The sequence below is a fragment of the Phyllobates terribilis genome, unplaced genomic scaffold, assembly GCF_046119375.1.
Source record: "Phyllobates terribilis strain yellow unplaced genomic scaffold, ASM4611937v1 Scaffold_7__3_contigs__length_470593459, whole genome shotgun sequence".
NCBI classification, from domain to species: Eukaryota; Metazoa; Chordata; class Amphibia; order Anura; family Dendrobatidae; genus Phyllobates; species Phyllobates terribilis.
In genome coordinates, this window is record NW_027362767.1 from 173,751,121 (window position 1) to 173,823,209 (window position 72,089).

At 44.5% G+C, this 72,089-nt stretch overlaps 1 protein-coding gene across 2 annotated transcripts; it reads left to right on the forward strand.

Moving 5' to 3' along the window:
• The first annotated feature begins 17,359 nt into the window (after window positions 1–17,359).
• LOC141153036 (SH2 domain-containing adapter protein D-like) lies at window positions 17,360–58,234 on the forward strand. Of its 2 annotated transcripts, XM_073637712.1 has the most exons (8): window positions 17,360–17,491; window positions 17,880–17,978; window positions 23,608–23,902; window positions 25,257–25,374; window positions 53,583–53,765; window positions 54,835–55,039; window positions 55,124–55,237; window positions 56,528–58,234. In XM_073637712.1, the coding sequence occupies exons 3-8, from the start codon at window positions 23,615–23,617 to the stop codon at window positions 56,712–56,714; spliced, it is 1,095 nt and encodes a 364-aa protein (XP_073493813.1). In that variant the 5' UTR covers window positions 17,360–17,491; window positions 17,880–17,978; window positions 23,608–23,614; the 3' UTR covers window positions 56,715–58,234. The 2 variants fall into 2 exon arrangements, with proteins under 2 accessions (XP_073493813.1, XP_073493812.1); XM_073637711.1 differs by lacking the exon at window positions 17,880–17,978 and having other exon boundaries at window positions 17,380–17,491.
• The last annotated feature ends 13,855 nt before the right edge of the window (window positions 58,235–72,089 follow it).

The following is a 72,089-nucleotide window of genomic DNA, read 5'->3' on the forward strand; positions in this document are numbered from 1 at the left end:
GAGAGCATGTCTAATGTTGTGGGACACATGCTTGCGTAATGCAGGGACGGCACACTGGGAGAAATAGTGGCGGATGGGGACCGAGTACCGAGGGACGGCCGCTGCCATCAGGTTGTGCAAAGCTTCCATCTCTATGAGCCTAAAAGGCAACATTTCAAGTGCAAGCATTTGCGAAATGTGTGAATTTAGTAGTGTGGCCTGTGGGGCGTTGGCTGCGTATTTGTGCTTGCATTCCAAGGACTGGGGTAGGGACAAGGACGTGGATGTGCTTGCTGATGGTGCTAGGTGAGAGTGTTCAACGACAGGTGCAGGGTGGGAGGCATTTTGGCATGCGCCATGGACAGGGGATTGGCGTGCACGCACAACAGCCGAACAAGCAGTGGTGTCACCCGAAGACACTGTTGCTGGACCCTGAAGTTCAGCCCACTTAGTCGGATGCTTTGCTGCCATATGCCTGATCATGCTGGTGGTGGTCAGGCTGCTAGTTTTTCTACCCCTGCTGATGCTGGCCTGGCAGGTGGTGCAAATGGCCTTTTTGGGGTTATCTGCAGAGTCTTTAAAGAATAACCAGACTCGGGAAGACCTAACAGTTGTACTGGCAACTTCCGTTGTGTTGGCGTTACGAGGAACGCTTTCCAGCCTTTTGTCTGTGGCCACACCACTGCTTCTTCCTGCATGTTATGGTGCTACTCCTCCCTCCCCCTGTGTGCTGCTGTCCTCGCTCTGTATGTCCCCCTGCCAGGTTGGGTCAGTTACTATATCATCCACCACCTTGTCCTCCACTTCCGCACCCTGGTCCTCTTCCTGACTTTCTGGCAATTGTGTCTCATCATCATCATCATCCACCTCTAGCGACAGTAATTGCACTTTCCCACTGTCACCTTCATGTGACTGTGGCTGCTCCAATATTTGGGCATTGCTACACGCGTTCTCCTCTTGACTCTCTTGAAGCTGGCCAGACGAGTGGCCCGAATCTACAAATGGAAAAGTGAATAGCTCTTCTGAGTGTCCAAGTGTGTGATGATTTGTCTCCGGGTACTCGGCATGGTGGGAGGAAGGAGGATCAGGGTGAGGAATATGCGGTCCAGACTCACGGCTACTGAGACTTGACCGTGTGGAAGACAGGGTGGTGGTGGCATATTGACTGGAAGCATTATCTGCTATCCAACCAGCAACCTTTTGACACTGCTCTGGGTTCAATAGTGGTGTACTGCGGCCCCCTAGTAATTGGGACAGGAAGGTCGAGCGACAAGATTTGTGTTTGTTGTGGCACAATTTCAGCTTGCCCATGGCCACGTCCTCATCCTCGGCCTCTGCATGCACCATCACCATCACGTCCACTTCTCTGTCCCTTGCCACGCACCTTGCCCATTTTTAATGGAGGACAATATTTTCCACTGTAAGGCAGCGCTTGTCATTATCCTGGGGGATACTCGCTTCGCTGCATCAATTTAAAACACACCAGCCATATTTTCCGGTACTTCTCAAGTCAGCAGTTTATTAACTCCATAAACTGCTGATTTCCGGGTCCAACTCATATAAAGTCCACGAGCCCAAGTGGCAGACCGGCCCACTTGGCTCTAGTTACAGCCTCCCGCAAGGTAATAATAAAACAGTGTCCATGAAAATGTCCATAACACAAATAGTATTACCTATGTCGGGCTTTAGCTGCTTTGGTCCATTTGTTTCCCAGATGGGGTCTCTAGCCTCTGGCCCTCCAAGGCTTACTGACATCCACACAGGATCCAGGCTTCACCCGGTCTCACTAGGCTTCAGACAAACAGTGTCCCACCCACCCGGGGAACAGGTCTCATGCCTCTCTCACAGGAACACTGCACACCTGCACCCCTGCACTGCACAAATCACCAGGGTTTTATATCCTGTAGAAACAGCCACAGGACCTGTGCTTATCTCACAGTCACGTGTCCATACCTTCTGTGAGCAAAAGGACCTGTGTGATGTCACAGTCATGTGACCAGTCAGCTGAGGGGGGAGGAAATAGCATAAACAGACATACTAGATCATTATAGCAATGCCGCTGCACCACACCACATTCACGAGAAATGGCTGATTTTGGAACACTCTTATAGGTGATATGTCTGATAGAGAACCATGGTTTTAAATAGCAGGCCTGTAGTTTACTAATACTATTCTTCACAGACACCTAGTGTGAATAGCTTCAACGACACACTGCAACAAAATGGAAGTCAGAAATGGCTAATTTTGGAACGCTGTTATATGTGATATGTCTGACAGAGAAACATAGTTTTAAATAGCAGGCCTGTAATTTACTAATACTATTCTTCACAGACAACTAGTGTGAATAGCTTGACCGACACACTGCAACGGAATGAAAATGGAAGAAATGTCTGATTTTGTAACAGTCTTATAGGTGATATGTCTGATAGAGAACCATGGTTTTAAATAGCAGGCCTGTAGTTTACTAATACTATTCTTCACAGACACCTAGTGTGAATAACTTCACCAACACATTGCAACAAAATGGAAGTCAGAAATGGCTAATTTTGGAACGCTGTTATATGTGATATGTCTGACAGAGAAACATAGTTTTAAATAGCAGGCCTGTAATTTACTAATACTATTCTTCACAGACAACTAGTGTGAATAGCTTGACCGACACACTGCAACGGAATGAAAATGGAAGAAATGTCTGATTTTGTAACAGTCTTATAGGTGATATGTCTGACAGAGAACCATGGTTTTAAATAGCAGGCCTGTAATTTACTAATACTATTCTTCACAGATACCTAGTGTGAATAGCTTGACCGACACACTGCAACAGAATGGAAAAAGAGGCCAATGTTTTTCACGTTCAGAGTGTTAGTATTGGAGGCGCTATTTGGCTACTTACTATCAAAGGCAGCGAATTTTTAGGACAGGAACCACTAAGTGTCCATAGTAGATGTACTCAATAAAATAACCTATGGTTTAAAATTCGCGCTAATGGTAGTAAAAGAAGGATTCGGGAGAAGGAATGACTAAAAAGTATTTTTATTGATACAGGTATTTAAAAACAAAAAAGGGGCTAAAATAGACGATATAAGAGATTGATAAAAATTAATAAATAAATAAATATGGTTCTGAGTTAAAGGATAAAACGGCTTTCCATGGAGTCTTGAGGTAGTCGATGCTTGAGTAGCAAAAAGGGTGGACCTGGTAAAAGAGAAACCGTGTTACGGTATGGTAATATGGTGTGGTATCGCTGTACTTAAAGTATCGGTTCTTGATGGGTTTGGTATTTGTGTGGGTTACCTGTTATGATTAGTCTGTGTATCCTTGTGGTAACCCTGAGGCTCTTTAGACGGTGGACTCTAGTGTCAGTGGGAGGCTTCACATATTCTAGATACCTGGGGTGCAAGAGAAGTACATTAGAACTTGAGAGTAAATGGCTAGACGTTATTAGTGGAAGTTGTATTTTACCTGCTGTTATTGTGACGATCGGTGGGCAACAAGGACAGAGGCGTGCGGTATTTGTATTTCTTGGACCGTGATCCGCAGGGAGCCACCTATAGTGGTGGACTAGTCTGGGATGGATATGGTCCTAGGATCGTAGTAGATGTTGGTTTGGTATTGTAGGCACTTGGTTCTCAGGAGGTACGACAAAATTAGGACTTACCCTAAGGTAGATGAGTTCTATTTGAAGTTTAATAGTCGTTGTTGTCCTTATAAGGGATGCAACAGGTGGGTCTGGTTTGTCCCTGTCCTTGTGAGAAAGGTGCAGCAAGGTGCTTCTGGTGGTACTGACGATGTGGCGTCTATGTTGTACCCCTTATCCTGTTTGGGAAATTAATGGAGGGTTAGTGTTGAAGGTATAGTGGGATTGGTCTGCAATTATTATGTTATATACCTTATTACATGTATTGCAGACATAGGAGGACAGGTGCGTCGAGTATTCCGGTGGTACGGAGGGTGCAGCAGGAGGCTCTGGATGAATTATGCAGCAATGGTTCTATGGTAGGAGGCTCTGATCCTGGATACCAATTGGGTGCAGTAGGAGGTTCTGACTGGGGGATCAGACGGTCATGCAGTAGTCAGAAAGATTTTCCAACGCGTTTCGACAGCTGCGGCTGTCTTCATCAGGGATCCCTGATGAAGACAGCCGCAGCTGTCGAAACGCGTTGGAAAATCTTTGACCCAGCTGAGCAGGCCCCCTCAGGCCTCCGTACTGAGTGCACGCTGCTTACCACGTGACAGCGCGTCACTCTGCCCCTCTCGCGCACTTTCAACGAAAGCGCGCCTCCTCCCTCTCTCCCACCTCTCTCTCTCTCCCGCTCTGCCTACCCGGAAGCAAGCGAGCTGCGGCGGTCACCGGCCGGGACTCCGCTCTCGCCCCGGGCTCTATCACTTGCTGACAATCGCGGGACTGCAGACTGTAAGTAACCTCGGGCCTCGGCCCCCACCGCCTGCTATCACACATAACTGACAGGAGCAGATACCCTAACTTTCAGTATTGTATCCTAGGCAGACCCACAGACCACACGGTCTGCCCTGTATTTATCCTGCTACCACAGCCTTCTGCTACATCGTGACAGCACCTTCTGACTACTGCATGACCGTCTGATCCCCCAGTCAGAACCTCCTACTGCACCCAATTGGTATCCAGGATCAGAGCCTCCTACCATAGAACCATTGCTGCATAATTCATCCAGAGCCTCCTGCTGCACCCTCCGTACCACCGGAATACTCGACGCACCTGTCCTCCTATGTCTGCAATACATGTAATAAGGTATATAACATAATAATTGCAGACCAATCCCACTATACCTTCAACACTAACCCTCCATTAATTTCCCAAACAGGATAAGGGGTACAACATAGACGCCACATCGTCAGTACCACCAGAAGCACCTTGCTGCACCTTTCTCACAAGGACAGGGACAAACCAGACCCACCTGTTGCATCCCTTATAAGGACAACAACGACTATTAAACTTCAAATAGAACTCATCTACCTTAGGGTAAGTCCTAATTTTGTCGTACCTCCTGAGAACCAAGTGCCTACAATACCAAACCAACATCTACTACGATCCTAGGACCATATCCATCCCGGACTAGTCCACCACTATAGGTGGCTCCCTGCGGATCACGGTCCAAGAAATACAAATACCGCACGCCTCTGTCCTTGTTACCCACCGATCGTCACAATAACAGCAGGTAAAATACAACTTCCACTAATAACGTCTAGCCATTTACTCTCAAGTTCTAATGTACTTCTCTTGCACCCCAGGTATCTAGAATATGTGAAGCCTCCCACTGACACTAGAGTCCACCGTCTAAAGAGCCTCAGGGTTACCACAAGGATACACAGACTAATCATAACAGGTAACCCACACAAATACCAAACCCATCAAGAACCGATACTTTAAGTACAGCGATACCACACCATATTACCATACCGTAACACGGTTTCTCTTTTACCAGGTCCACCCTTTTTGCTACTCAAGCATCGACTACCTCAAGACTCCATGGAAAGCCGTTTTATCCTTTAACTCAGAACCATATTTATTTATTTATTAATTTTTATCAATCTCTTATATCGTCTATTTTAGCCCCTTTTTTGTTTTTAAATACCTGTATCAATAAAAATACTTTTTAGTCATTCCTTCTCCCGAATCCTTCTTTTACTACCATTAGCGCGAATTTTAAACCATAGGTTTTTCACGTTCAGTTCCATATTTCAGCGATAAAAATCCAGAAATTTGAACAGATCTGGCTTTATTCTGCAGTGAGAACAAGCAAATGGAGCAGAAAATTGTATACTCTGGATTGCTTTTAAAGCAAATAACCAGGATTAAGATAAAAAAAAAAATTTGCCCTGGCCCCTGACATCTGGGGCTATGTCTAGAAATATCTGTAATTATTATAGCAGTAGCAGACAGGACGATCAATGGACCCTCTTGTGCTGTATCATACTCTGCAGTCTGCCACATATACTGCCTGCCTGCCTTGCACTGATTATATGCAGCTGGATTAGTCCTCAGAAGGACTGTTAGTTCAGATGGATATATATATATATATATATATATATATATATATGTTGTGGAATACCTATACTAACAGGATGTTCCATGGACATGGATCCTCTTGTGCTGTATCATGCATTGCAGTTTGCCACATACCCTGCCTGCCGAACTCCTGCTATCTCCACTGAATATATGCAGCTGGATTAGTCCTCAGAAGAACTGTTAGTTCAGTTGGATATATATATGTTGTGGAATACCTATATTAACTATAAACAAGCAATTATCTCCCTGATGCAGCAGCACCTCTCCCTACTCTGCCTGATTCCGGGCTAGACTGTGACGAGCATAGCGGCGCCAGGTCTTATGTAGACCTGATGATGCTGTGCGGCCAGCCAATCACGGTAATGCCCACAACCAACATGGATACGGCATTACGGTGCATGGCAGGCAATTCCTGCATGTTCATTGGCTCTCTAAAAAGCGCTAAACATGCAGGGAGGGGACCCAAGGTCTCACCCGAGCAAGCCGGAAATACTTGCCGAGCACTGATTTTTTTTGAGCACAGTGATGCTCGGGCGAATACTGAGCAGTGGCGAGCAAGTTCGCTCATCACTATTCATATCATTTATAATTAGGTACGGCTATGTTACGGCTCCGGATGTTGGAACCACTGTGCCGTGGTACAAGGAGGGACCAGAGGGACATAACTAAGTGCCAACCCAGACTGACCCATGCTACACGGTGGCTTAGTCGACTCCGTGAACCACGGAGGGACCGGGAAGGTGGATCAGGTGCCACTCTGAGACCGACTTCGTGCGAGAGCAGGCGACTCCCACGGAACTGACAGCTGAAGCTGACAGGCATGTCGCATGGACTGGCAGGCAGGCAGGCACGGCTGGTAGTCAGGCAGGCGGGCACGGCTGGCAGTCAGGCAGGCGGGCATGGCTGGTTGTCAGGCAGGCGGGCTCGGCTGATAGACAGGCTGGCGGGCAGCACTGCGACCTGAGGACTGGAGAGGCAGTTTAATACAAACAAACCGCAACATTGCACAGGCACCTCCATTTTGGAGGAGGTGCCTTAACTAACAGATGTCCACCGACCATTGGCCAGGGACATTTTAGGATGGCGCGCGAGGCCTCTTTAAGAAGCAGGGAGCACACGTGCGCTCTAAGCACAGTGCCCGGGGATCTGCTCATGGCGCGCACACCCTGGGCAAGCAGGGAAGGAGAGCCAGGAGGAGAAGGGGAGGACAGCAGGCCGGGGCCGCGATGGTAAGGGGGTCGGCGTCTCTGCCGGGCTGGAGGCAGAGACGCCGGCACATCAGTACCCCCTCCTTTACGTCCCCTCTTCTTCAAGCCCGCAAGAAATTTTTCCAGAAGAAGAGGAGCATTAATATTCTCCCTGGGCTCCTATGACCTCTCCTCAGACCCTTTCCAATCCACAAGAAAAAAAGTTTTTCTTCTTACCCTCTTGGTAGCCAAAATGTTCTCAACCTCAAAAACATCCTCAGCGCTGACTGGAGCTGGAGAGGTACCTGGATCGTCAGAGAAAGGATTGAGGACAACAGGCTTGAGGAGAGACACATGGAAGAAATTGGGGATCCATAACGAGGCAGGGAGTTTCAACTTGTACGCCACTGGATTAATTTGGCTCAGAATCTCGAATGGACCGATGAACCACGGACCCAACTTGTAAGAAGGTATGTTGAGACGGACATACTTGGAGGAAAGCCATACCTTGTCCCCCGGGTATCCAGACGTCTCTTATCAGCATGTTTCTTCATCCACTCAGAGGATTTAAGCAGTGGCGTTTTCGTGTCCTCCCAAATCACCGAATAGTCTCTGACGAGAGACTCCACAGCAGGATTGTCAACCAAAGTAGAAACAGGAAGCGGAATATTGGGATGCTGACCGTACACCACAAAGAATGGAGATTTGGCTGAGGATTCACTAACATGATTATGGTAGAAAAATTCGGCCCAAGGTAGGAGCTCCACCCAGTCGCTATGGTGAGTGTTGACAAAATGCCTAAGGAAACTAGTGAGGATCTGATTGATATGCTCAACCTGACCATTGGACTGAGGGTGATAGGCTGAAGAGAAGTCCAAAGCGACATTCAGCAACTTACATCTGGCTCTCCAGAGGCGTGAAGTAAACTGAACTCCTCTATCCGAGATAATATGGAGAGGTAAGCCATGGAGAAGGAAGATGTGAAGGATGAAGTCTTGGCTAGCATTGGCACAGAAGGAAGACTTGGCAAGGGAATGAAGTGAGCCATCTTGGAGAAGCGGTCAACGACCACCCAAATGACAGTACAACCAGCCAATACAGGAAGTTCCATGATGAAATCCATTGCAATATGTTGCCATGGAGCATAAGACATGGGAAGAGGAAGAAGTCGACCAGTCGGAAGTTGCCTAGGCGTCTTGTTACGGCACAGGAAGAGCAAGCAGAGACAAAATCCACAACGTCCTTGCGCAGAGTCGGCCACCAATAATGTCGGGAAATTAGCAGAAGCGTCTTCCTCTGACCGGCATGTCCAGCTAGTTTGAACAAATGACCCCTCCTCCTATCTGGAGCTGCCACAAAGGTCTCACCAGGGCAAAGATGAGACAGGTCAAACAGGGTGACAGTCATTATTCTGGAGGGATCAATAATATGCAGAGGCTCCTCCTCTTGATCGGTAGACAGAAATGAGCAGGAGAGTGCATCTGCATTAATATTCTTGTCTGCTGAACGGAAATAAAGAGTGAAGATGAAGCGAGCAAGGAAGAGGCTTCAACCTCCAGGAAGAACTGCTTGTTACAGTTAGGATGATGAAGCACCAAGGCAGAGGAGAAGGTTTGTTTCAAGTATACAAAGGCATTTTCCGCCTCGGGAGTCCATTCCTTGGGGTTAACCCTGTTGCAGGTCAGAGCAGAGATGGGAGCTGTCCGGGAGGAAAAATGAGGAATCAACAGGTAGTAATAATTAGCGAACCCCAGAAACCGCTGACTAGCCTTCAACCCCTCAGGTTGGGGCCGCTTTAGAACGGCAGACACCTTTTCGGGATCCATCTTAAGCCCGGTCTCTGAGATTATGTATCCCAGGAAGAGAAGTCTGTTCAAACACGCATTTCTCGAATTTGGCATAGACGATTCTTCCTGAGCATCTGCAATACCTGTCGAACGTCTCTTCCATGTGAGGGCAGATCAGAAGAGAACACCAGGATGTTGTCCAGATACACTACCACGCACGAGTACCGAAGATCTCAGAAGATATCATTCACCAGTTCTTGGAAGACTGCTGGTGCATTGCAGAGTCCGAAGGGCATCACGCAGTACTTGTAGTAGCCATCCCGGGTGTTGAATGCCGTCTTACATACGTCACACTGGAGAATCTGGATCAGATTGTGTGTGCCACGGAGATCGAGCTTAGTGAAGACCTTTTTTCTCAGCGCCTCCTGGCGAGACTTGCCCTACTTAACCTGGTCTACCTCCATAGCTTCAGGGGTGGAAGTCGAGGTAGAGGCCTGTAGAGAGACTGGCCTTTGGAAGGTTGGTGTAAGGCGCAGAGATGTTCTCTCACGGATCACCTCCTTCGAATGCTCCTGGAACCGGAGGTCGAGTAGAGTGGCAAAAGACACCAGGTCGCCCAGAGAGGAGGGTATGTCACGACCAGCTAGTTCATCCTTGTCCGCCCAGAAAGGCCCTCCCAAAAGGTAGATACCAGGGCCTTGTTGTTCCAGGCCAGTTCAGATGTGAGGGCACGGAAACGCACAGTGTACTGGCCTACTGTGTGGCTCCCCTGGAGTAGACGAAGAAGAGAGGGGAAAGTCGAGGATGTGCAGCCGGGTTCATTGAAAACCCTCGAAAAGGCCGTGAGAAAAGCCTGGAGATTAGACACTAGAGGATCCCCTCTCTCCCAGAGGGGGTTGAACCATGCCAATGCCTCTCTGGTGAGATATAAAAGAAAGATGAAAGGTGTTGGCAGTTCCGCACTCCTCCCCTAAAACAGATGATACAGAATACAGTACTTGTGTTGTAGATTTATTCCTTTTTTGATAAGCTAAAAACAGACACGTTTTGTGGACGCCCCATCCACTTCATCAAGTGCATAGCTTAAGAGATGTTAGCAACAGAGAAGGTATATACCATGAAAAGTGAAAAAAACTGGCGCCAAAGTACCAGCAACCGTTTTTGTTTAAAACTCAAACCTTCATATATTCCTTAAAACAGTGTGGAATAGATCAGCCCATGTCAGTTTATTTTTTCACTTGCTTGGTCATCACCCCCTGATTGATTAAAACTAACTAAGATTGTATTATAACGCACGTTGTACAGGAGGCTATCCTTTCTTGTATCCAATTTACTCACATGATTTTTTGAGGATCCACTACCTGGGATAATAAGCCATGTAAAATCAGGTCTTAGGAGTGGCACAAAATACTATCATGCTCTATCTCCATGATACGTGAACCATGGTACAACCAAAATCATTGGTACACCGCATAGGCTTTATTAGTGACATGAAGCATATTTATATTCCATCTCAGCAATAGTGATATGGGCAATGTTGGATGCATATGCATACACTTGTCAGTGTTTCACTACGAGCATACATTTTTTATAATCATGTTTTTCTTGTTAGTGCTTCCATATAACTATATCCCTCTTAAAAGGCAGCTAAGCAATGTCACCTAACTATCAGATACTTCCACGGTTTAGAGGCACTGACAATTGATGCTGTCCTAATATGGTACCAAGAGACAATGGGTTCGAATCACCTCACATATACAAAAAATTCTTTTATTTTTATAAAATGGAACTTATATAGAAGACGTTTCAATTTTATTTAGATTTTACACAATTCTCATTACTGTTTTATAAATGTTTTTTTAACAACGCTAAATAGACATACTGTTTTAAGGAATATGTAAAGGTTTGAGTTTTAAACAAAAACGGTTGCTGGTACTTTGGCGCCAGTTTTTTTCACTTTTCATGGTATATACTTTCTCTGCTGCTAACATCTCTTAAGCTATGCACATGATGAAGTGGACGGGACGTCCACGAAATGCGTCTGTTTTTAGCTTATCAAAAAAGGAATAAATCTACAACACAAGTATTGTATTCTGTATCATCTGTTTTAGTGGAGGAGCGTGGAACTACCGACACCTTTCATCTTTCTTTTATATTGCTAACCACCAAGGTTTGGTGTCTCCAGCAGCCCTCTCTCACGCTCAATATATGAGTTGTACATGACACAACCCCGCAAAGTAAGCATATTTCACTTATTTAATTTTGTTTGCCTGGGTAACAGCACTATTGCGCCCCCATTCTCATCTTTTTGTAGAATCTCTGGTGAGGTGCAACATGATAAACGCCACTTTAGCCCGGTCTGAAGCGAACCGATGAGCCAGGAGCTCAAAGTGCAACATGCACTGCTTGATGAAGCCCCGACATAAAGCTGGTTCACTGCCAAAGGGTGGTGGAGCAGATAGTCGGGGCCCACTGAAGCGGATGCTGCTTGGTTAGAGACGGGCACAGCCAGGGTGGACAGCGCGTCCAAGCGGGAGTTAACAGTCAGCCGATAGGATAGGATCATATCCTGTTGAGATCTCTGGCGGGAGACCTCTTGGTACAGGTCAGAGAGCCAGGGAGCCTGAGAGCCACCAGATTCCATGGCCTGTGCAAACTGTTACGGGTCCGGATGGTGGAACCACTGTGCCGTGGTACAACGAGGAACCAGAGGGGTGTAACTAAGTGCAAACTCAGACCGACCCAGGCTACACGGTGGTTTAGTCGACTCTGTGAACCAAGGAGGGACTGGGAAGGTGGACTAGGTGCCACTCTGGGACCGACCTCGTGCGAGAGCAGGCGACTCCCACGGAACTGACAGCCGAAGCTGACAGGCATGGTGGGTGGACTGGCAGCGCTGGAAGACAGGCAAGCGGTAACGGCTGGTAGTCAGGCAGACGGGCACGACTGGTAGTCAGGCAGGCGGGCATGGCTGATAGACAGACTGGAGGGCACGGCTGATAGACTGGCTGGTGGGCAGCACGGGGATCTCAGGACTGGAGAGGCAATATAATGCAAACAAACTGCAACATTGCACAGGCACCTCCATTTTGGAGGAGGTGCCTTAAATAGCAGATGTCCTCCGGCCATTGGCCAGGAACATTTTAGGACGGCGGGCGCGGCCACTTTAAGAAGCAGGGAGTGTGCGCTCTCTAAGTACAGTGCCCATGGATCTGCACGCAGTGCACACATGCCGGGCCAGCAGGGAAGGAGAGCCAGGAGGAGGAGCGGAGGACGGCGGGTCGGGGCCGCGAGGGTAAGGGGGTCGGCATCTGTCAGGCAGGAGGCAGAGATACCAGCACTACAGGCTACTTAATGAGTCATTAAAAGGGCTATTGGGAGGAGAGTAGACAGAGGGGTATACAGTACAGACCAAAAGTTTGGACACACCATCTCATTTAAAGATTTTTCTGTATTTTCATGACTATGAAAATTGTACATTCACACTGAAGGCATCAAAAAAAAAAAAAAATGAATTAACACATGTGGAATTATATACTTAACAAAAAAATGTGAAACAACTGAAAATATGTCTTATATTCTAGGTTCTTCAAAGTAGCCACCTTTTGCTTTGATGACTGCTTTGCACACTCTTGGCATTCTCTTGATGAGCTTCAAGAGGTAGTCACTGGAAATGGTTTTCACTTCACAGGTGTGCCCTGTCAGGTTTAATAAGTGGGATTTCTTGCCTTATAAATGGGGTTGGGACCATCAGTTGTGTTGTACAGAAGTCTGGTGGATACACAGATGGTAGTCCTACTGAATAGACTGTTAGAATTTGTATTATGGCAAGAAAAAAGCAGCTAAGTAAAGAAAAACGAGTGGCCATCATTACTTTAAGAAATGAAGGACAGTCAATGCGTCCAAATTTGAGATCTTTGGTTCCAACCACCGTGTCTTTGTGCGACGCAGAAAAGGTGAACGGATGGACTCTACATGCCTGGTTCCCACCGTGAAGCATGGAGGAGGAGGTGTGATGGTGTGGGGGTGCTTTGCTGGTGACAGTGTTGGGGATATATTCAAAATTGAAGGCATTCTGAACCAGCATGGCTACCACAGCGTCTTGCAGCGGCATGCTATTCCATCTGGTTTACGTTTAGTTGGACCATCATTTATTTTTCAACAGGACAATGACCACAAACACACCTCCAGGCTGTGTAAGGGCTATTTGACCAACAAGGAGAGTGATGGGGTGCTACGCCAGATGACCTGGACTCCACAGTCATCAGACCTGCACCCAATCGAGATGGTTTGTGATGAGAAGGACCGCAGAGTGAAGGCAAAAGGGCCAACAAGTGCTAAGCATCTCTGGGAACTCTTTCATGATTGTTGGAAGACCATTTCCGGTGACTACCTCTTGAAGCTCATCAAGAGAATGCCAAGAGTGTGCAAAGCAGTCATCAAAGCAAAAGGTGGCTACTTTGAAGAACCTAGAATATAAGACATATTTTCAGTTGTTTCACACTTTTTTGTTAAGTATCTAATTCCACATGTGTTAATTCATAGTTTTGATGCCTTCAGTGTGAATGTACAATTTTTATAGCCATGAAAATACAGAAAAATCTTTAAATGAGAAAGTGTGTCCAAACTTTTGGTCTGTACTGTATGTCTTCATAAAGAGCCAACTGGAGCTGTGGTTGTCCAGTGAATTGGTTAGTCCTGGCTTGAACATGAGGAGCGATAATGTAGGCCATGATGTGGGGCTTAAGCCAGTCTAAGTAGAGATTCATCCAGCATACCTGGAGGAGTCATGGGTAGTGGCTAGAGGAACAGAACCCTAAAGAGTGGGGCTTAAGCCTGGAGAAAAGGGCACAGTTGATCAGTACTTTATCGCTTTGGCTCATACTACAACTTCATGAGAACAATGGGGATAGGGGAAAATATATGTATGTGGGTTAAGAATTGGCTTAGTGATAGGAAACAAAGAGTGGTTATTAATGGAAAACACTCAGACTGGCTCTCAGATAACAGTGGGGTACCACAGGGGTCAGTATTGGGCCCCCTTTTTTTAACATATTTATTAATGACCTTGTAGGGGGCATACAGAGTAATATTTCAATATTTGCAGATGACACTAAACTCTGCAGGGTAATCAATACAGAGGAGGACAATTTTATATTGCAGGAGGATCTATGTAAACTAGAAGCTTGGGCTGATAAATGGCAAATGAGCTTTAATGGGGATAAATGTAAGGTAATGCACTTGGGCAGAGGAAATACAATGTATAATTATATGCTTAATTGTAAAACACTGGGCAAAACTGTCACTGAAAAAGACCTGGGTGTATTGGTGGACGACAAGCTCACGCTTAGTGGCCAGTGTCAGGCAGCTGCTGCAAAGGCAAATAAAATAATGGGATGCATTAAAAGAGGCATAGATGCTCATGAGGAGAACATAATTTTACCTCTATACAAGTCACTAGTGCGACCACACTTAGAATACTGTGTACAGTTCTGGTCTCCGGTGTATAAGAAAGACATAGCTGAACTAGAGCGGGTGCAGAGAAGAGCGACCAAGGTTATTAGAGGACTGGGGGGTCTGCAATACCAAGACAGGTTATAAGAGGACTGGGGGGTCAGCAATACCAAGACAGGTTAGTACACTTGGGGTTATTTACTGTGGATAAAAGAAGGCTTAGGGGTGATCTTATTACTATGTACAAGTATATGAGGAGACAGGACAAAGACCTTTCTACTGATCTTTTTACTCTGAGGCCAGACACGGGGACAAGAGGGCATCTTCTACGTCTGGAGGAAAGAAGGTTTAATCATAATCACAGACGGGGATTCTTTACTGTAAGAGCAGTGAGACTATGGAGCTCTCTGCCGCATGATGTTGTAATGAGGGATTCACTACTAAAATTTAAGAAGGGCCTGGATGCCTTTCTTGTAAAGTATAATATTACAGGTTATAAATACTAGATTTCCTGATAGGGCGTTGATCCAGGGAACTAGTCTGATTGTCGTATGGAGTTGGGAAGGAATTTTTTTCCCCAATGTGGAGCTTAGTGTTTGCCACATGGTTTTTTTTTGCCTTCTTCTGGATCAACAAGTTAGTCTATGGGTTGAACTAGATGGACTTAGTCTTCATTCAACCTTAAAAACTATGTTACTATGTTCAGTAACATCTCTATCTCATGTGTACTGAAACCACCAAGATTCTGTACCTCCTATGAGTGTTAAAACCATAAGCAGACTGTGCCTATTAAAGTTACAGTAACCAAAATGATACTTGTGTCACTGATTTACCCAGAAGGGAAGCTATAGCCACTCCTAAAGATGGGAAATATGTGATGCTCTGCAGCTTCCTCGTATTACAAGAGCTAATCTTTGGGGTTTTCTGAAGCATAACATTGGATGGCCAGCAGATTGCTCTACTATTATCTCCCTATTTTCCATTATTCACTTAGACGGATCTGTGTCTCCAGTGGTACTCACAATCTAATCTTCCCCTCTCAAGCAGTCATAGAGATGTTAGCAAAATTAATTGGAACCTTGTATCATAACTGCTCTTGTGTAATGGTGACATGTAATTAGATGAATCATAAATGATAAATGACTGTAACCAGCTGGAACGTACCAGATGTAGATGAACAAGCCAAGACAAAAAGGACACTATTAGGGAAGCAGCGGTGGTGTACTGCTACACGACTACCATGTGACCTGTAATGGCCTGGTGCCAACCAGCTCAGTCCTCTGCCTGCTGTCCGCCTACTTCTCCTGACATCTGCGGTATACCTATGGCAGAAGTTGGGAAGATTTGAATGGAGCTTGCTCCATAACCAGTGGCTGCTCACCGGTAGCCATCTCAACTGTTTAACCCCGTCAATGTTGTGTTGAAGAACTACTATAGTATCTAAATGGTTAGACACTTTGTTACCCCCAATTGGGCCCCCAAGACAAGTGGGAACCCAATGAGCTATTTAATGGCTGCAAGGGTCCATTGCTATGGGGCCCTAGATTTTTATGTACTGTAAGTTACTAAGGAGCAGAATGAAAAAGTCCAGTCTGACAAATGCATTTAGCATCGGAAGAGTTCATTTATTGGGAACTGTGCGTGCCCACTCTGTAATCCTGTATGGCATCATATACATGCCTACTAGAGATGATCTAATTGATTCTCACATCAGTAATCCGTGGTCCCTACCTGCCAGGATCCCCAGCGCTTCTTCTGATTTGTAGGCCTGGTGCATCATCATCATTACGGCGCAATGCACACATGATGCTGCAATGGACCAGATCATTAAAAAAGAGCCTGGCAGATAGGAGGCGGTTTGCAAATCTCCCATTTGGGGTCCACAGACAACTGACCTGACCACTGGAACAGGGTCTTGTAAGTCAATTCGCTCATCTATCCTTCCATCTATCCTCCCATCTATCCTTCCATCTACCTTTCCATCTATCCACGCATCTACCTTTCCATCTATCCTCCCATCTATCCTCCCATTGATCCTCCCATCTACCTTTCCATCTGTCCCTCCATCTATCCTTCCATCTACCTTTCCATCTATCGTCCCATCTATCCTCCCATCTATCCTTTCATCTATCCTCCCATCTACCTGTCCATCTGTCCTTCCATCTATCTTTCTATCTATCCTCCCATCTATACTTCCATCTATCCTCCCATCTAACCTCCCATCTATCCTTCCATCTATCCTTCCATCTAGCTTTCCATCTACCTTTCCATCTATCCTCCCATCTACCCTCCCATCTACCCTTCCATCTACCTTTCCATTTATCCTCCCATCTATCCTCCCATCTACCCTCCCATCTACCCTTCCATCTACCTTTCCATTTATCCTCCCATCTATCCTCCCATCTACCCTCCCATCTACCTTTCCTTCTACCTTTCCATTTATCCTCCCATCTATCCTTCCATCTATCCTCCCATCAATCATCCCATTTATCCTCCCATCTACCCTCCCATCTATCCTCCCATCTCTATCTATCCATATTTTTTTTTCAGATTTCCATTTCAACATGTCTTATATTTTAACACCCACATAGCATTTTTGTGCTTGTCTCATGCAGATTAATTATTTCTAAACGTTGTTATTATCAGCCAAATCCGGAGTAAATTTCTACATTTACGTTGAGTTCCATCGATAATAAAGAGATCTTTAATTAAAGGGCTACGCTGCGTTATATAATAATTACTTTTCTATGGAATCACCAGGAGTTTGAGTCTTGTCTGGACACAATGGAGGGCTGTATGGCTTCCCCCCATCTCTCACCTCCCTCCACTCTCCTTCTCCCCCACCTCATATACCTCCCACCCTTGTGCAGGGCTTTGTATTCCTGCAATCAGATCCAGACTTTCTTGTCTCCCCCTGGAGTAGTTTCACAAGGAGCCAGGACGGACCCTCCTCCCCTCCTCATCTGCCACCTCCTCCATCCTCCAGCAACCACAGCAAGAAGCGACTTTATGTGGGCAGAGGGACCAGTCATTGCCAGGTGAAGTTGTGTTGGGTTATTGGGTTGGCACATGGCTGCGGGCTGCACTCTCCTCCAACTTAGGAGAGTTGCAATAAATCTATTTGCATTTCCCTCACTCCCAGTCTCTCCCACTCCCTGTATCCTTTGTGTGATGTGGACAATACTGGTCTACTCCCAGCAATATGATACTGGATGGAGCAGAGCTGGCCAACCTGTGACTATGGCTCGTCTGTGTCCAGCTGGATCGGCTCTGTCATGCTGTGACTTATAGTCCGACAACTTTTCAGCCCATTTCTAAAACTTACCCAAAAAGGGATTGTGTATGTCTCATCTTCTACTTTTTATTTTACCTGTTTAATATTACATGATGGCATGATTAAATTGATAAAAATATTAAATATTTCAGCCACTTACACAGACAAGAGTATGCCGGTGGTCCTCTACTAGCATAATAGTGGTCCGCGAAGCAGAAACAACAAAAGTTTCCGTTGTCTAAAGTGGCAGGGTAAGGCTAGGTTTTCATTAATATCCATTTTACTAACTTCTGCTGTACTTAATAATTTATTTTCTTGCTGATTAGTATACACTTGGAATGTTTTTTTTAACATTTTATGTACGTTTTATATTTACCAATTGTCTTTATTTTGTATTTATTTTTATTTTAAAATTGTTTATTTTCTTTTTATTATATAATTTTTATTTTACATTTTATTTGATCCTTAATATTTTTTCAATTTTGTATTATTTAATCTTTTTTATATTTAATATTTGTAATTGTTTTTCTTTTTTTTATTTATTTTTTAATCATGTTTAATAGTTTTTAGCTTTTTTTGTTATAGATTTTTCATTTTAAGCTATATTATATTCTTAATATTTTTACGTTTTACGTGTCTTTTTTCATATCTAATGTTTGTCATAAATTCTTTGATTTTATGTTTCATTTTTTTAATTTTTCACTTTTACTGTCTATTTTACAGTATTAAATAATATTTCTTTTACAAGTTGCATGTCTTTTTTATTAGTTAACATTTGTAATTATTTTTAAATTAAGAAAATATATATTTTTTAATTAAAATATATTTAGTTTTTTTACACATTATATATTTTACATTTTACTTGATACTTAATATTTTACATTTTCTGTCATTTTATATATTAACATTTGTAATTATTTTTCATTTTAGATTTCATATTTTTAAAACTATTTTACATTTACTGTATATTTTATAATATTTTATATCCGACATTGTTACATTTTGGATGACATTTTTCATACTTAATTGGAATGTTTTTTCCTTTTTATTCATATTTTTTTCACATTTACTGTCCAATCTATAGATGTATTTTATGTATAATTTTCTTTAATATTTGTACTTATTTTTATATCTTACATGTAATTATTTTATTTCATTTGACCTATACTATTTTATAATATCTTATATTTAATATTTTTAATAATGCCAATTTTATGTAGCGTTTGTGTTTTGTAATTTAATGGCTTTTTTACTTTTAGTTTTTGCTTTTGCTTTATGTACCGTGTTATTTTATATGTAGCATTTGTTTTTTCATTTTTAAGTCTACGTTTTTCAATTGTCTTTAAAGTTTTCTGGAGTGAATAAACGTTATTGAATTTAGGGGAGCACATGTGTTAGGCATCATAGTTGAGACAAGATCTCGGCAGCTTCTTCCGCATGACCCTACAGTTTTGTTACGTGGAGGGTTAAACATAGGCTTTGCATTGCTCTCCTGTACATCTGCTCCATCCATGTATAGTTATTAGAATAGCAAAATGAGCAGAGGATGTGGCTGCTCTTCATCGGGTAGAATAATTCTGAGATTCCTTTTTCCCTGAACTCAGTAAAATCTGTAAAGTACAGGGGCTGTATAATACCTCCACATCATGACCACACATTAACTCCACCAGTGACCTAAAGGGTCTTCTAGTCTACCAGTTGGATAAATGGGGATCTCACTGATTGCCTAAATAAGGGATTTATGGCCATGGCCAAAAGTAGTTGCATCTTGCAGGTAACAATTTTTTCTTTTACTAGAGGTATTTCACTCTCGTTTCTCCTTTATCTGACCAAGACCATGGCTGCAGAGTCTACTCTCCAGAAATGTTTGAACCCTCACTTTTCGAAGATCTTTCCCCCCAATTCCTCTCCATACAAATTTCTCTTTCTATCACCTGTTTAACAGCAGCATCCTGCTTTCTCCCTCATTTGTGTGCCGGCTGCTCTGAATCAAATCCCCTTGTAAAGTCCATAAAAATTTGCACTACATTAAAAGGCCCATCCCTTAGGAACTGTACGGGGGATTTTAAAAAAAACACCAAAAACTAAAATACTCAGAGGGGCGGCGGGAAGAAAATAACAGCAAAAACTGGCCACTTTTGACCTGGCGGCAGGTTCACTGTACCAGTGGAAAGTGAGACGTATGCAGACGTGGTAGATGTGTGGGAAGGCGGTGTGGATGACATAGATGATAATCACGTCACTTTTGACAGTAATCTGTGCAGTTGTGGGGCCGACGTCCTCTGACGGTAAAGCATTCATTATGGGTGATCAGTCTACCAGGCGCATTTGTGATGGATGGAAGCAGCCTTGGTTTAGTGGTGGGTCATTACGGGGTCACAGTCATCATGGCTTGAGATAATGACATTTTTTGCATCTGAATCAGTTGCCTTAAAAAAAATGCATTAGTAATGGTCACAATGGTAATGACGGCGCAAGCTGCTCCCTCCGGTACGGTGCACTGGTCCCTTGGCTATTGTGGTTTGGTTTATTCTGCTACATGTAGACATTAAATAGTTATTGTTATAAATGGGAATTATTGATTCTTCTAATCAATGGCCGAACAAAAGGAAACATGACATAGATAGTTGAGTAAAGCAAACGTGACGCTGAGCAGCTTATGTCCTTATTATATATCGGCTACCTACCAGGTAGAGTGGGATGAATTCATTCAGTCACCAGTTTTGTATGCAGATCATAATGGGGTCCAAATAACCCTCTAGTCGGTTGTGACAGTGGCATTAAAGAGGTGGTGTCTCTTCCTCATGGGTACTTGCATAACATAATTGAAAAGTGCAGGGGTTATCAAATATCATTGATAGTGTAGCTTATAGATAGAGCCCCCCGTGTCTGCCATATTTGTACACCTATGAAGCCCAGCTTCTGGCTGAGCTTCATAGGAGATTGGAAATTTTGCAATACACTGGGATATTACAGTATTGCACAATTGATCTTAGGTTGAAGTCCTCTAGGAGGGCGAATCCAAAATGTAGAATATCAATATATATAAATGAAAAAATATATAGAGTATATATAAAATGTTAATCTCTCCTCTAATTTAGTGGCGATACCAAAACGAACATGGGTAACCATGTGAACAAATAAAATATTATAATTCTTATCCCACGCCAAACTGGGGAAAACACTAGGAAAATACAACCCCTGGCAAAAATTATGGAAGCACCGGGCTCGGAGGATGTTCATTCAGTTGTTTAATGTTGAAAAAAAACAGATCACAGACATGGCACAAAACTAAAGTCATTTTAAATGGCAACTTTATGGCTTTAAGAAACACTAAAAGAAATCAAGATTAAAAATGTGGTACTCAGTAAGGCTATGTGCCCACGATGCAGAAATGCTCCGGATTTTTCCTGAGCGTTTCTGCTTCTCCCAGGCAGAAAAAACGCATGCGGATTGTACATGCAGATTGTACATGCGGATTGTACATGCGGATTGTACATGCAGATTGTACATGCGGATTGTACATGCGGATTGTACATGCGTTTTTCCTGCCATGGACAAGCGGATGTGAAGCGTTCTTCACATGCATTTCCGCATGCGGGTTAACAAGCGCTTTCCAAGCGATTTTAGCATCACTTGGAAAGTGCTTAACAACTTGACGGTAAAAGAATGGTAAAAAATAAAAAATATACATTATACTTACCTTCTGATGGCCCCCGGTGTCCTTAGCGATGCGTCTTGGCTTGCCGGCAGCTCGCGATGGACTAAAAGAACCTGCCATGACGTCATTTAGTCATGTGACGGGTCACGCAACTGCCGACGTCACATGACTAAATGACGTTGTGGCAGGTCCTTTTCAGACCATTGCGAGCTGTCGGCAAGCCAGGGAGCATCACTAAGGACACCGGGGGCCATCAGAATGTAAGTATAATGTATATTTTTTATTTTATTCTTTTTTTTACAGGTACTATGGTACCCGGGTCCGGAGGAGAGTCTCCTGTCCTCCACACCCGGGTACCATCCGCACATCGAATCGCATGAAATCCACATCTTCAGATGTAGTGATGCAGATATCATGCGGTCCAATGCAAGTCAATGGGGGTGAAAATGCCGCGATTCCGCAAAATAATTGGTAGTGCTGCAGATTTTTCCGCAATGATAATCCGCAGCGGAAATTTCCACAGGATGTGCACAGCAGATGTGGATTATCATTGGGGAACATGGCAGACCTTCTACCAAGTGTTTAAGCGTTTCTGTAGTGGAATTGCTGAAAGGATGTTTCGGGATGATGACATCATTTTTCAAGATGATAATGCATCCTGCCATAGAACAAAAACTGTGAAAACATTCATTGAAAGAAGACACATAAGGTCAATGTCATGGCCTGCAAATAGTCCGGATCTCAATCCAATTGAAAATCTTCGGTGGAAGTTCAAGAAAATAGTCCATGACAAGGCTCCAACCTTCCAAGCTTATCTGGCAACAGCAATAAGAGAAAGTTGGAGCCAGATTGATGAAGAGTACTGTTTGTCACTTATTAAGTTCATGCCTCAGAGACTGCAAGCTGTTATTAAAGCCAGAGGTGGTGCAACAAAATACTAGTGATGTATTGGAGTGTTCTTTTGTGTGTTTTTTTTTTTCATGATTCCATATTTTTTTCCTCAGAATTGAGTGATTCCATCATTTTTTCCCTCTGCTTGGTCTGAAAAAAATTACCCTTACTGAGTACCACATTTTTTATCTTGATTTCTTTTAGTGTTTCTTAAAGCCCTAAAGTTGCCATTTGAAATGACTTTAGTTTTGTGCCATGTCTGTGATCTGCTTTTTTTCATCATTAAACAACTGAATGAACATCCTCCGAGCCCGGTGATTCCATAATTTTTTGAAAAATGGAAAAAAAAATTGAAATTGCAGAATCTGTATTTTTTATGTGACTTCACCTCCCCAAAATAATGGAATCAAAAGGTATCAGAATGTCGTATTGACCTCAAAATGATACCAATATAAATCATCACAACTCCAAAAAATAACAGAAGAGGAGGCTTACTGGGACTAATATGTCCTACTCATCCCCTTAAAAGTGGTCTGTCTCTGACTCTGCACAAAGAAGGCAGTGATGTTTTTTTTAAACATTCCTGCCTTCCTGTTCACTATCTATTCTTCGCTTGATGAGCATTGTGTATACAAGTCAAGAAGCCGTAGTGCCGCTGATTAAATCAATGTGCTTGATTTCTATAGAGGCTGCTGGGTCTTAGCAGACCTTATCACTTCTTCAGTAATAATGGTAAAACAGCAATAAGAAAATAATTTCACATTAAAATGTACCCCAAAGATATGTACACTAATAATATTAATAATAATGAACTGCAAAAAACATAAATGATAATTAAAAAAAAGTGACCACCACCAGCATACCTACAGCTATATCCCCATGCCTGATAACTAACCACTACCATTTTGTGGAAAGGGATTATACATCTTAAAAAATTTCAAAACCCAAATTTTCCCTACAAAGAAAACTACTACTATAACACTGGAAAAAATAAAGCCGATGAGAAATCTTGTTTTGAACCATCATGTAGCAGAACAATGCCGGATCAATAACAGGAACATAGCCTAGCCATAATCTAATTAATTGAACAGGGGATGGGGCCCTGAGTGGCAAGGTTTACGGTTGATTTCCGTGTATTTCTAAATTTTAATCAGTAGTTGCCAAAAGATGTGTAGTTGTTAAGGGCTCCAGAATGAAGAGAACATGCTTGACCAGAAAACCCAAGATTCCCCTGGAGAAGTCGTTTGATGGACTGGCGTTGTTCAGCAGTCTGACCAGAATACCGCTTAATGTCAGTCCTAACTTTAATTCTTTCCTTTTACACCCAGGGCTCTAATGGCAAGGTGGTTGAAAGATTACCTACATTTTGGGAGTAAGAGGTCTCCACCACAACCTCCCAAGCCAGACTATACAGAAAGTGAAATCCTCCGTGCTTACAGAGCTCAAAAGAACTTAGATTTTGAGGACCCCTATGAAGACAAAGGCAATGACAAAGGATCCCAAGCCAGGCTGGAGGAGATGCAGCTTACCATAGTATCTCCTAGACATCGTCTTATCAAGGTGGAACCGTCAGAATGTATAAGGAAACTACGCGTCGGGTCGGAAGAGAATGTGGGAGCAAAGGTCAGTGTGCAGATGATTATCATTACATCTAAGGTGTCAAAATGATCGGTTCTGCTAAATGGAGACTTGTTTCTTTGACTTTCACAGCAGACGAGAGCTTTCTTTGGTAGTTACACCATCTTTTGTAGTAGAAGCAATCTCCTCTACTCCCCCAAACATTTCCAAAGTACTCAAAGCAACCCACACTAGTCACTGCAGTTCCGCTCAGATATAGCAGCACAATTACTAATCAAAAAGTTTCACCACCACTCCTACTAGTCAATAAGACACAGCAGCATTTCTACTAACCAAAAATCCATAGCAGCGCTTTTACTAACCAAAAAGTCACAACAGTGCTCCTAACTAAAAAGTCACAGCAGCACTCCTACCAATCAAAAAGTCACAGCAGCACTGCTACTAACCAAAATGTCACACCAGCACTTCTACTAACCAAACAGTCACAGCAGCACTTCTACTAACCAAACAGTCACAGCAGCACTTCTACTAACCAAAAAGTCACAGCAGCATTTTTTACTAACCAAAAAGTCACAGCTGCACTCCTATCAATCAAAAAGTTATGGCAGCACTTCTACCTAAAAAGTCACCGCAGGACTTCTGCTAACCAAAAAGTCACAGCAGCACTTCTACTACCCAAAAAGTCACCACAGAGCTCCTACTAACCAAAAAGTCACACCAGCACTCTTACTAGCCAAAAAGTCACAGCAGTCCTCCTACTAACCAGAAAGTCGCAGCAGCGTTCCTACTAATAAAAAGTCAGAGCAATGCTCCTACTAATAAAAAAGTCACTGCAGCTCACCTAACCAAAAAGTCTTCAAAAGCAACCTGAAAACTCATGTGGACAAGAGAAAGGCTGAAAAAGCCAGAAGAAGCATGTTTCATAAGAAAAAGCTGTGGCTCCTTTATGCTTTCTCATGTACACATGGGGTGCATGTTCCTTCAATAAGGATGCTGTTTTAAGTTACCAGTGGTGAGTGCTGCTATGTTTTCAGCCTCTCTCTTGTCCACATATGCAAACCATTGTAACTGAGTACCATGTTAACTGTTTTTTTTCTGGTCATTGTACAAATTCTGGTTTATTTTCTCATTTAAAGTGATACTTCCCAATTGTAAGTGATATGGATATGTGAGCTGTTCCAGCGTTTTATTCTCATATTCATTAACCGGAAAACACATCTCTTGAGAAAAGCCTACACCAATCTGCCATATTAGTGGCTTCTACTCTCTCCTACTGTTTCCTTTCCTCCTTGCAGGTAGACTCTTCTCTGCATTTTACCAGTTTATCACTAACTTAGTTTAAGTATATTGTACAAGTTACTACATTTTTTATTGTATTGCTATGATGTTGTTATTACAGGTCCCCGGAGTAACGGATTATTCAAATCCATTCGATATGAAAAACAATCATCTTGACCATGAAGACATAGAAGACACCGGTTATATGGAACCGTATGAGAGTCAAAAGCCAATAGAAGGTAAATTCATACCATATGGATGGGATCTGCCATAATGTTTGATAGGTGGGAGTACTGTATGACTAATGGTCTGTACATGATACCAAGAGCTGGGATTCTGTGTTCCCCATTTGCAGCAGAGAAGTACTTGGGGGCCAAGAGATCTATGTCAATAGTTGAGCATGCTGTAGACCATTAGTCCGTATACTTTGACTTTCCACTTATTAAAAAAACAATTCCAGCATCAGGAACGGACAGGGGCTCCTGTGCAAGCAATGTGTCCGGGCCCCCCTTCCTCCATACACAATGTTATCTAAACATATTTTGCATGTTATTGCTAGTTGAAAACACAAGTAACCTAAACAATGAACTTCCATATTTACCAACTTTTTACTACATCGTGGAACCCGCTTCTAATAGGCGTTTCGACTATGGCCTTCGTTAGGGGATGCCAGGTGCTGCACCCCCACCAATCAGACATTGGCTTATTCTAAGGATATGCCAACAATGTTAAGGTCCTGGACAACCCCAGAGACATGATTAATGGTGAACATTCAGGCATTATGTGCTGTACATTAGTGGACACCCTGCGATGATAAAATTAGATATAGCAGCAGTCTGAAAAACCACAGGATAGCCACACCTTACTCCAGCAGCGATGCCTAGGGCCTACGGCACGCATGCTCAAGGGCTCCTAAACTGCTGATTTGGCACACAATGTCCTACATACATGTTACATCATGCCAGATGTAAGAAAAGCAATATTTCACAGGTTAGCCCTGCTCACAACGGGAGTGGCCTACTAGGAATCTGCCAGGTCTGACCATATGGACACAGGCATCTTAGATTCCCAGTGGGTCCCTCTTGTAGTGAGCCAGACTTCCCTGTGAAATAATGCTATGTATACTGTGGTATTGCGACAAGCTCGGCTGTATATAAAGGTAAAACACAGGATACTATCTCTTTAAATTTTCGGGTTAGTTTATTTAGCAGTCAGAAACCACCCTGGAGTCCATAAAGAAAACACAGCCCATTCGGCTAAAGAGACAAAGCAAAATACAAAACTTGCAGCACAGTCCGTATCTCGGCCAAGGTCTGGCCACTCACAATTAGCCACACACAGGTTCAGCACACCCCGTGCTAGCTCCTTCCTGGAGCAAAAGTTCCCCAGGTACTGAACACACCTGAGTGTCAGGGCTGGCTATTTAAAGCCCAGACACTCACCTGACTGGAAGGATGGTGGATAACGTCCCTCCCGCACTTCGTTATCCACTGAAAACATTCCCTTGTATATGTGGTTCTATTAACTCTCTCTGCACCTACTTGTGCAGGAGAACTTGCATGTTTTCACACACCTGTTTAGGGCGACCTATCACGTTCCCAAATCAAAGTGCTTTATATTATTACAGCCCATTCATTATTTCTTCAAACATAAGGCTATGTGCCCACGTAGCGTTTTTGTAGCGTTTTTACGGCCGCGAAAACGCTTGTAAATCAGTCTGACATGCAAAGCAATGTGAATTCGGATGTGCTGTGCACATGATGCGCTAATTTGCGCGCCGAATTCGCATTGCTTTGCAAAACGCAGCATGACCATTTCTACCACGATTACGCTGCAGCGTAATCGCGGTGCGTGTGGTACCTGGGATGAAGACGAGACTACAATTCCTCTTCATCCCGGCTACCACGCGGTGAAAAAAAAGAAATAAAAAAGTTAAAAATAAACAAAACCTGTATATTCACCTCTCCGGCGGCCCCCGGTCTGCTCTCCGGTCTCCTCTTCTCTGCTCCCGGCCGCGTCTTCTCTCTTCAGCGTCCCGCAGTGTACTTTCAGGACCTGTGGTGACGTCATTTAGTCAGCTGATGGTCACACGACCGCTGACGTCAGCGGTCAGGTGATGGTCGCGTGACCATCAGCTGACTAAATTATGTCACCGCAAGTCCTGACAGTACACTGCGGGACGCTGAAGAGAGAAGACGTGGCCGGGAGCAGACCGGAGGAGACCGGAGAGCAGACTGGGGGCCGCCAGAGAGGTGAATATACAGTTTTTTTTTTATTTTTAACGTTTTAATTCTTTTTTTTTTACTATAGATGCTGCATTTAAAGCATCTAAGTTGTTCACACATTATAAATCCTTGCCAGTTGCATGGATTTATATTGTGTGATCAACTTGTCAAGCACTTTTCCAAGTGATGCTCAAAATCGCTTGGAAAAGTGCTTGAAAAAACGCATGTGAAAACGCTGAAAAAACGCTTCTCTCTGGCAGAAAAAACGCATGTAAATCTGCATGCGTTTTTTTCTGCCAGAGAGAGGCAAAAACGCTCTGCATCAAATCTGCTACGTGGGCACATAGCCTAAGTCTCCACCAAACTCCACCGCATCCAAAAGCACTACAGATACTGGCTGGTGATGAGCTCATACAGCCCTTATCTATCCCTCATTCCCTCAAGATGGCTGGACCATCCTTGTAAATAAGCCCCTGTACTTTGTGTCACCCCCAACACATTGTAGATTGTAAGCTCTTACGAGCAGGGTCGTCATTATTTTTGCTTTAATTATTGTATTATCTTTAGCTATGTTACTTATGACTGTTGTATATGAACCTCTGAATTGTAAAGCGCTGCGGAATATGTTGGTGCTATTTAAATAAAGATTATTATTATTATATCACTGAGGCTAAGAGTCTCAGTGACACATACCTCCCTTCTGACATAATACCAGTGACTTTGTCACATATCACCCCCCCCCCTGCCCAAACCGGGGGTATTGGCACCTTCACTCACTAGACAGGGAAGTCTGGGCAGGGTATCGGCATTAGCATTCAGTTTCCCGGGCCTGTGCTCTACCAAAAAACTAAAGTCCTGGAGGACCAGGAACCACCTGGTCACCTGGGCATTTTTTTCCCCATCCGTTAACTAGTTCATCTCAGGGAGCATGGTCTGAGACCAGTCTGAATTTGTGGCCTAATATTTAGTACATAAGGGTATCAACCACCCACTTGATGGCCAGGCACTCCTTTTCCACGACTGCATAATTATTTTCGCAGGCTGAGAGTCTTCTGCTCAAGTACAGAATGGGGTGTTCTTCCCCAATTACCTCCTGCGATAAGACTTCTCCTATGCCGACGTCTGAGGCGTCCGTCGGAAGCACAAATTCTTTCTGAAAGTCAGGTGCTATCAAGACATGCTGTTACAAAGGGCACGTTTCAGCTCCTGGAACGCTATCTCTGCCTCAAAAGACCAATTAGCCATCACCGTCTTCGTAGGTCTAAATAAGTCGGTTAGGGGTGCCACTATTGTGGCGAAATTCGGGATAAACAGCCAATAATACCCCATGATACCCAGAAAGGCCTGTACCTGTTTCTTGGAGGCTGGTTGTGGGCAATTCTGGATTGCCTCCACCTTGTTCATTTGCGGTTTTATTTTGCCCCTTCCAACCACGTAGCGCAAGTATTTTGGCTCTTCCTTTCCTATGGCGCATTTTCTTGGGTTGATGGTAAACCCGGCGTTTCTCAATGCCTCCAATACTGCCTGGACCCTCTGCAGGTGGGTTCCCCAATCTGGGCTGAAAATCACGATGTCGTCCAAGTAAGCGGCAGCGTATTTTTAATGTGAGCCCAGAATCCGGTCCATGGCCCCTCTGGAAGGTAGCTGGGGCTTCCTGTAGCCCGAATGGCATCCTAGTGTATTGAAAACACCCGTAGGGTGTAGAGAAGGCCGTGTTCTCCTTGGCCCCTGGGGCCAGGCGAATCTGGCAGTACCCTTTTGTTAGGTCCAGGGTAGTGATGTACCTGGCAGGCCCCAGCCTCTCAATAAGCTCATCGACCTGGGGCATCGGGTAGGCGTCAAACTTGGACACGTCGTTTAGCTTCCGGTAATCGTTGCCGAACCGCCATTCTCCGTCCGTCTTAGGCACAAGAACAATCGGGCTGGACCAGCCGCTCTTAGGCTATATGCACACAAAGCGATTTTAATGCGTTTTTGCGGCGTATTTTCGCGGCGAAAACGCATTAAAGTCGCTTGTAATAGGTCTGCAAATCTGCATGTGCTGTGCGCATCGTGCGGAAATTTCCGTGTCGAATTCGCATTGCGGTAAAAACTGCAGCAAGACCAATTCTAGTGCAATTTCGCTGAGAAATTGCCGCCATTGACTGCATTGGATCGCATATGATCCGCATCACATGTAGTAATGCGGATCTTATGCGATTAATGCGCGGATGGTACCTGGGTCTGGAGAAGAGGAGACTGTCCTCCAGACCCGGGTACCATAGTACCTGTAAGTAAAAAAATAATTTAAATAAAAAATAACCATATACTCACCTTCCGATGGCCCCCGCTCTGCTCCTGGCATCGCTGCTGGCTCCGTGGCGGATACCGGTAATGTAAAAGGACCTTCCATGACGTCAGCGGTCATGTGACAGGTCACGCGACCGCCAACGGTCGCGTGACCTATCACATGACCGCTAACGTCATGGAAGGTCCTTTTACATTACTGGTACCCGCCATGGAGCCAGCAGCGACGCCGGGAGCAGACCGAGGCCGCCGGAAAGGTGAGTATAAAGTTATTTTTTACGTTCTAATTCTTTTTTTAACATTATGTTGGTCACACAATATAAATCCATGCCGGGTGCATGGATTTATATTGTGTGACCAACTTTCAAGCACTTTTCCAAGTGATGCTAAAATCGCTTGGAAAAGCGTTTGACAAAAGCATGCGAAATCGCATGCTAAAAACGCTTGATAAACGCTTATTCGTGGCAGAAAAAACGCATGTAAAATCAGCATGTGTTTTTTCTGCCAGGGAGATGCAGAAACGCTCAGGAAAAATCTGGAGCATTTCTGCATCGTGGGCACATAGCCTTAGATTCCTTGATAGCGCCCAGGCTCATCATTCTCCTCACCTCCTTGTAGATCACCTCAAGGCGGGCTTCGGGAATTCGATACGGCCTTTGGTTCACCCATACGTGCGGTTCCGTCAGGATATCATGCTCCACAACTTGCGTACATCCGGGCAATTCTGAGAACAGGTCTCGGTTTCTCTGCAAGAGTTCTCGGTACTGTTGTTTCTGGGCCGGTGACAGTGTCTCTGCCACTGTAATGTCCTCTACCCTGGCTTCAGGATTTGCCCCTAGGGATGGAGCTTCCACTGGCTCCCTGTCTCGCCACTGCTTCAGTAAGTTGATGTGGTAGATCTGGTACGGCTTCCTTCTACCCGCCTGGTGGACCTTGTAGTTGACTTCACACAGCTTCTCAACTACTTCGTATGGTCCTTGCCACTTAGCCAGAAACTTACTCTCGACTGTGGGTATCAACACCAACACCAGATCTCCAGGGCTGAATTGTCACAGCCTTGCGGCCCGATTGTAGACCCTTGCCTGGCTTCTTGTGCCTGTAGAAAGCTCTCCTTCATGATTGGCATTACCCTTTGAAACTGGTCCTGCATTTGGGCCACATGCTTGATGACACTCCGGTGGGGTGTAACCTCTGCTTCCCAGGTTTCCTTTGCCATGTCCAGAGGTCCCCGTGTCGTTCGTATAGCAGTTCAAGCGGCGAGAACCCTGTAGAGCTCTGGGGAACTTCCCTAATGGAGAACAGCAGGTACGGCAGCAGGCAATCCCAGTCTCGCCCATCCTTCTCCACAACTTTCCTTAACATCGACTTTAAGGTCTTGTTGAATCGTTCTATCAGTCGGGTGGTATACAGACGTTCGGAGTTTTGTAATTTGGAGGGCCTTACACAATTCTCTCATCACCTTCGACATAAATGGAGTTCCCTGGTCTGTCAGGATCTCCTTTGGCAGACCGGAGAAAATGTGTACCAGCTCTCTGGTGATACTTCTACAGTTATGGCCAAAAGTATTGAGAATGAGACAAATAGTAATTTTTCCAAAGTTTACTGCTTCATTTTTTGTAATGGCAATTTGCATATACTCCTGAATGTCAAAGAGTGATCAGCTTAACAGCAATTACTGTACTTGCAAAGTCAATATTTGCCCAGAAAATGAACTTTAACCCCCAAAACACATTTCAACATCATTGCAGTCCTGCCTTAAAAGGAGCAGCTAACATCGTTTTAGTGATTGATCCATTAACACAGGTGTGGGTGTTGATGAGGACAGGGCTGGCGATCAATCAGTCATGATTAAGTAAGAATGACATCACTGGACACTTTAAAAGGAGGCTGGTTCTTGGTATCATTGTTTCTCTTCAGTTAACCATGGTTATCTCTAAAGAAACATGTGCAGCCATCATTGCACTGCACAAAAATGGCCTAACAGGGAAGAGTATCGCAGCTACAAAGATTGCACCTCAGTCAACAATCTATCGCATCATCAAGAACTTCAAGGAGAGAGCTTCCATTGTTGTCAAAAAGGCTCCAGGGCGCCCAAGAAAGACCAGCAAGCGCCAGGACCGTATCTTAAAACTGTTTCAGCTGCGGGATCGGACTACCAGCAGTGCCGAGCTTGCTCAGGAATGGCAGCAGGCTGGTGTGAGTGCTTCTGCACGCACTGTGAGGCGGAGACTCTTTGAGCAAGGGCTGGTTTCAAGGAGGGCAGCAAAGAAGCCACTTCTCTCCAGAAAAAACATCAGGGACCGACTGATATTCTGCAAAAGGTACAGGGAGTGGACTGCTGAGGACTGGGGCAAAGTCATTTTCTCTGATGAATCCCCTTTTCGATTGTTTGGGACATCTGGAAAACAGCTTATTCGGAGAAGAAGAGGTGAGCGCTACCACCAGTCTTGTCTCATGCCAACTGTAAAGCATCCTGAAACCATTCATGTGTGGGGTTGCTTCTCAGCCAAGGGAATCGGCTCACTCACAGTCTTGCCTAAAAACACAGCCATGAATAAAGAATGGAACCAGAATGTCCTCCAAGAGCAACTTCTCCCAACTGTCCAAGAGCAGTTTGGCCCCCAACAATGCCTTTTCCAGCATGATGGAGCACCTTGCCATAAAGCAAAGGTGATAACTAAATGGCTTATGGAACAAAACATAGAGATTTTGGGTCCATGGCCTGGAAACTCCCCAGATCTTAATCCCATTGAGAACTTGTAGTCAATCATCAAGAGACGGGTGGACAAACAAAAACCAACAAATTAAGGCAAAATACAAGCATTGATTATGCAAGAATGGACTGCTATCAGTCAGAATTTGGTCCAAAAGTTGATTGAGAGCATGCCAGGGAGAATTACAGAGGTCTTGAAGAAGAAGGGGCAACACTGCAAATATTGACTTGCTGCATTAACTCATTCTAACTGTCAATATAACCTATTGGTACTCATAATATGATTGCAATTATATTTCTGTATGTGATATAAACATCAGACAAACACTAATAAAAGCCAGAGGCCAGCAGATCATGTGAAAATATAATTTTGGTGTCATTCTCAAAACTTTTGGCCATGACTGTAGAGGAGGAATTTCTTAACGGTACCACTTCCGGATATCGCGTAGCATAGTCCAATATAACCAGAATGTAATGGTGGCCCCTGGCGGACTTCACGAGGGGCCCTACAAGGTGATCCGGTCAAATGGGACCTCTATGAGAGGTAATGACACTAGGGGGCTCCGGAAATGGGACATAGGAGCCGTTAGCCAACAGGTGGGACATGACCGGCAGTAGTTCACAATCTCCCGGTGACATCCAGGCCAGTAGAACCTTTGTAAGACCCGCTCCCGAGTCTTATCTACCCCTAGATGCCCACCCAAGATGTGAGAATGGGCCAGGCCTAGCAATCTACGCCCATAGGGTCCTGACACTACCAATTGCTTTATTACCTTCCCTTTTGGGTTGGTGACCCTATAAAGAAGTTCCCCATTAAGTGCAAAATATGGGAACCTGGTGTGAGCTCCCGGCTCCTGAGCAACCCTATTGATCACAGACACATTGTCAAATGCAAATTTCAAGATGAGATCCCATCTCTGCGCAGTCCCAAAGTTCCCCCCAGAACCCCCAAGTTTGGGACCTCGTCTTCCAGGCTCACCACCTCATCTTCATCTCCCGCAAGGACACACAGGGGGAAGTTATCGGCCTCTGACTGCGACAGTGATGCATCTTGGGGTGATCGGTTCCCAGTTAAGACAATTGGCACCCGCGCTTTCCGCCACAAGTCCCAGAACAGACTGAAGTCCCACCCTATTTTCACCAGGTGGAGCAAATCCCCAACCACATCCACCTCATGGGACTCCGCTCCACAGTCAGTGTGTATTGTCACTCTGATAATAGGGTAATCTTTTGCATCCCTATGTATGCACCGCACACCCACGTTTTTCTGGGGGATCAACAGGTGTGGGAGCGTGGCTCTTATGAGAGTCGCCAAGCTCCCTGAGTCCAGGAGTCCTGCCACCAGTACCCCATTAACAGTCACCGAATATGACTGTGACCCCTCACCAGGCTGATAGTCCACACTGCAGGTGGGGTAAGCATAGTAGGAACAGCGACATCCCAGGCTACAGTCCATCTGTTCAGAGGTCAGAGGGCAGCTACATGGCCTGAGCCTTGGCACCACCAACAAATAATCTCTCCCGAGCGGACCTTGGGCACCACCTCCCCCGTCCCATTGGACCTTGGACGCGCCACCCCCTTTTGGATCCCCAGTATGGAGTGGGCTCTTTTCCCACGGAACTTTCGACCCCCTGGTACCTCTCAACCAGTCTGACCAGTTCATCCGCGTTTCGGGGATTGCCCTGGGCAACCCAAGTCTGTACTGGCCTCGGCAGGGAATGCACAAAACGATCCATCACTACTCGCTCTATGATCTGCGCCAGGGTAGAAGATTCTGGTTGCAGCCATTTTTGCACCAACATTTGGGAGCGCGGTGGTTTCTTGCAGTGATACGCCCAGCGGTGGACGCGCTGTGCCCTGGCAGTCATTGTTACCCCCAAGCGTGCCAAAATTTAAATTTTTAATTTTGCATGTTCTCTGGCGTCCTGCAAGGCTAAGCTTTCTGGGGTTCCCCCGTCAGGTATGGCGCCAACACCTCTGCCGATTGCTCTGGAGGCAGCCTCTCCCTCTTGGCGACCCTCTCGAATACCGTCAGAAAAGCTTCTACGTTATCACCCACAGTCATTTTCTGCAGCGCTCCCCTTACTGCCTTTCGAACAGAAAAGTCATCCACTGACCTTATTGTTGCAGCTGTTGCCGAGCCACGCATCGCCTCTGTGGGCAAATCGATCTGCTGCTGCTGTTGTCGGCACTGGTCCTGGGAGGCCTGCTGCTGGAGCAGGTGCATAAACAGTTTGGTGGTCTCCTGTTGCTGTAGCATCTGCTGGTGCTGCGTTTGTTGCTGTTGGTGCTGCGCTTGCTGTGCCTGCTGCGCCTGCAACAAATGCTTAAAGAGGTCCTCCATCTTGTCCGGCTTCACCTGCTGGCTCACAGACAACTTCACCCAGGACATGCAGGTCTCCCTGTGACAGTCACACGTGTTTGCTGGGAGTGTTGCCGCAATTCTAACACCACTTGTGGTATTGCGACAAGCTCGACTGTATGCGGAGGTAAAACACGGGATACTGTCTCTTTAAATTTTAGATTTAGTTTATTTAGAAGTCATAAACCACCCTGGAGTCCATAAAGAAAACACAGCCCATTCGGCTAAAGAGACAAAGCAAAATACAAAACTAGCAGCACAATCCGTATCTAGGCCAAGGTCTGGCCACTCACAATTAGCCACACACAGGTTCAGCACACCCCGTGCTAGCTCCTTCCTGGAGCAAAATTTCCCCAGGTACTGAACACACCTGAGTGTCAGGGCTGGCTATTTAAAGCCCAGACACTCACCTGACCGGAAGGATGGTGGATAACGTCCCTCCCGCACTTCATTATCCACTGAAAACATTCCCTTGTAAATGTGGTTCTATTAACTCTCTCTGCACCTACTTGTGCAGGAGAACTTGCATGATTTCACATCACTGAGGCCAGGGGCGTACATAGAAATCATGGGGCCACATAGCAGAAGCTCTAATTGGGCCCCCCTCCCCCCAACAAAAAATAAATAAATATTTGTCTGTGTCACAGAAGAGCAGATCTCACAATTTTCCAGCCTTTACATAGTAATTTTCCTCCTGCTGAAGTCCTAGATTCCTCTTTTATTGCCCTCATAAAGTATGATGCCAATAAAAGTGCCCCCCCAAACACAGTATGATACCCCATGGTGCATTCCTCCACATTAGCCTTCACATGCACAGTATAATGACCCTACTGTGCCCCATCTGAACAAAGTATGATGACCCCAACACAGTATAATCTCCCAACTGTGACTCCCACACAGCCCTCCATACAGTATAATGGGCCTACATACAGTATAATGGCCCGCACTAGCCCTCCAAACAGTATAATGGCCCCACACAGTCCTCCAAACAGTATGATGGACCCACACAAACCTTGACACCATATAATTGCTTTTATACAGTATAATGGCCCCCCACAAAGCCCTCAAAATATTATAATGGCCCCACGTAGCCTTCCATATAGTATAATACGCCACCCATAATCCTCCATATAGTATAATGCGCCCCCCATAATCCTTCATATAGTATAATGAACTTCCCATGGTCCTCCATAGAATATAATGCACTCCCCATAGTCCTCCATACAGTATATTACACACCCCATAGGGTAAAATGCAGCCCCCATATAGTATAATGCACGCCACAGTCCTGCAGTATTATGAGCACCACGTACTCACTGATTTTAAAATATCGTATATTTTATATAAGCCGACTCGAGTATAAGCCGAGGCCCCTAATTTTACCACAAAAAACTGGGTAAACGTATTGACTCGAGTATAAGCCTAGGGTGGGAAATGCAGCAGCTACTGGTAAATTTCCCCATCCTGGTACGCATGGCTCCCTCATCACCAATCCTGGTATGTATGACACCCCTCCTCACCCAATCCTGGTACGTATGGCCCCCTCATCCCCCAATCTTGTTATGCTTGGCCTCCTCATCTTCCAATCTTGGTATGCATGGCACCCCTCATACCCCAATCCTGGTATGTATGGGACCCCTCATCCCCAATCTTGGTATGCATGGTACCCCTCATCCCCCAATCCAGGTATGCTTGGCCTCCTCATCCCCCAATCCTGGTATGTATGGCACTCCTCATCCCCCAATCCTGGTATGCATGGCACCCCTCATCCCCCAATCCTGGTATGTATGGTCCCCTCATCACCCTATCCTGGTATGTATGGCCCCATCATCCCCCAATCCTGGTATGTGTGGCCTCCTCATCCCCAAATCCAATCCTGGTATGTGTGGCCCCCTCATTCCCCAATCCTGGTATGTGTGGCAGCCTCATCCCCCAAACCTGGTATGCATGGCCTCCTCATCCCCCAAATCCTGGTATGTATGGAACCCCTCATCCCCCAATCCTGGTATGCATGGCACCCCTCATCCCCCAATCCTGGTATGTATGGCTCCCTCATCCCCCATTCCTGGTATGTATGGCTCCCTCATCCCCCAATCCTGGTATGTGTGGCCTCCTCATCGCCCAATCCTGGTATGCGTGGCCCCCTCATCCCCCAATCCTGGTATGCGTGGCCTCCTCATCCCCCAATCCTGGTATACATGGCCTCCTCATCCCCCAATCCTGGTATGCGTGGCACCCCTCATCCCCTAATCCTGGTATGCATGGCCTCCTCATCCCCCAACCCTGGTATGCATGGCCTCCTCATTCCCCAATCCTGGTATGTATGGCCCCCTCATCCCCCAATCCTGGTATGTTTGGCCTCCTCATCCCCCAATCCTGGTATGCGTGGCACCCCTCATCCCCCAATCCTGGTAGACATGTCCCAATCACTGCACACATAAATTAAGTAGTGGTCCAAATTAATACAACAATAAAACCATTGTTTTTCAATTTCCATGTTGCAATTTCAAAGAAGAAACAGAATAAACAGCATATGCAGCAATAAAGGCCCCCCTAATTAATACTTGGTTGCACACCCTTTGGCATTGCTGACAGCCTCCAAACATTTCTTGTAGCCATCTATATGCTTCTTACACTTCTCAGCTGGAATTTTCTCCCATTCTTCCTTTGCAGTTTGTTCAAGCTCTTGAATGTTTGCAGGGTTCTTTTTCCAAATGGCAGATTTCAGCTTACCCCAAAGATTTTCAATGGGATTGAGGTCAGAACTCATTGCTGACCATTTTAAAACAGTCAATTTTTTATTTTTCAACCATTCCTGTGTACTTTCGGATACGTGCTTTGGGTCATTGTCTTGCTGGAGGACCCATGATCTTCGACTCAAACCAAGTTTTCTTACACTGGCTTCACTCTAAAATCTTTTGATAATTCTCTGATTTCATGATTCCTGTGATACGGTCAAGGCCTCCAGTACCGGATGCAGCAAAGAAACCCCTAAGCATTTTGGATCCTCCACCATGCTTAACTGTTGGTAAGGTGTTCTTTTCTTTATAAGCTTCATTGCGCCGTCTGTAAACAACTATTGCTTTGCATTGCCAAAAAGCTCTATTTTTTGTTTTATCTGTCCAGAGAACATTTTCCCAGGAGGATTGTGGTTTGTCAAGGTATTCCTTGGCAAAGATCAGCAGTTCCTTTTTATGTCTTTTCTTCAGGAATGGTTTCTTCTTTGGCCTTCACTCATAAAGCTCTACTTGGTTTAGTGTGCGGCATATGGTATTTGTTGAAACCATCACCCCAGACTGTTCCAGGTTGGCCTTCGGGTCTTTGGACGTTTGACATAGTGTTTTTTCCACCATTCGCATCAACCTTCGAAGACATCTCTTGTCAATTTTCCTCTTTCCCCCATGTCCAGGGAGGTTCTTGACTATTCCATGCTAGGCAAACTTCTTAATAACATTGTGCAGTTAAAACTGAGATACCAAGGTCTTTGGAGATGGCCTTATACCTTTGGAAGTCTTGCATTTGCTAAAAATAGCAGTTTTGATGTCCTCAGACAGCTCCTTTGTCTTCACCATTGTGACTAAGGAACAGGACCTACCATTTGGCTTTTTAAAATACTGAAGTCATCATTCATTGGCTAATTCATGTCACATGGACACTGACAATTAATCACAGGAGAATCTCTTTTGTGATTTACCACAGGCGAGTCAAATGTGTTTCCATAATAAATTAATGTAAAGGTGCCAATACCAGTGCACGGCAGCTATAGGTTTTTCTCTCACATTGTTTTTTGTTTTAAAATTATTCTTTATCATTTGCTCTTTTGTATTTAACACAAGTATCTACACAAAAAACTGTTTCACTTGATTCATTTTTTTCATGAGATATTCCACAATATGTACTGTATATATACACACACACGCACTGTATAGAACGATTATAACGCCTATATATTGTATGCAGACTGTTGGCGTTACTTATGCTGAAGGCTGTCAGTCTCCAGAATCAGCAGGGGTCTTAACACCTGTGCCCCCATCCGAGGACAGCAGCCCAGCAGCCATGACCAGTGCAGGTGACTGGTTTGGATAACAGAGGAGGCAGCACGGAGCAGACCTGAGAGCTGAGCTGCTTCCTATCACAGGCTCTGCAGACAGTAAAGCAGCCATGTCCTCCCTCTGCTCTCAGTCCCGACTACCTCTCTTTTACTTTCCAGTCCCTCTCTTCCTCCTTTCCTCTTTCTCTCTCCTCTTCCCGGCAGATCAGCAGTTTCTAAATTCACCCCATGCAAAGGCTGGTGACTGCGGAGCACAGAACAGAGATCCTGCCAGCGGTGGTATGGACAGTCACAGGAGCAGCAGGGGCCCGGGGCAGCGTCATTGCAGAGTGCAGCTGTAAGCTGGTCCCCGGCGGTAGTTGTGTGTGTAATCCGCTATTTCCACGTCGGGACCAGCTACAGAAAATTTTGTGTTGTTGAGGGGTGTGTGACATTGCACCTGGATCTGCTGCTTCCATCGTCGGTTCCATTGCACTTAGGGCAGTTCCGCTCCTGTTAATCGTTTAATTCAACAAGCCAGGCCAGTCTTTAAAAACAATCTTCATTTTATATTCGGCTAAACTGGTGAACAGGGGATTACGGGTTATGCATTCTCTTCCTCCATCTTCCACACAATACTCTGGCTCCATTCCCAGAGTTATAGTCTGCACTTTTTTCCCGGTAACAGGTACCGCAGGAGACATGGGGAGATATTTGAGCTGCCTGTGTTTCCTGAGGGGTAGGGTCATATGGGTCCACGTGTAACACTATGATCCCAGTACCCGGAGCCTTTGGCTAAGACATTCCCAGGAGCCGCTTGTTGAGACAATGCTCCCTGTTTAGTACTCACAGAAGGGCGCTACCTTTTCCTAAGGTACTCTTTTTCCGCTGGACCGTACTTTTCCCAGACTTCTAAGCTCTTTTCTCCATGATGCAAGGGTCCCCCCTTGCCTGTGATGTCCTGCCGCCTCTGTAACAAGTTTCTTTCCATGCTGAGCCCTGTAGTTCTTCCAAAACTGAACCAGTTCTCCTGCTGTCACCTCCTTTCAAGCACACCACTGATCACTGACAAACTACTTCCTATATCCTTATAGATTTCCCACTAGTTCCTCTATTGGACCGCCCCCCCCCTTCCTGGGGATGGCCTTGAGGTTAACCCTCCAGGAACCTGACACACACTGGCCATAAGGATAAAACACACTTTTATATACACTGACAAGCAAAAGGGTAACATTGTTTAGAGCTTTTGACTTCCAGGCTCCATATCTCACCATCCACTGCTGCTTCGATTGTGAGACTACCATCATTTTATAGACAACCATCTTGGCTATCTCATACATAAATTTGACTTGGAACTATTTTGCATATGATTAGTTATGCAGATTCTTGCCGTGTCACTGGATTGTTACCATTTCGCTCCTGAAAATCTAAGTTTTATTTTTTATTATTTTGTAAATCCACCTTTGGCTTCAAGCACTGCCTGAATCATTCTGGGCATGCTCTCGATCAGATTCAAGCATGTCTTGCATGAAATCTGCTCCCAGGTCTCTTCTACACGTTCCCAAAGTTGGTGCATACTGGTCGGCTCACTTGGGCATGTATACAGCTTTATCTTCAACTCTACCCACAAGTGTTTGATTGGGTTGAGGTCTGGGGACTGTGGGGCTAATCCAGCACCTCTACTTCATTGTCATTGAACCATTTCTTTGCAAATCTCGACGTATACTTCAGGTCGTTGTCCTGCTGTAACACTATGTCGTCCTTTTCATATCCATTGTACTCGAGTGTACGATACTACCATCAATCCTGGTCAAACCCATATCATCAGGCTTCCTCCACCAAACTTGACAGTTCCTTCAATTTCAATTTCTCGATCCATTAGCCCCATTTACCCTTTTCTTTTTCTGGACCCATTTGCACCCATCAGAGCCTAGTCTATTGACTTTTTTCTCATCGCTCCAAATCACCCATTTCCAGTCTTCTACTGTTCACTTTTTGTACTTTTTTGCAAACTTGAGCTGACACTTTTTATGACGATATTGAAGTCGAGGCTTCTTCATCTTTTTTCAGGCCACCATTCCAGACTTGTGTAACATGTGTCACACAGTGTTTGCATGGACGTTTGTGATCTCACTATTAGGAAGCATACGAGCTATCTCCATTGCTGTGTTTCTCGCCCCAGAACTGATAAACCTTATGATGAGCAACTTGTTGACTGATATTTTGCCGCAGCCATGTTGTTTGTGGGCATTACAGTGATTGGCTGGCCGCACAGCGTCACCTCGAGTATTTAAAACCGGGCGCCGCCATCTTGGACACAGTCGCTCCAGATCAGACAGTGTAGGGTCAGTGCTGCTGAGCTAGGGAGAGATTTATACTCCGAAATAGTTAGTGTAGGGTCTCTAAAGCCTGCCAAATCAAACAAACAGTCCTTCTCAGGACTAATATCCATCCCAGATATCAGGCAGGCAGACAGGCTGTATAGGAGACGCAGTGGTTATACCAGCAAACGCTGCATTACAGTCCTGTGTGCTCCTGTTGGTCAAATTGCTAGACTTATCACCCCGGTCTCAGGGGCCAGGAAAAATTTTTTTTCTTTTCATGTAAATCCGGTATTTTTTTTTCCCTCAGTCAGACTGTCCAAATACGCGTCTTATTAACCTTTTGTTATCCCCCCCCCCCAAAAAAAAAAAAATTGAGTGTGTCTGTGACTGTTCAGACACCAATATATCTGTTTAAAAGAGTCTGGTGTAGGGCAGAAAAATATAACTGTGGTTTTGCAGTTCCACGGGTCAAATCTCTGTATTGTCCTGTTTTTGGCATTTTTTGCCATAAAAAAAAAACTGTAGTAGTGTCTCCCTGACTGGTCAGACACCAATATATCTGTTTAAAAGAGTTTGGTCTACGCCACATAAATATAACTGTGGTTTTGCAGTTCCACGGGTCAAATCTCTGTATTATCCAGCTTTTGGTATTTTTTTCCTAAATAAAAACAGTAATAGTGTCTCCCTGATTGTTCAGACACAAATATATCTGTTTGAAAGATTCTGGTGTAGGCCAGAAAAATATAACTGTGGTTTTGCAGTTCCACGGTTCAAATCTCTGCATTATCCAGCTTTTGGTATTTTTTCCATAAAGAAAAACTGTAGTAGTGTCTCCCTGACTGGTCAGACACCAATATATCTGTTTAAAAGAGTCTGGTGTAGGCCAGAAAAATATAACTGTGGTTTTGCAGTTCCACGGGTCAAATCTCTGTATTATCCTGTTTTGGTATTTTTTCCGTAAAGAAAAACAGTAATAGTGTCTCCCTGATTGTTCAGACACAAATATATCTATTTGAAAGATTCTGGTGTAGGCCAGAAAAATATAACTGTGGTTTTGCAGTTCCACGGGTCAAATCTCTGTATAATCCAGCTTTTGGTATTTTTTCCGTAAAGAAAAACAGTAATAGTCTCCCTGATTGTTCAGACACAAATATATCTGTTTGAAAGATTCTGGTGTACGCCACATAAATATAACTGTGGTTTTGCCGTTCCACGGGTCAAATCTCTGTATTATCCAGCTTTTGATATTTTTTCCGTAAAGAAAAACAGTAATAGTGTCTCCCTGATTGCTCAGACACAAATATATCTGTTTGAAAGATTCTGGTGTAGGCCAGAAAAATATAACTGTGGTTTTGCAGTTCTACGGTTCAAATCTCTGTATTATCCAGCTTTTGGTATTTTTTCCATAAAGAAAAACAGTAATAGTGTCTCCCTGATTGTTCAGACACAAATATATCTGTTTGAAAGATTCTGGTGTAGGCCAGAAAAATATAACTGTGGTTTTGCAGTTCCAAGGTTCAAATCTCTGTATTATCCTGTTTTTGGCATTTTTTGCCGTAAAAAAAACTGTAATAGTGTCTCCTTGACTGGTCAGACACCAATATATCTGTTTAAAAGAGTCTGGTGTAGGGCAGAAAAATATAACTGTGGTTTTGCAGTTCCACGGTTAAAATCTCTGTATTATCTAGCTTTTGGTATTTTTTCCGTAAAGAAAAACAGTAATAGTGTCTCCCTGATTGTTCAGACACAAATATATCTGTTTGAAAGATTCTGGTGTAGGCCAGAAAAATATAACTGTGGTTTTGCAGTTCCACGGTTCAAATCTCTGTATTATCCACTTTTGGGCCTTTTTTACATAAAAAAAACAGTTTGAGTGTGTCGCTGACTGTTCAGCCCCAAATATATCTATTAAAAAAAGTCTGGTATACGCCAGTAAATTAGAACTGTGGTTTTGCAGTTCCATGGTTCAAATCTCTATATTATCCAGCTTTTTGCCTGTTTTATGTAAAAAAAAAAATAGTGTCTCCCTGTCTGTTCAGTCACAAATATATCTGTTTAAAAGATTCTGGTGTAGGCCAGAGAAATAGAACTGTGGTTTTCCTCTTCCACAGTTCTAATCTCCTTTTTATTACCCTTTTTCCATTGATAGTGCGAGTGTAAGCTATTTTACTTAATTTACAATGGGCAAGGCGCGTGGCAAGGGATGTGGAACTGGATGTTCTGGTGATGGTGCGTGTAGAGGAAGGGGCCATGGCCAAGGTGAAAATGTGTCACAACCAACAGCCACATCTTCTCGCTCCCACTTCTTGACCGAATGACTAGGGAACCACACTACAACACCAGTATTGCGAACTGATCAGTGTGAACAGGTTATTAATTGGATAGCAGATAATACTTCCAGTTACCCGGGCACCACCACCTCCGGTCTGTCTTCCACACTCCTCCTCACCCTGATGCTCCTTCCTCCCACCATGCCGAGTGACGTCAGACAGCAACTGATCCCACACTTGGACTCTCTGAAGAGCTGTTCACTGGTCCATTTCCATATTTGTGCCCCTCGCCTGCTCCGCTTGAAGTGGAGGAAGAGGAGATCCCATGTAGCGATGCCTAAATATTTGAACAGTCACGGCCAGAGGAAGTCGACGCTGGCAATTTGTCACAAGAGGTGGACGATGACGAGACACAATTGCCACGAAGTGAGGAGGAGGATCGTGGTGCGCAAGTGGAAGAGGAGGAGGTGGTAGATGATCTAGTAACTGACCCAACGTGGCAGGAGGACACGCAGAGCGAGGCCAGCAGCACACAGGGGGAGGGAGGCAGAGTACCCCAACAGGCAGGAAGAAGCAGTGTGGTGGCCGCACACAGAAGGCGGGTAACAGTTCCCCGTAACACCAACACGAGGGACGTTGCCAGTACAACCGGTAGGTCTTCCAGAGTCTGGAATTTTTTTAAAGACTCTGCTGATAACCCCAAAAAGGCCATTTGTACCACCTGCCATGCCAGCATCAGCAGGGGTGACAAAACTACCAGCCTGATCACCACCAGCATGATCAGGCACATGGCAGCAAAGCACCCGACTTTGTGGGGCGAACCCCAGGGTCCACGACCAGTGTCAGCGGGTGTCACCACTGCTTCTTCCGCTGTTGTGCGTGTAATAGAACCCTCTGTTGTGCGTGCAAGGCAATCCCTTGTCCATACTGCATGCAAAGATGCCCCCTCCTCTCAGTCTTCACTTGTTATGGCAGTTTCTCAAGAAACAGCATCAACGTTCACGTCCCACCGCAGTGTTTCATTGTCCATATCCCAGACCTTTGAACGAAAGCGCAAATTCGCAGCCAACACCCCACAGGCCACAGTCCTAAATTCGCACATTACACGACTGCTTGCATTGGAAATGCTGCCTTTTAGGCTGGTGGAGACAGAATCCTTCCGCAACCTTATGGCGGTGGCCGTCCCTCGGTACTCGGTCCCCAGCCAACACTATTTTGCCCGGTGTGCCATCCCCACACTACACAAGCATGTGTCCCAAAACATCTGCCGTGCCCTCAACAACGCAGTTACTGGGAGAGTCCACCTGACAACGGACACGTGGACAAGTGCTTGTGGCCAGGGACGGTACATCTCCGTGACGGCACACTGGGTAAACATAGTGGAAGCCGGGACCCAGTCGGACCTTGGGACGGAACACACCGAGGATTGCAGGCCCTATATCAGTCAGAGTTGCCCCCACAGTGTACAGCTCCTGCACCTCATCCTCCTCCTCCTCCTCATGTTCAGCCTCCATCTCAGATATCACCACATCAGTTACAAGCTGGAAGCACTGCAGTACTGTCTCAGCCAAGCGGCAACAGGCTGTGCTGAAACTCATAAGCTTAGGTGATAAACCTCACACTGCTTGTGAGTTGTGGACAGCTGTGAAAGAGCAGGCAGATCTGTGGCTGAGACCGCTGAACCTGCATTCAGGCATGGTCGTGTGTGACAATGGCCGTAACCTGGTGGCGGCTCTGAGGCGAGGCGAGATCACACATGCCTGGCTCATGTGCTTAACCTCGTGGTTCAGCGGTTTCTTAAATTGTACCCCGAGTTGCCAGATCTGCTCGTCAAAGTACGCCGCCTGTCAGCTCATTTTTGCAAGTCGGCTACAGCTTCCGCCGCCCTTGCTGTGTTGCAGCAGCGTTTGCAGCTTCCGGCACACCGACTGGTGTGTGATGTCCCCACACGTTGGAACTCTACCCTCCACATGTTGCAAAGTATTTGTGAGCAGAAGAGAACAGTTGTGGAGTACCAGCTGCAACAAGGCCGTCGATATTCAGGTCAGACTCCACACATAAGACCTCAGGAGTGGACCTGGATGTCTGACATATGTACCATCCTGACAAACTTTGAGGAGTCCACCAAGACAGTGAGTGGTGATGACGCCATCATTAGCGTCAGCATCCCACTTTTTTGTCTTTTGCAATGTTCTCTGCAGAGAATTAAAGAGGAGGCATTACAGCCAGAGTATGATGAGATGGATCAAGAAGCCGTAGCGGGCGATTACACTCAGCCCAGCCTCCTCTCATCCCAACGTGCATTGGGGGACAATGAGGGAGAGGAGGAGGAGGAGGAGGAGGAGGAAGAACAGGAGCTGGTATCATGCGCTGTAGACGGTAGCTCCTGTACAACTGTCATACCGTCGGTTCAGCATGGGTGGCCTGAGGACAGGGGGGAGGAGGAGGAGGAGGAGGAGGAGAGCATGGTCAGTCTTCATCTTGGTGAGGACACGGAAGTCTTGCCCATTACCAGTCTGGCACGCATGGCTGACTTTATGTTACGCTGCCTTAACCGTGACCCTCGCGTTGAAAAAATCTTGGGTGACAGTCATTACTGGTTGGTGACACTTTTAGACCCCCGCTACAAGGAGAACATTCACTCTCTTATTACTGAGGTGGAGAGGTCTACAAAAATGGGGCAGTACCAGAAGGCCCTTGCTACAGAACTGTTAAAAAAATTCCCATCTGAACACGCTAGCGACAGAGGTCACAGTTCGTTGACCAACCAAGACGTACAGGCGAGAGAGACGCAACTCCAATCCAGCAGAGGCAGGGGAACACTGTCAACGTTCTGGGACAGTTTTCTGAGTCCTGCCCAGCTTACAGGCCCTGAGGCGTGGGGTACTCTCACAAGGAGTGGAAAGTTTCAAAAGATGGTTAGGGAGTACCTTGCCGACCGTACCAGCGTCCTCCGTGATTCCTCTGTGCCTTTTAATTATTGGGTATCCAAGCTGGACACTTGGAATGAACTCGCTCTGTACGCCTTGGAGGTCCTGGCCTGCCCTGCCGCTAGCGTGTTATCGGAGCGTGTTTTTAGTGCCGCTGGGGGAATTATAACTATTAAGCGCACTCGCCTGTCAACTGACAATGCTGACAAGCTGACCCTTATCAAAATGAACAAGGGCTGGATTGGGCCTGACTTCTCATCACCACCAAATGGCAGCAGAGGAACATAAAGTCAAATCCACTCTGTTATTTCGGGAGATGTATTCACATGCACCGCTTCACACCCACACATGGGTATACGCTTCCTCATTTTGGCTGTATTTTGCTCTTCTTCTAATCCTCAGTCTCCACCACCACTATACCACCAGGGTTACCTTGGTCCGTGTTGCCAGCATTGTAAGTTCCTCCGTCCTAATTTTTGGCAGCTTTTGCTTGGAAGGCATAGACAAAGACTATGGGAGACCCACTCCCCAATACTGGGAATAATGTTTTTAAGATGCTGTACTGCATGGCTCTTCCAAGGGGCATTAAAACCGTCTTGTTAAGCTACTGCGACCTCCACCATTCTTCCAAGGGGCATTAAAACGTCTTGTTAAGCTACTGTGACCTCCACCACTTTTCCCAGGGGCATTAAAACCATCTTGTTAAGCTACTGCAACCTCCACCACTTTTCCCAGGGGCATTGATATTGTCTTTTTATTTCACTATGACCTCCACGTCTCTTCCAAGGGGCATTAAAACCGTCTTTTTAAGCTACTGCGACCTCCACGTCTCTTCCAAGGGGCATTAAAACCGTCTTGTTAAACCATTCTGAACTCCACAGCTCTTCCAAGGGGCATTGAAATGTTGTTTTTAATTAACTCTAACCTCCATGACTCTTCCAACGGGCATTGCATTTCCTCCTAATTTTAGTCAGCTTTTGCTTTTCAATGCATAGGCGAACACTAAGGGAGACCCACTCCTCAATAATGGGTAGAAGGTTTTTAGTACGCTGTAATCCACGTCTGTTTCAAGGGCCATTGCAGTTCCTCATAATTTTTGGAAAGCCTTCCATTCACTGCTTAGGCCAACAGTGTACAGGAGACCCAGTTGCTATAAATGGAAAAAATGGTTTAGTTAAGGCCCTCTGACCTCCATGTCACTTCCAAGGAGCATTGGAGTGCCTCGAAATTTTTGGTAGGCATTGCACTCACTGTATGCCCTATAACTGTGTAGCCTAACCACTCCTTTTGGTACAGAAACATATCCTACAAGACATGTGTGGTTGACTGGCCTGATATTGATGTGAATGGTCCCTGTTCCTCCTGCTCTTTCTCCTTTGCCACCACCTCATCCATCATTCATCACCTGAAGCTTTGTTTTAACGGGAGTCATAGAACTGGGATAGTAGCAGGAAAACATCCAGCGATCCTCGGAGGAGGTAGGATATGCGCCAAACGCTGACCACCTCAGGCCTAGCCGCTACTACATACATGCGCTTGCATTCCAAGGAACAGAAAGCTAAGGAGATGGATGGCCTCATGATCATGAATAATTTACTCGTTGTGTAGGAGGCCGACCACTGCTGCTGTCTACCTTTTGAACTTTGTGTTGAAGCCTGATTGACCCAGGACCCGCAATCCTCTATGTCTGGAGGACATGTTGCATCCCAGTGTCCAACTGTGTCCCGGCTTCCACAATATTAACCCAGTGTGAAGGCGTGAGATGGACCATCCCTGACCATATTCACTTGTCCACGTGTTTGTGGTTAGGCTGTCCTTCAAATAGGGGCGGCTGGGGACCGTTTATGGACACCCGGCCGCCGACGCAGCCATGACGTGGTGGCCAGATTCCGCCTCCACATGCCTAAAAGGCCCAATTTGAAGTGCAAGCAAGCTAGCAGTATGGTATTGCAGCCTGGGGGTGGGTGGGTGGCAGGCTGCACACTTACGCTTGCATTCAAAGAAAACAAAGCAGATGCTAACTTCTATCATCATCATGCTCCTCACCTTGGCACTCTCAACTCCCCTGATGGAGAAGCCAGGGCCCACCGGAGGAGTTTGGTTCTCTGGTGGGCTCGTCCAATGCTGCCCTAAAGCAGGCCGGGCTAAGAAAAGTGTGTGGGGGGAAGTTGACAGGAGAAATAGGGGCGGCTGGGGACCGTTTATGGACACCCGGCTGCCCCCTGGCGGCTGGGGACCAAGCGTGGACACCCGGCCGCTGGGCGGCTGGGGACTGAGTATGGATACCAGGCCGCCGACGCAGCCATGAGGTGGTGGCCAGATTCCGCCTCCACATGCCTAAAAGGCCCAATTTGAAGTGCAAGCAAACTAGAAGTATGGTATTGCAGCCTGGGGTTGGGTGGCAGGCTGCACACTTATGCTTGCATTCCAAGAAAACAAAGCAGATGCTAACTTCTATCATCATCATGCTCCTCACCTTGGCACTCTCAACTCCCCTGATGGAGAAGCCAGGGCCCACCAGAGGAGTCTGGTTCTCTGGTGGGCTCGTCCAATGCTGCCCTAAAGCAGGCCGGGCTAAGAAAAGTGAGTGGGGGGAAGTTGACAGGAGAAATAGTGGCGGCTGGGGACCGTTTATAGACACCCGGCCGCCCCCAGGCGGCTGGGGACTGTGTGTGGACACCCGGCCGCGGGGCGGCTGGGGACTGAGTATGGACACCCGGCCACCTCCTGGCGGCTGGGGATCGAGCGTGGACACCCGGCCGCTGGGCGGCTGGGGACTGAGTATGGATACCAGGCCGCCGACGCAGCCATGACGTGGTGGCCAGATTCCGCCTCCACATGCCTAAAAGGCCCAATTTCAAGTGCAAGCAAGCTAGCAGTATGGTATTGCAGCCTGGGGGTGGGTGGGTGGCAGGCTGCATACTTGCGCTTGCATTGCAAGGAATGGGGAGGTACAATTGAACACTGCCCTGGGACAAGGACTTGCACGGGGATAGTTGCAAGTCTGCATCTTTTGATGCGGCAAGGATCACTTCTGATGGGCACACTTTTAGGCAGTGACCTGGGTGTCAGAGATGCTTCCAGGGGTCTTCCCCATGCTGTTCCCATGTCTTTTCAGCACTGTATGCATGTGTCACACAGCACATGGCCAGATAAGATTGTAAAATGTTAAAATGACATTTCCCGGTGAATGCATTTGTCTCGGTTGAAAGCAATACAAAAGTGCAAAAATGCATAAAAAATGCTACTTGTGAACATAGCCCAAGGTGTGGAGGAGTATTTTTGTTTTTGGTTATTTATTTTACCTTATACACAAGTCTTTACCCTGGAAAGGATGTTCCTTAACATATTTCACAGGAAAACCGTTTCAGTTTTGTTTTTGTATGTTTTATTGTGAGCCCGTAAAAGTGGCTCAATACCTCTGACCACGCTGTTGACAGCAGTGACCTGGGGGTCAGAAATGCTTCCTGGGGCGATCCCCATGCTGTCCGCATGTCTTTTGAGCACTGTCACTATCGTTTTGGGCACTTTTTAGGCTTTCTACAGACTGCCGGGGGTGCCGCCGCAAAAATGCTCGGGTCTCCCATAGACTAACATTGGGCTCGTTGCTCGTGTTGAGCACCCGAGTATCACGGTGAGCTCGGCCCGAGCTTCGAGCACCCGAGCATTTTAGTGCTCTCTCAACACTAATAATGATGTTTCTCTTTTCTTGGCAAATCTTCTTCATGGCTGCTCCTCGATTCAAACCAGTGACCTTTCACTTGGAAATCAACCTAATTACACACTGAGCTATTATTAGGGAAAGTGAGAACAGGTTGTAATTTGTAGTATACAGGAACCACCAGGTGCAAAACAGTAACAATGCAGTGACATGACAAGAATCTGCATAACTAATCATATGCTAAATAGTTGGAAGTCAAATTTATGTATGAGATAGCCAAGATGATTGTCTATAAAATGATGGTAGTCTCACGTTCGGAGCAGTAGTGGATGGTGAGATATGGAGCCTGAAAGTCAAAAGATCAAAACATTGTTACCCTTTTGCTCGTCAGTGTATAATATATGCAAAATACTGTCATACTGTCATCACACACAAAAACAACTTTTAGGAATGTTAACACACTTGACATGACCACCTCCGTTTGCAAATGACCACCTCATGGGGCTCTGCCTCTCCTGCTACTGCTGTTACTGCCACTTGTTTCAATTATGGACCAAGACTATTTGATAGTTGTTCGCTCCCCCTTCCCTCCCTTCGGGGCTCCAGTTCAGCAGGCCTCAGTACTGTATGTCCTAGTAGGACTAGTAGTAATTTTGAAACAATTGGGAGTCCCAGGTGAGGTGTCACTGTGCATCTGCAACCACCTATTATCTCCATAGGGGGCCTTCAAACAGAGCACTAGATCACATCTAAGGCCCCATCAGGTGTCTACAATGGCACATGTTTGAACCATTTTAACCCACATCTTCTGCCAAAAAACCACTAGATAAGCGTGAAAGATGGTAAAAAATAACATGTGCTGCATGTCTTGCTCCATTTTGACTCCAAATTGCTGACTGTACTATTTTTAATAACTTAAGCTGGCCATACAGATGAGATAGTTTTCGGCCATCATTCCGTTATTCGTTTGTTGGACATCTATCTTTCTCACCTCCCCCACATTTCTGCAGGGAAAGAGGAGAAAGACTTGTCTTCCCTGAAAACAAAAAGATCGTCTACTGAAAATCCTTCTCTTCCCCAACATCATCTGTCAGTAGAGAGTCAGGAGGCCCTCATGCACATGGTTTACTGGTCTCGTTGGTTGGTTCAGCCAACTTTCATCTTATATGCATGGCCTTTACTCCCATTGTGTGTCCCTTTGTACTCTGTGTTCAGGCTCCCTGACGCATGGAGTCAGACACGTTACGGAGGCATTGAGTTGCCTGTTATCTTATCTGGTTATAGTTTTCATCCTATTAGTGGAAGCAACTGTAGATATGGACTAATGGGAGCTAAAGAATGAGAGCATTATCCCATGGAAAATTAGGGTGAAGTCTGGGTAGTCTAGTGGTCAGCTGTCTGTACATCCAGCCACCACGGTGAGCTTAAAACAGCTGATCTGTGGGAATGTCAGATTCAGACTCCACTGGTCAATATCTTGTGACCAGACATCCCCCTTAGACCTGCAAGATTTAGGATCAAAATTGTCCCAAAATGTTTCAGAACATAAGTAAATCTTCCCTAGAATTGCAAAAGTTAAAAAATAAAGAAATAGTTACTTCTGAGGTGAGACTCTTGCCGTTCCAGCGCCACCTCCCCAGTGGTCCCTGCCTGGTCCGGCAGTGATGTCCCATCTATCAGTCACCTGACTGCTGCAACCAATCATTGGCCTCAGTAGTCACATAAAATGCATATATCACTGCTGAAGACAGTGATTGGCTGCAGCATTTAGGGGACTTCTGTACTGAATGCCATCATAGCAAGAAAGATGGGGACAACTAAAGAAGAGATGCTGTAATGGCAGGAGCTTCAACTATTACTTCTTTATTTTATTGCTTTCCTTATTTTCAGGCAGATTTTGTAAAATCCCTTAAAACCCTTTTAAAGGGAGCTGCCCAAACCACAGCAATAATCAGATCCTGGCTGATTCTTCCCTGGCGTTTCAGAGAAAATATAGTTTGAATAATCAGCAGAGAGGAGACTAGTCTGGCGCTGCCCTTCGATGGTTTTCCCAGCAATGCTCCAGGTGATTGACAGGTCCTATAAATAACATTTATCACCTACACATATTGTTGTTGATAATTCTATAATCTCATGTGCTTGGACCTCCACCTATCACACATTGTGAATGTAGCAGTAGTGTGCATGTATGACCACCACTGCTATAGATGGTAAATGTAACGGTGGTCACACATAGGGACTTCTGGACCTCTGTTTTTGTGATCAGTGAAGGTCTCAGCAGTTGGACCGGCCAGAGATCATACATTAATCACCTATGGGGCAACAACCAGGTAAGTAGGGTTGTCGCTGACACAAGTCAGGATCCTGAAACTAGAGAATGCATGAGATCAGGAGAGTGGATATGTCTAGTACAGACACCAGGGACCACGCTGACAGCCTTTGCCGAGCAGAGTACAAATAACCCATCAATAGTGTCATCATCAGGTTACACTAGAGAGCATGGAGAAACAAAGCAGCTGCCAGGGAGCAAGGAGAAAGCCAAGGACAGAAGACAAACTGCAAAAGAACCAAACAGGAGGGAACGGGGGCACTTGTACCTGTCATGGTTGCCTGTTGTGAATCCATCTCACTATACCTTACAGTAATTTCTTTATACAATGGCAAAATGGTTAAACTGTAATTTCTTGCAAACAATGAAAACTTTTGAGGTCATTGTCTTATAAATGCCCTAGAGGGTTATCATTAGCTAAGGGCATTGTGAGAACACAAAGATACATTTATCAATGGGGAGATAGATTTTCTAAGCAGCAAGTCAGGGTCAACAACACAGAGCGAATGTGTTGGCACAACTGGCATGATTAGCCTAGTGGCAAGAGGACCTGGATATCAGAGAGTCATGCAGAGCTGGAAACACCAGAAGATACAGAGCAAGGCATGTAAGCATACACCAAAACTGAAGATGAATAGACAATCCAGGACTTTGCAGCAGTGTTTGGAGTGTGAACAGCTCCAGAGAAGAGTTTGTTATGCTTACAGCAGACAAAGGGTTAATCATCAAACCAGTGTATAGCCACTGGCAGCAGTGAGAAGCAGGCAAACTAGTTTGTAGAGAGGATATAATCAATTGCTACAGGGTTTGTAATGTGAACATCTCAAGAGAAGAGTTTGTTATACTTACAGGAGGTGAAGGGCTAGCAGCAGGTCTGAGCCAGGACATAAATACAGATTAAAGAAAAACATGAGTTTGTTGAGATGATTGCCAGCTGAGAAATGTGGTTAGGGATACAAACGCTAAGGCATTTGGAATGGGTGTCAAAGTCAGCCTTAAATATCCTTGGGTGATTTTGTTACTGGAGTTCGCCGGGCACTTTGTGAAACCCAGTGTGGAGCACAGCAAAGGACGTCAGCTATAGTGGAAGGGATCAAGGCTTTGCCCTAGAGCTGAGTTGAGTAACACTTTCCTGAGTCAAGGTTGACCTAGAAGTCTCCTTCTGACCACCAGGGCCAGTAAAAGCTCGTTGAGATTTTTGTGAAAGGGGACGCTAGAATGAATCTTTATCTAGGAATAGGAAGGAGGTCATAAAAGTGGAGTATGGGCTGAAGATAAAGGTAGAGCCATCATGACATCATTTTTTCTCATCTACAGATCATCATGATGGAGGAGAGAAGGTGACAGACAAAGTATTGCAGATCTATGATTCGCCCTATAATGACAAATATAGGACAATGCCCCATGAAAGATGTCAGCCATCTGAAGATGAAAGACCAGCTGATGAGTACGACCAGCCATGGGAGTGGAAGAAAGATGACATCAGCAGAGCATTTGCCGGTAGGAGAGCAGTAGACGAGTCTTGACTTAGACACTTCAAATTAATCCTGTCTACTAGGACAAGATGATTGTTTGAGTGCGAGAGATGTGCTGACTCTCCTTTTATGGAAGATGTCAGGGAGAAAGAGGACTGGGCATGTCGGATTTCAACATGTCCAATCCTTTGTTCTCAGGAGTGATAACAGGTGTCTGCGCCCTTTTTCCCATTAAGAACACATGCACACTCAGCTGAGCGTGTACGTGGATTTGGAGAAATAGCTGTGTGAACAGTGTTCGGTTGACAGCTATTGAAGCTATATGGTCACCTTTTTACATCAGCTATGACAGAGAAGGGAAAAAACTAAGAACCTACAAAGATAGTGGAAGCAAAAAATCCAGTAGTGTAGAAAATAATTATCTTTATTAACAAAACCAATTTAAAAACATTTTAAAAACAAGGGGAAACTAGCTGACAGAATACAAAAAAACCTGGTCATCTCACACAAGATCGCTAGAGGGAGCTAGTACTCCATAACTGATAAATACACTGAAAAGCAGAGTTTGTACAAACCAATGGTAAATATAGTTTAAATTAGTATATAGGACTACACATAACTGCACTGACTAGTTACTCCATAAGAGCAGTATAAAGTATAACAACAAGTAACTATGCATATTCATTAATAAATAAAGTGCTTTGTGCAAAAAGTGCAAATGCATCCAGAAAGTAACCAAGGGTACCAAAGCTGATAACCACCACATAGTGCACATATATCGAGCCTAGGGGGCTGTTCAATGCTACTAACCCAGGTCATATCTAGTGTTTTGTATGTTTGATTGTCTGTACTTTATGACTTGTGTCTAGGCTCGATATAGGCTTGTTTTTGTTATTAAAGACAATCATTTTCTATACTACTGGATTTTTCACTTCCACTATCTTTGTAGGTTCTTAGTGACTTAAGGAAGTGCCTCCTACTTTAAATGTCTATGTGATAGGTTTAATCTTATGACAGGGAAGGGGGCTGGCTTTACTTTTAAAGTGAGCGGCCATCTAACAAGAGGTAAATGTTTTCTCTTTTGTCCTTTCCAGTACAGTTTGAGAGCTCAGCCTGGCCTTGTAGTTCTCCCCACATGAGAGCGCGGCTTCTACAGTCCGCTCCGAGAAGTCCAGTAAATCTCAGACCATCTAGCCCCGAGATGGCTGCTCATCTGCGAGAACACGGGTCTCCTCCTAACGAGCTCATAGATTCCACAAGAGTGCGGAAGGCAAATTTTGTAGAGTTGCAAAGACAAGCGTGAGTCTTCCTCCAGCAGATAGTGAGATAGAAGAAGAAAGAGCGATACGTTTAAGTCTAACTCCAAATCTGTTCCACGTGCAGGTGGTTCCACGGAGCTCTGAGCTGCACCGATGCCGAGAGACGCTTGCACAAAAGTGAACCGGGGAGCTTTTTAGTGCGTACAGAGGCCGAGAGTATGTTCTTCCTATCAGTTAGGTAAGTATTGGATCAGGGAGTTTCCTCTTTTTTACTTCTTTTATTTCTCCTGATTCCCCGTCGCACATGAATGCTCAGTTTGGTAGAGAAGTCACGTATTTTCTTTAGGCATCCACAGCCGAAACCTAAGAATCCCTAAAAATAAAAAGGATTTGACGCTGAAATCATCAATCCCCATCATTCTACCTTGTCAGATTATGTTGGGAGATCTCCATACACATTAGACGGTTGGCTAGTCCCGCTGACATCTAATGTGTATAAGGGATTCAAATAGTTATTCCTATCTACACAAATGGGCATTGTCGGATAGAGCTTGTAAATACAAGCACTTTTGCAATTTACTGACTATTAAAATTTTCAGCCATTCTTGAGATATTAACACTTTTATTTGTAGTGCGTTGCCTTGGAGACCGACCACTGCTGCTGGACAGAAGAATGTGAACAGTGCTTACAAGTTCTTTTCTACTTGTAAGTAGAGATGAGCGAACCTGAACTGTAATGTTCAGGGTTTGTACTGGACACCCAGGGAGAGATTCCACGGGTCCGCTCGTCCCTACTCGTAAGCACTGTTTTGAAGCTGGCCAGGATCGCTGCAGCATACTGTTACCTCCTAATACCATGCAGTGCTTACAAGCTAAACAGAACTGGTCCGTCTCCTCGGCAATGCGCTGTAAACAAAAACTGAATATTAATATCTCAAGAACGACTGCAAATTATAATAGTCAGTAAATTGCAAAAGTGCTTGTTTTTACAAGAACTATCTGATAATATCCATTTATAAAAATTGAAATATCCCTTTAAGACGACCATAGTGGCTGTCAGAGCTTAAATGGAACCCTTCCATATGGTATGAATATCATAGCCCATAGTACAATAATAAAAAATGACACCTGTCTTGTAATATACCGATTTTTCAGTGCTGAAAGATCGAGCTTTGAATCCATATGCAAATCAGCCTTTAAGTACATTGAAGGTGTGTACTCTGAGTGGGATGACACGCCCCCAATGTACTTCTAGGCTAATTTGAATATGGCTGCAAAGCTCAATTTCTCAGGGCTGGCACATCGGATTACTACAAGAGAGGTTTAATTTTTCTGGTCATTTTACGACCTATACAGCCGTAGCACTAGCTAGCTTAGTAAAAGTTTACTGAAAGGTTCTCTTTAAAGGTGTTACATAGGGAACAACTTTCTCTCTTTTGGCACAGCAAGAATTTGATGGAGGGATTTCAGCTCAAATTTTTCACTTTTCTCATTCGTTAATAATCTGAAAATCCTTTATATTTGACAGAGGACGTGGCAGCATCTTGCACGTAAAGGTGATAGGCCTGCCAGATGGCCGGTACATGCTCGGGGACAGTGGCCCATCTTTAGCATGCGTCATCGATCTGGTCCAGCATTATATCCAATCTCCACTACTCTTCCCTGGAGAGGGACAAGTGTGTCTTCAGCATCCGGTGCCTGCGGTGATACATTAGTGAAACCAAAAACTCACTCTGTGACTTTGCCATCAACCAATGGTAAAACAAAGGCCTTAAAACAACCTGGAAGAAGAAGTATTTTGAAAAAAAGAACGTTTTTTTTTAACTTTTTTCAAGTTAAAAACCATCCATCACAAAGGCAGCATAACATTATAAAACAGCTCAAAGACACAACATGGGCGGAAGACATGTGCAGACGATCCCCTGTCCTTCTAAGGCGAGGGCCACACGGGGTCTCTGGTCTCGTGACATTAACGCCTCAAGGATGCAGCCAATTTTAGGTTTTTTTTTTAGGTTTATATTTTTTTATATTTTTTATGTGCTAAACTGTAGTTTTTGATGGTACCATTTTGGGGTATATACGATATTTTTAATTCTATTTATTGCGTTTTTTGTGCACTTTTGGCATTTCAATTTTTTTCTCTTTACGGCTTTTACTTTATGGGTTAAATAATCCTATATTTTGATAGTTCGGACTTTTATGGATGAAGTGGTGCCAAATATCTTTATTTTTTAAATTTTGTAATTTTTTTAATGGAGAGAAGGGGTGATTTACATTGTTTCTGTTTTTATTCACTTTTTTTTTAGTTTTCTTTGTATTAGGGGACTTGTACCTTGTACCTGTTACATAGTGTACTATGTAATGCAATACTCCAGTATGTGATAATAATCGTGGTTTCCTAGGAAGCTGGGCGATAGGGGGCTTTCAACTGGCCATCGGCTGCCATGGTAAGCCACGATTACATCGCAGAAAGGGGGCAAAGGTTCCTGGACGCACGATCCTAAGGAAATGTACACTGTCAGTGATTGAAGGTGGCATTTAAGGGGTAAACATCTGCACTCCATCTGATTGCTGCCGTTAGAGGCAGTGCCCTTGTGCGGTGCGGGCTCAGATAATGAGCCAGCACCATGATGTAATAGTATGTCATGGGCCGGGAAGGGTCTTAGGTTCTGGGTTTGCATTTCGACATCACATCTAATGATTGTCAATGGGGTCATTTTGCAACCCACGTCGAAATCTGAACCGTGCTAGGCGTAGGAAAATCCTACTAGATGCAGGGCGCAAACGGGACTCAACTTTGTCCCTATAAACTTCTATGTAGGTTCCATACCAATTCCCACCGGACCTATGGACGGATTTGGCTAAAATAGTCACACAAATATATTTTGGTTACGCGACCGGGATTGCCGTGTGGCGCTAGTCTACAGGGTTGCATGCGGGAGCTTAAAATAAAAACAGCGCCACACTTGCAAAACAGGCTATGGTTGGTATTGCTGCTCGCATGAAGAGAACTAAGCTGCAATACCAGGCACAGTCTATGAACAAGGGTGGCGCTGTTTCGAAGTTTTAAAGAAAGCAAAAATAGGTACTGACTGCTCCACAGCCTCCGACTTGTCTCATTATACTCCGAAACGCGTGTCATCTCCCTGCCTGCAAGATAGTCAGCGCTCCCCAAAAATAAAGGTATTGTCTTCTTCAGGATGTTATTAATACAGTGAATGAACCATTAAGACCAGGACCCTCGGGGTAAAAAGTCCCTTCCCTTCTGTGTCCACCTTTGTCATCCACTTTTTGAAGATTTATAGGTTCTTACCACAAATTAAACATTTTATATTTACAACCTTGTTGTCCTCTCTCTCTGTATGTACTATATATACAAGGGGGAGGGATCTCAAGCTCTTCTGATCGATCTATAAGAAGAAAGGGGTTTACAAGAGGCCTCAATTCTCAAAACTGTGCAGTAGTAGAACGGTTGCCCATAGCAACCAATCAGAGCTCAGCTTGCATTTTTGAAACAGCTCTGGTAAAATGAAACGTGCGCTGTGATTGGTCACTATGGACAACAAAGACATTTTCTCTTTTAGACACTTTTATTAAAGCGTTTTTCAACTCTAGTCCTTCGAGGGGTTGTCAAGGATGATAATAGCATGGCTTTTTTTTAACCAATAACAGTGCCACAGGTTGTATGCATGTGGTATTGCGGCTTAGCCCCATTCTTTCTAATAGAGCTGAGCTGTAATACCCAACACAACCAGTGGACAGGTGTGGCGCAATTTCTGGAAGAAGGCAGCCTTAAAATCCTAATCTTGGACAACCATCTGAGTACACTCAATAGATCATGGTCATTACATCTGTATCAGCACTTTACAATAGACTGTATCAAGGGATCAAACATTCCCTGGAAGAATCGTAATAAAAATATAAAAAAAAAATATGTAAAATACTTATGATACAAAATAAATAAAAAAAAAATGTAAGTCTCATAATAAAATTTATGTAAACTAATAAAAATAATAATACAAATCTAAAATAAAAATATATAAAAAAAAGAATCGTAATAAAAATATTAAAGAAAAAATATGTAAAATAATTATGATACAAAAAAATAAATAAATAAATAAACTAATAAAAATAATGATACAAATTTAAAATAAAATTATATAAAAAAAACAATCGTAATAAAAATATTAAGGAAAAAATATGTAAAATAATTATGATACAAAATAAATAAATAAATAAATAAACTAATAAAAATAATGATACAAATCTAAAATAAAAATATATGAAAAAAAGAATCGTAATAAAAATATTAAAGAAAAAATATGTAAAATAATTATGATACAAAATAAATAAAAAAAATAAACTAATAAAAATAATAATACAAATCTAAAATAAAAATATATGAAAAAAAGAATCGTAATAAAAATATTAAAGAAAAAATATGTAAAATAATTATGATACAAAATGAAAATATGTTAAAATAATTATAAAAGTATAAAAAAGGAAAAAATAGAATAAGGTTTGAAATAGAACATATGTAAAAAAAAAATATAGTAAAAATATAAAATTAAAGTGTGTAAATATATATACATACTACACTATATGTGTATATAAAGTATGTAAAAAAGATAAAAAAAATACTAATGTTAAAATGAAGACAAAAATGTTCATTTTGAAAATAGATTAAAAAAAATCCTATATTTTTCCTAATTTACACATCGGATGGACAATATCCCTTTCCTTCCATGTGTAGAGAAGCTGGAGTTTAATGTCAGCCTAAGGCTGGAAGAAGAGTGTTGGCTGCCGGACAACATCTGGTTTCTGGGCCTCGACCTTTTTTATAGTCTGGGAGTTGTAGTGCGCAGTAAATTCCTATCACCTGTCATATAATAATAGTCCCTACTATACTGTGCTATCCATCCTCCTAATAAACCAAGTGAGAAACCGAGTCATTGATGTTAGTATTGTACTACAACTCCCGTCTCCATGTTACTTTTTGGCTAATTCTCTGGACTATAGCCCATCAGAGTTTAACCCTCTGTCTGCCTGTGATGAGCCTATCGCATCCATTTCGCAGTAGGCTGCACACCTATTTTCAGACAGTATCCTAAGCTGACATCTAGTGGCCAATATGAAAACTGCAATATTTCTCTTTTCATCCCGTTTGTGTATTGCCAAACATAAAATTGGGTTTCATATGATAATGTTTTGGTTTTTTTTACATTATATTGGTTTTTAATCTTTACTTTGAGGGTAATTTGTACTTAAAGCAGAAATATTCTTAAAGAATAATAGAATCTGATATATATTGATTTATAGGTAAATAAAAATAAGTGGTAAGGCTTTGTATTAACCCTTTATTCATACCCTTCAATGTATACATATTCTTCTAAACATAACCCGTATCATAGTGTCTGTCACAGAGCAAACATAAAAAAGTACGTGCCATAGTGTCCACATAAAAGTGCCTGAATAGTGCCAGTATAATAGTGCCTGCCACAGTGTCCACATAAAAGTGCCTGAATAGTGCCAGTATAATAGTGCCTGCCACAGTGTCCACATAAAAGTGCCTGAATAGTGCCAGTATAATAGTGCCTGCCACAGTGTCCACATAAAAGTGCCTGAATAGTGCCAGTATAATAGTGCCTGCCATAGTGTCCACATAAAAGTGCCTGCATAGTGCCAGTATAATAGTGCCTGCCATAGTGTCCACATAAAAGTGCCTGCATAGTGCCAGTATAATAGTGCCTGCCATAGTGTCCACATAAAAGTGCCTGAATAGTGCCAGTATAATAGTGCCTGCCACAGTGTCCACATAAAAGTGCCTGAATAGTGCCAGTATAATAGTGCCTGCCACAGTGTCCACATAAAAGTGCCTGAATAGTGCCAGTATAATAGTGCCTGCCACAGTGTCCACATAAAAGTGCCTGAATAGTGCCAGTATAATAGTGCCTGCCATAGTGTCCACATAAAAGTGCCTGCATAGTGCCAGTATAATAGTGCCTGCCATAGTGTCCACATAAAAGTGCCTGCATAGTGCCAGTATAATAGTGCCTGCCATAGTGTCCACATAAAAGTGCCTGAATAGTGCCAGTATAATAGTGCCTGCCTCAGTGTCCACATAAAAGTGCCTGCATAGTGCCAGTATAATAGTGCCTGCCATAGTGTCCACATAAAAGTGCCTGAATAGTGCCAGTATAATAGTGCCTGCCACAGTGTCCACATAAAAGTGCCTGAATAGTGCCAGTATAATAGTGCCTGCCATAGTGTCCACATAAAAGTGCCTGCATAGTGCCAGTATAATAGTGCCTGCCATAGTGTCCACATAAAAGTGCCTGCATAGTGCCAGTATAATAGTGCCTGCCATAGTGTCCACATAAAAGTGCCTGAATAGTGCCAGTATAATAGTGCCTGCCACAGTGTCCACATAAAAGTGCCTGAATAGTGCCAGTATAATAGTGCCTGCCACAGTGTCCACATAAAAGTGCCTGAATAGTGCCAGTATAATAGTGCCTGCCACAGTGTCCACATAAAAGTGCCTGAATAGTGCCAGTATAATAGTGCCTGCCATAGTGTCCACATAAAAGTGCCTGCATAGTGCCAGTATAATAGTGCCTGCCATAGTGTCCACATAAAAGTGCCTGCATAGTGCCAGTATAATAGTGCCTGCCATAGTGTCCACATAAAAGTGCGTGAATAGTGCCAGTATAATAGTGCCTGCCTCAGTGTCCACATAAAAGTGCCTGCATAGTGCCAGTATAATAGTGCCTGCCATAGTGTCCACATAAAAGTGCCTGAATAGTGCCAGTATAATAGTGCCTACCACAGTGTCCACATAAAAGTGCCTGAATAGTGCCAGTATAATAGTGCCTGCCACAGTGTCCACATAAAAGTGCCTGAATAGTGCCAGTATAATAGGGCCTGCCATAGTGTCCACATAAAAGTGCCTGAATAGTGCCAGTATAATAGTGCCTGCCACAGTGTCCACATAAAAGTGCATGCATAGTGCCAGTATAATAGTGCCTGCCATAGTGTCCACATAAAAGTGCCTGCATAGTGCCAGTATAATAGTGCCTGCCTCAGTGTCCACATAAAAGTGCCTGCATAGTGCCAGTATAATAGTGCCTGCCATAGTGTCCACATAAAAGTGCCTGAATAGTGCCAGTATAATAGTGCCTGCCACAGTGTCCACATAAAAGTGCCTGAATAGTGCCAGTATAATAGTGCCTGCCACAGTGTCCACATAAAAGTGCCTGAATAGTGCCAGTATAATAGGGCCTGCCATAGTGTCCACATAAAAGTGCCTGTATAGTGCCAGAATAATAGTGCCTGCCACAGTGTCCACATAAAAGTGCATGCATAGCGCCAGTATAATAGTGCCTGCCATAGTGTCCACATAAAAGTGCCTGCATAGTGCCAGTATAATAGTGCCTGTCACAGTGTCCACATAAAAGTGTCTGCATAGTGCCAGTATAATAGTGCCTGCCATAGTGTCCAAATAAAAGTGTCTGCATATTGCCAGTATAATAGTGCCTGCCACAGTGTCCACATAAAAGTGCATGCATAGTGCAGTATAATAGTGCCTGCCACAGTGTCCACATAAAAGTGCCTGCATAGTGCCAGTATAATAGTGCCTGTCACAGTGTCCACATAAAAGTGTCTGCATAGTGCCAGTATAATAGTGCCTGCCATAGTGTCCACATAAAAGTGCCTGCATAGTGCCAGTATAATAGTGCCTGCCATAGTGTCCACATAAAAGTGCCTGAATAGTGCCAGTATAATAGTGCCTATCACAGTGTCCACATAAAAGTGTCTGCATAGTGCCAGTATAATAGTGCCTGCCATAGTGTCCACATAAAAGTGCCTGCCATAGTGTCCACATAAAAGTGCCTGCATAGTGCCAGTATAATAGTGCCTGCCATAGTGTCCACATAAAAGTGCCTGAATAGTGCCAGTATAATAGTGCCTGCCACAGTGTCCACATAAAAGTGCCTGAATAGTGCCAGTATAATAGTGCCTGCCACAGTGTCCACATAAAAGTGCCTGAATAGTGCCAGTATAATAGTGCCTGCCACAGTGTCCACATAAAAGTGCCTGAATAGTGCCAGTATAATAGTGCCTGCCACAGTGTCCACATAAAAGTGCCTGAATAGTGCCAGTATAATAGTGCCTGCCATAGTGTCCACATAAAAGTGCCTGCATAGTGCCAGTATAATAGTGCCTGCCATAGTGTCCACATAAAAGTGCCTGCATAGTGCCAGTATAATAGTGCCTGCCATAGTGTCCACATAAAAGTGCCTGAATAGTGCCAGTATAATAGTGCCTGCCACAGTGTCCACATAAAAGTGCCTGAATAGTGCCAGTATAATAGTGCCTGCCACAGTGTCCACATAAAAGTGCCTGAATAGTGCCAGTATAATAGTGCCTGCCACAGTGTCCACATAAAAGTGCCTGAATAGTGCCAGTATAATAGTGCCTGCCATAGTGTCCACATAAAAGTGCCTGCATAGTGCCAGTATAATAGTGCCTGCCATAGTGTCCACATAAAAGTGCCTGCATAGTGCCAGTATAATAGTGCCTGCCATAGTGTCCACATAAAAGTGCCTGAATAGTGCCAGTATAATAGTGCCTGCCTCAGTGTCCACATAAAAGTGCCTGCATAGTGCCAGTATAATAGTGCCTGCCATAGTGTCCACATAAAAGTGCCTGAATAGTGCCAGTATAATAGTGCCTGCCACAGTGTCCACATAAAAGTGCCTGAATAGTGCCAGTATAATAGTGCCTGCCACAGTGTCCACATAAAAGTGCCTGAATAGTGCCAGTATAATAGGGCCTACCATAGTGTCCACATAAAAGTGCCTGCATAGTGCCAGTATAATAGTGCCTGCCACAGTGTCCACATAAAAGTGCATGCATAGTGCCAGTATAATAGTGCCTGCCATAGTGTCCACATAAAAGTGCCTGCATAGTGCCAGTATAATAGTGCCTGCCTCAGTGTCCACATAAAAGTGCCTGCATAGTGCCAGTATAATAGTGCCTGCCATAGTGTCCACATAAAAGTGCCTGAATAGTGCCAGTATAATAGTGTCTGCCACAGTGTCCACATAAAAGTGCCTGAATAGTGCCAGTATAATAGTGCCTGCCACAGTGTCCACATAAAAGTGCCTGAATAGTGCCAGTATAATAGGGCCTGCCATAGTGTCCACATAAAAGTGCCTGTATAGTGCCAGAATAATAGTGCCTGCCACAGTGTCCACATAAAAGTGCATGCATAGTGCCAGTATAATAGTGCTTGCCATAGTGTCCACATAAAAGTGCCTGCATAGTGCCAGTATAATAGTGCCTGTCACAGTGTCCACATAAAAGTGTCTGCATAGTGCCAGTATAATAGTGCCTGCCATAGTGTCCAAATAAAAGTGTCTGCATATTGCCAGTATAATAGTGCCTGCCACAGTGTCCACATAAAAGTGCATGCATAGTGCAGTATAATAGTGCCTGCCACAGTGTCCACATAAAAGTGCCTGCATAGTGCCAGTATAATAGTGCCTGTCACAGTGTCCACATAAAAGTGTCTGCATAGTGCCAGTATAATAGTGCCTGCCATAGTGTCCACATAAAAGTGCCTGCATAGTGCCAGTATAATAGTGCCTGCCATAGTGTCCACATAAAAGTGCCTGAATAGTGCCAGTATAATAGTGCCTGTCACAGTGTCCACATAAAAGTGTCTGCATAGTGCCAGTATAATAGTGCCTGCCATAGTGTCCACATAAAAGTGCCTGCCATAGTGTCCACATAAAAGTGCCTGCATAGTGCCAGTATAATAGTGCCTGCCATAGTGTCCACATAAAAGTGCCTGAATAGTGCCAGTATAATAGTGCCTGTCACAGTGTCCACATAAAAGTGTCTGCATAGTGCCAGTATAATAGTGCCTGCCATAGTGTCCACATAAAAGTGCCTGCATAGTGCCAGTAAAATAGTGCCTGCCACAGTGACCACATAAAAGTGTCTGCATAGTGCCAGTATAATAGTGCCTGCCATAGTGTCCACATAAAAGTGCCTGCATAGTGCCAGTATAATAGTGCCTGTCACAGTGACCACATAAAAGTGCATGCATAGTGCCAGTATAATAGTGCGTGTCATAGTGTCCACATAAAAGTGCCTGCATAGTGCCAGTATAATAGTGCCTGCCACGGTGTCCACATAAAAGTGCCTGCATAGTGCCAGTATAATAGTGCCTGACACAGTGTCCACATAAAAGTGCCTGCATAGTGCCAGTATAATAGTGCCTGCCATAGTGTCCACATAAAAGTGCCTGCATAGTGCCAGTAAAACAGTGCCTGCCACAGTGTCCACATAAAAGTGTCTGCATAGTGCCAGTATAATAGTGCCTGCCACAGTGTCCACATAAAAGTGCCTGCATAGTGCCAGTATAATATTGCCTGTCACAGTGTCCACATAAAAGTGCCTGCATAGTGCCAGTATAATAGTGCCTGACACAGTGTCCACATAAAAGTGTCTGCATAGTGCCAGTATAATAGTGCCTGACATAGTGTCCACATAAAAGTGCCTGCATAGTGCCAGTATAATAGTGCCTGCCATAGTGTCCACATAAAAGTGCATGCATAGTGCCAGTATAATAGTGCCTGCCACAGTGTCCACATAAAAGTGCCTGCATAGTGCCAGTATAATAGTGCCAGCCATAGTGTCCACATAAAAGTGCCTGCATAGTGCCAGTAAAATAGTGCCTGCCACAGTGACCACATAAAAGTGTCTGCATAGTGCCAGTATAATAGTGCCTGCCATAGTGTCCACATAAAAGTGCCTGCATAGTGCCAGTATAATAGTGCCTGTCACAGTGACCACATAAAAGTGCATGCATAGTGCCAGTATAATAGTGCCTGTCATAGTGTCCACATAAAAGTGCCTGCATAGTGCCAGTATAATAGTGCCTGCCATAGTGTCCACATAAAAGTGCCTGCATAGTGCCAGTATAATAGTGCCTGCCATAGTGTCCACATAAAAGTGCCTGCATAGTGCCAGTAAAATAGTGCCTGCCACAGTGACCACATAAAAGTGTCTGCATAGTGCCAGTATAATAGTGCCTGCCATAGTGTCCACATAAAAGTGCCTGCATAGTGCCAGTATAATAGTGCCTGCCACAGTGTCCACATAAAAGTGCATGCATAGTGCCAGCATAATAGTGCCTGTCATAGTGTCCACATAAAAGTGCTGCATAGTGCCAGTATAATAGTGCCTGCCATAGTGTCCACATAAAAGTGCCTGCATAGTGCCAGTATAATAGTGCCTGTCATAGTGTCCACATAAAAGTGCATGCATAGTGCCAGTATAATAGTGCCTGCCACAGTGTCCGCATAAAAGTGCATGCATAGTGCCAGTATAATAGTGCCTGCCATAGTGTCCACATAAAAGTGCATGCATAGTGCCAGTATAATAGTGCCTGCCACAGTGTCCACATAAAAGTGCCTGCATGGTGCCAGTATAATAGTGCCTGCCACAGTGTCCACATAAAAGTGCCTGCATAGTGCCAGTATAATAGTGCCTGCCACAGTGTCCACACAAAAGTGCCTGCATAGTGCCAGTATAACAGTGCCTGCCACAGTGTCCACATAAAAGTGCATGCATAGTGCCAGTATAATAGTGCCTGCCATAGTGTCCACATAAAAGTGCCTGCATAGTGCCAATATAATAATGCCTGCCACAGTGTCCACATCAAAGTGCATGCATAGTGCCAGTATAATAGTGCCTGTCATAGTGTCCACATAAAAGTGCATGCATACTGCCAGTATAATAGTGCCTGCCATAGTGTCCACATAAAAGTGCCTGCATAGTGCCAGTATAATAGTGCCTGCAACAGTGTCCACATAAAAGTGCCTGCATAGTGCCAGTATAATAGTGCCTGCCACAGTGACCACATAAAAGTGTCTGCATAGTGCCAGTATAATAGTGCCTGCCATAGTGTCCACATAAAAGTGCCTGCATAGTGCCAGTATAATAGTGCCTGTCACAGTGACCACATAAAAGTGCATGCATAGTGACAGTATAATAGTGCCTGTCATAGTATCCACATAAAAGTGCCTGCATAGTGCCAGTATAATAGTGCCTGCCATAGTGTCCACATAAAAGTGCCTGCATAGTGCCAGTATAATAGTGCCTGCCATAGTGTCCACATAAAAGTGCCTGCATAGTGCCAGTAAAATAGTGCCTGCCACAGTGACCACATAAAAGTGTCTGCATAGTGCCAGTATAATAGTGCCTGCCATAGTGTCCACATAAAAGTGCCTGCATAGTGCCAGTATAATAGTGCCTGCCACAGTGTCCACATAAAAGTGCATGCATAGTGCCAGTATAATAGTGCCTGTCATAGTGTCCACATAAAAGTTCCTGCATAGTGCCAGTATAATAGTGCCTGCCATAGTGTCCACATAAAAGTGCCTGCATAGTGCCAGTATAATAGTGCCTGTCATAGTGTCCACATAAAAGTGTATGCATAGTGCCAGTATAATAGTGCCTGCCACAGTGTCCGCATAAAAGTGCATGCATAGTGCCAGTATAATAGTGCCTGCCATAGTGTCCACATAAAAGTGCATGCATAGTGCCAGTATAATAGTGCCTGCCACAGTGTCCACATAAAAGTGCCTGCATGGTGCCAGTATAATAGTGCCTGCCACAGTGTCCACATAAAAGTGCCTGCATAGTGCCAGTATAATAGTGCCTGCCACAGTGTCCACACAAAAGTGCCTGCATAGTGCCAGTATAACAGTGCCTGCCACAGTGTCCACATAAAAGTGCATGCATAGTGCCAGTATAATAGTGCCTGCCATAGTGTCCACATAAAAGTGCCTGCATAGTGCCAATATAATAATGCCTGCCACAGTGTCCACATGAAAGTGCATGCATAATGACAGTATAATAGTGCCTGTCATAGTGTCCACATAAAAGTGCATGCATACTGCCAGTATAATAGTGCCTGCCATAGTGTCCACATAAAAGTGCCTGCATAGTGCCAGTATAATAGTGCCTGCCACAGTGTCCACATAAAAGTGCCTGCATAGTGCCAGTATAATAGTGCCTGCCACAGTGACCACATAAAAGTGCCTGCATAGTGCGAGTATAATAGTGCCTGCCATAGTGTCCACATAAAAGTGCCTGCATAGTGCCAATATAATAGTGCCTGCCATAGTGTCCACATAAAAGTGCCTGCATAGTGCCAATATAATATTGCCTGCCATAGTGTCCACATAAAAGTGCCTGCATAGTGCCAGTGTAATAGTCCCTGCCATAGTGTCCACATAAAAGTGCCTGCATAGCGCCAATATAATAGTGCCTGCCATAGTGTCCACATAAAAGTGCCTGCATAGTGCCAATATAATAGTGCCTGCCACAGTATCCACATAAAAGTGCCTGCATAGTGCCAGTATAATAGTGCCTGCCACAGTGTCCACATAAAAGTGCATGCATAGTGCAGGTATAATAGTGCCTGCCATAGTGTCCACATAAAAGAGCCTGCATAGTGCCAATATAATAGCACCTGCCACAGTGTCCACATAAAAGTGCCTGCATAGTGCCAGTATAACAGTGCCTGCCACAGTGTCCACATAAAAGTGCCTGCATAGTGCCAGTATAATAGTGTCTGCCATAGTGTCCACATAAAAGTGCCTGCATAGTGCCAGTATAATAGTGCCTGCCACAGTGTCCACATAAAAGTGCCTGCATAGTGCCAGTACAATAGTGCCTGCCATAGTGTCCAAATAAAAGTGCCTGCATAGTGCCAATATAATAGTGCCTGCCACAGTGTCCACATAAAAGTGCATGCATAGTGCCAGTATAATAGTGCCTGCCACAGTGTCCACAAAAAAGTGCATGCATAGTGCCAGTATAATAGTGCCTGTCATAGTGTCCACATAAAAGTGCATGCATAGTGCCAGTATAATAGTGCCTGCCATAGTGTCCACATAAAAGTGCCTGCATAGTGCCAGTATAATAGTGCCTGCCATAGTGTCCACATAAAAGTGCCTGCATAGTGCCAATATAATAGTGCCTGCCATAGTGTCCACATAAAAGTGACTGCATAGTGCCAATATAATAGTGCCTGCCACAGTGTCCACATAAAAGTGCCTGCATAGTGCCAGTATAATAGTGCCTGCCACAGTGTCCACATAAAAGTGCCTGCATAGTGCCAGTATAATAGTGCCTGCCACAGTGTCCGCATAAAAGTGCATGCATAGTGCCAGTATAATAGTGCCTGCCATAGTGTCCACATAAAAGTGCCTGCATAGTGCCAATATAATAGTGCCTGCCACAGTGTCCACATAAAAGTGCCTGCATAGTGCCAGTATAATAGTGCCTGCCATAGTGTCCACATAAAAGTGCATGCATAGTGCCAGTATAATAGTGCCTGCCACAGTGTCCACATAAAAGTGCCTGCATAGTGCCAGTATAATAGTGCCTGCCACAGTGTCCACATAAAAGTGCCTGCATAGTGCCAGTATAATAGTGCCTGCCATAGTGTCCACATAAAAGTGCCTGCATAGTGCCAGTATAATAGTGCCTGCCATAGTGTCCACTTAAAAGTGCCTGCATAGTGCCAGTATAATAGTGCCTGCCACAGTGTCCACATAAAAGTGCCTGCATAGTGCCAGTATAATAGTGCCTGCCATAGTGTCCACATAAAAGTGCATGCATAGTGTCAAAATAATAGTGCCTGCCACAGAGTCCAAATAAAAGTGCCTGCATAGTGCCAGTATAATAGTGCCTGCCACAGTGTCCAGATAAAAGTGCATGCATAGTGCCAGTATAATAGTGCCTGACATAGTGTCCACATAAAAGTGCCTGCATAGTGCCAGTATAATAGTGCCTGCCACAGTGTCCACTTAAAAGTGCCTGCATAGTGCCAGTATAATAGTGCCTGCCATAGTGTCCACATAAAAGTGTCTGCACAGTGCCAGTATAATAGTGCCTGCCATAGTGTCCACATAAAAGTGCCTGCATAGTGCCAGTATATTAGCGCCTGCCATAGTGTCCACATAAAAGTGCCTGCATAGTGCCAGTATAATAGTGCCTGCCACAGTGTCCACATAAAAGTGCCTGCATAGTGCCAGTATAATAGTGCCTGCCACAGTGTCCACATAAAAGTGCCTGCATAGTGCCAGTATAATAGTGCCTGCCACAGTGTCCACATAAAAGTGCATGCATAGTGCCAGTATAATAGTGCCTGCCATAGTGTCCACATAAAAGTGCCTGCATAGTGCCAATATAATAGTGCCTGCCACAGTGTCCACACAAAAGTGCCTGCATAGTGCCAGTATAACAGTGCCTGCCACAGTGTCCACATAAAAGTGCATGCATAGTGCCAGTATAATAGTGCCTGCCATAGTGTCCACATAAAAGTGCCTGCATAGTGCCAATATAATAATGCCTGCCACAGTGTCCACATGAAAGTGCATGCATAGTGCCAGTATAATAGTGCCTGTCATAGTGTCCACATAAAAGTGCATGCATACTGCCAGTATAATAGTGCCTGCCATAGTGTCCACATAAAAGTGCCTGCATAGTGCCAGTATAATAGTGCCTGCAACAGTGTCCACATAAAAGTGCCTGCATAGTGCCAGTATAATAGTGCCTGCCACAGTGACCACATAAAAGTGTCTGCATAGTGCCAGTATTATAGTGCCTGCCATAGTGTCCACATAAAAGTGCCTGCATAGTGCCAGTATAATAGTGCCTGTCACAGTGACCACATAAAAGTGCATGCATAGTGACAGTATAATAGTGCCTGTCATAGTATCCACATAAAAGTGCCTGCATAGTGCCAGTATAATAGTGCCTGCCATAGTGTCCACATAAAAGTGCCTGCATAGTGCCAGTATAATAGTGCCTGCCATAGTGTCCACATAAAAGTGCCTGCATAGTGCCAGTAAAATAGTGCCTGCCACAGTGACCACATAAAAGTGTCTGCATAGTGCCAGTATAATAGTGCCTGCCATAGTGTCCACATAAAAGTGCCTGCATAGTGCCAGTATAATAGTGCCTGCCACAGTGTCCACATAAAAGTGCATGCATAGTGCCAGTATAATAGTGCCTGTCATAGTGTCCACATAAAAGTTCCTGCATAGTGCCAGTATAATAGTGCCTGCCATAGTGTCCACATAAAAGTGCCTGCATAGTGCCAGTATAATAGTGCCTGTCATAGTGTCCACATAAAAGTGTATGCATAGTGCCAGTATAATAGTGCCTGCCACAGTGTCCGCATAAAAGTGCATGCATAGTGCCAGTATAATAGTGCCTGCCATAGTGTCCACATAAAAGTGCATGCATAGTGCCAGTATAATAGTGCCTGCCACAGTGTCCACATAAAAGTGCCTGCATGGTGCCAGTATAATAGTGCCTGCCACAGTGTCCACATAAAAGTGCCTGCATAGTGCCAGTATAATAGTGCCTGCCACAGTGTCCACACAAAAGTGCCTGCATAGTGCCAGTATAACAGTGCCTGCCACAGTGTCCACATAAAAGTGCATGCATAGTGCCAGTATAATAGTGCCTGCCATAGTGTCCACATAAAAGTGCCTGCATAGTGCCAATATAATAATGCCTGCCACAGTGTCCACATGAAAGTGCATGCATAATGACAGTATAATAGTGCCTGTCATAGTGTCCACATAAAAGTGCATGCATACTGCCAGTATAATAGTGCCTGCCATAGTGTCCACATAAAAGTGCCTGCATAGTGCCAGTATAATAGTGCCTGCCACAGTGTCCACATAAAAGTGCCTGCATAGTGCCAGTATAATAGTGCCTGCCACAGTGACCACATAAAAGTGCCTGCATAGTGCGAGTATAATAGTGCCTGCCATAGTGTCCACATAAAAGTGCCTGCATAGTGCCAATATAATAGTGCCTGCCATAGTGTCCACATAAAAGTGCCTGCATAGTGCCAATATAATATTGCCTGCCATAGTGTCCACATAAAAGTGCCTGCATAGTGCCAGTGTAATAGTCCCTGCCATAGTGTCCACATAAAAGTGCCTGCATAGCGCCAATATAATAGTGCCTGCCATAGTGTCCACATAAAA

What these genes read in the sequence shown, in the direction of transcription:
- LOC141153036 (XM_073637711.1), top strand. Translation starts at nt 17,463, where the DNA reads ATGTGGGCAGAGGGACCAGTCATTGCCAG. An exon ending in GAGGGACCAGTCATTGCCAG is followed by an intron (nt 17,492 to 23,607) that starts GTGAAGTTGTGT and finishes TTTTACACCCAG; the next exon opens with GGCTCTAATGGCAAGGTGGT. An exon ending in GAGTCAAAAGCCAATAGAAG is followed by an intron (nt 25,375 to 53,582) that starts GTAAATTCATAC and finishes TCTCATCTACAG; the next exon opens with ATCATCATGATGGAGGAGAG.